Source organism: Hyperoodon ampullatus, assembly GCF_949752795.1.
Source record: "Hyperoodon ampullatus genome assembly, chromosome: 12".
NCBI classification, from domain to species: Eukaryota; Metazoa; Chordata; class Mammalia; order Artiodactyla; family Ziphiidae; genus Hyperoodon; species Hyperoodon ampullatus.
The window spans coordinates 4,438,271-4,510,359 of record NC_136925.1 but is presented as its reverse complement, the minus strand read 5'-3'; the positions used below and the strand labels follow the sequence as shown (position 1 = coordinate 4,510,359).

General features: G+C 40.7%; 1 protein-coding gene across 2 annotated transcripts; it reads right to left on the bottom strand.

The window, feature by feature from the left end:
• Window positions 1-33,168: 33,168 nt before the first annotated feature.
• On the bottom strand, window positions 33,169-62,706 carry HMGN3 (high mobility group nucleosomal binding domain 3; the record flags this gene model as incomplete). 2 transcript variants are annotated; one of them, XM_079716770.1, is made up of 6 exons in its annotated part: window positions 62,667-62,706; window positions 45,152-45,202; window positions 39,025-39,054; window positions 35,585-35,635; window positions 34,184-34,297; window positions 33,169-33,641 (listed from the first exon to the last, which is right to left on the bottom strand). In XM_079716770.1, exons 1-6 carry the CDS (start codon window positions 62,679-62,681, stop codon window positions 33,606-33,608), a joined length of 297 nt encoding a protein of 98 aa, XP_079572896.1. In that variant the 5' UTR covers window positions 62,682-62,706. The 2 variants fall into 2 exon arrangements, with proteins under 2 accessions (XP_079572896.1, XP_079572895.1); XM_079716769.1 differs by lacking the exon at window positions 33,169-33,641 and adding an exon at window positions 33,932-34,063.
• Between the last annotated feature and the right edge of the window lie 9,383 nt (window positions 62,707-72,089).

The window sequence follows — 72,089 nt, the reverse complement described above, 5'->3', positions numbered from 1 at the left end:
ATGGGGAGGGGGAAGGGTAAGCTGTGACAGAGCGAGAGAGAGGCATGGACATATATACACTACCAAACGTAAGGTAGATAGATAGTGGGAAGCAGCCTCATAGCACAGGGAGATCAGCTTTGTGCTTTGTGACCACCTGGAGGAGTGGGATAGGGAGGGTGGGAGGGAGGGAGACGCAAGAGGGAAGGGATATGGGAGCATATGTATATGTATAACTGATTCATTTTGTTATAAAGCAGAAACTAACACACCATTGTGAAGCAATTATACTCCAATAAAGTTGTAAAAATAAATAAATAAAAGAAATTAAAATAAAAATAATAAAAAACTCCATAAGAAATTTAAATACATAAAAGAAAAAAAAAAAGAGAGGAATGGATAAAGAAGATGTGGTACATATATACAGCGGAATACTACCGGCCATAAAAAAGAATGAAATGTACATTTTAAAAACGTATACAACATTCAGTGGTCTATATTTAGGGATGCTGAAGTTATTCACTTATTGAATGTTCACAATTCTATGGTCCTTAATGGTTAGAGGAACAGAATACAGGGTGGCCCTTGGAGTCTAGATATGTCAACACAAAACTAGCCCAGTGTGTGGTAGTGGGAGAGATATTGACATTAGGAGCTGAAAAAATTATTTTAAGAGAATAGTCTCAAGCCAAGTGATGCCTCTAGTCTTTCTTGCCCCTGCCCACTAAATGCCAGCAGTACCCTCCCCATCACTGTGACAACTCCAAATATCCCCCCTTTCCAATTGTCCCCCAGCTGCTACACGAGCCTTACTGAGGCCATAGCTCTACACTTGAAGTCCAGTCAGGCCCTTCAGACTCACTCTACATCTCCTCAGAAAAATCACTCGCAGCCTTGCCCCCAAGACCTTTGTCTAAAACCCCTTACTTGGTACAAGTAGAGTAAGCTACTCCACCCCAACCTGGCCCCCAGAACCCAGCCTTTAGTACTGGCTGTCTGGCACCCCAACAAGGAAGAGCAGGATTGGAAAGGAATGTAAGAGTCAACAAAAGAGCTCAACTTTATAAAAAAATATAATTCATATACTTGTGTATTTAAAGCTACATATATGGTATATTTCATGCCATCTAAAAATGTGATATGTAATGTAAATTCTCAAAAGATAGATACAATGTATCCCAAATGTTACACATTCAATTAATATTTTTAAGTTATACTTTTACAAATTAGTATTACAAAAAGTCTTACTATTCATAATCTTTAACTCAGTGGTGCCACTTCTAGGAATCTATCATAAGTAAAAAAAAAATATTAAATATGGCCAAAGAACTATACACAGAAATATACATTGGAATATTGTTCTTCATAATACAAATTTAAAACAATCTAAACGTCCAAAAACAGAGGAATGAAGAATATTCATGTCAATTATGGTAGATCTAGATCAGGGTGAATCTTAGCTATGGAAGGCGCCAGAACACTTTGGCCAAGTACTTATTCTTTCTAAATTTCAATTTATTCACGTATAAACAAGGGATAATTTATTTCACTTATGAAATGAGAGAAATTATTTGCAAGTCAAATATCTGATAAGGGGTTAAAATCCAGAATGTATACAGAACTCCTATAGCTCAACAACAACAAAAAAATAAATAACCCCCCCAAAAATGGACAAAGGGCTGGAATAGTTATTTTTCTAAAAAGGGTATACAAATGGCCAACAAGGATATGAAAAAGTGCTCAACATCACTAATCATTAGAGAAATGCAAATCAAAACCACAATGAGATATCACCTCATACACATTAGGATGGTTATTACCAAAAAAATCCGAAAATATTTGGTTCCTGACCACTGAAATAAATCCATTATTGCAAAATATATCAGAAAATAGCGTGTGTTGGTGAGAATGTGGATAAATCAGAACCCTTGTACACTGCTAATGGGATTGTAAAGTGGTGCAATCACGAGGGAAAACAGTATGGTGGTTCTTCAAAAATTAAAAATAGAACTACCATATGATCCAACAATCCCACTTCTGGCTACATATCCAAAAGAATTGAAAGCAGAGTCTCAGAGATATTTGCACATCCATGTTCAGAGCATCTTTATTCACAATAGCCAAGAAGTGGAAGCAACCCAATGTCCATCAACAGTGAATGGACAGGGACTTCCCTGGCGGTCCAGTGGTTAAGACTCCATGCTTCCACTGCAGGGGGAAGGGTTTGATCCCTGGTTGGGATCATGTCGTGATGCATGCCCCCCCCAAAAAAAGAATGGACAAACAAAATGTGACATATACATGTAATGAACACTATTCAGCTTTAAAAAGGAAGTAAACTATGCAATGTGCTACAACATGGATGAACTTTGAGGACATTATGCTAAACAGAATAAGACAGTCACAAAAAGACAAATATTGTATCACTCTACTTACATGAGGTATCTAGAGTAGTCAAATTCATAGAAACAGAAAGTAGAATGGTGATTACCTGGGGGTAGAGGAAGGGGGGAATGGGTATTGTTATTCAATGGGTCTAGAATTTCAGTTTTACAAGATCACAATGTGAATATATTTAATACTACTGAACTGCACCCTTAAAATGGTTATGTTGGAAAAACTATTTATTTTGGAAAGCGTTTAGAGTGTTTCATAGAAATGCATATAATAAAACAAGATTAAATATAGAAGTAAGAGAACATGGAAAGTAGGACAGAAGAAATCTGAATAGAAAAGCATAAAATTAATCTAGGAGTGAGTTTTGTCTACAGCATGAATGTTGTAAGATGTTTGATGCTAGGCTTTTTAGCAGTTACTGCCTACAAGGCAGCTAGTTATAAGATTTCTATAATCTACAAAAATGAATTTACAGTGTGCTCTCAACTGGGTAAAAAAAATTATATATATATGTATACATATATATATATATATAAAACTATATATATATAACTTCAGAGAGAAACATGCCGAAATGTTATAAAAGGTTATTACTAGGTAATGGTTGTATTTTCTTTATGCTTTTATATATTTTCTGAAATTTTCACAATTGACTGATGACATAATTAGGAGAATGCTGTTGTGTATCTTGATGACTTTGGTAGAAATTTGTTAAATGCCTCAAAGGGGGAAAATGAAAAAGGGTCACATTTGCAGATCTAGCACCAGGTAAAACTGGCTGCAGAGAGAAAAGGGGAAATTGTCAAGGAGGAGGATTGGCTTCAGTGTGGTTGAAGGCCACAGGCCTTATTCTCTGTATGGAAGGGATGTATGAAGCCCTGGGTCCTTTATGGGGACGGAGTATTAGGAGAAACAGCTTCTCCGGGACCACACTCTTGTCTCATACCCTCCTGCCATGAGTAAGGAACAGGGTGCAAGACAAGACCTAATGCAAGTGGGGAGACCGAGCTGAGGTTCTAGCATTTTCTCCCAAGGCAAGACACACAGTTATTGTTTGCTTTTGTTTTTCTTTCTCCAGAACCCAACTTTACTCTCAGGCTGTAAGAGTCCATTAATTCAGACAAATTTGGGGTAAAGTCAAATGGAAAATTATGAAGTTCAATTTGTGATTCTGAAAAATGTTAACAGCTTTAGTGAGATACAACTTATATACTATAAAATTCACCCATTTAAGTGTACACTTAAGTGCTTTTAATGTATACTATACAAAGTTGTGCAACAGTCACCATAATCTTTCATCACTCCAAAAAGAAGTCTCATATCTGTTAACAGACACTCCCCATTCTCCTCCATCCCAGCCCCTGGTAACCACTAATATACTTTCTGTCTTGAAAGATTTGTGCCTGATGCACATTTCAGATAAATTGAATCATATAGTATATGGTCTTTTGTGACTGGCTTCTTTCACTAAGCATAATGTTTGTTTGAGGTTCATTCATGTTGTAGTATATATCAGTATTTCATTCTTTTTATGGCTGAATAATATTCCATTGTATATCTATACCATATTTTATATATTATTCATGGACATTTGGATTATACCCATTTTGGGGCTAGATTCTTAAACTGATAATAATTCTTCCTACATGGAACTTATTTCTTAAAAGTTGTTCTTTATGAAAGTTTTACTGGGTGATTAACCCATTTATATTAATCAAAGACATTAAATGACTGTTATTCAGAGTTTCTAAATAGCATGAGATAATTATCAATCATCCTCTGAGATAATCAGTTATTGAACTAAGCTGATGTAATCTCAGTCAAAAGACTGAAACTTGACAATTCAGACAGCTCATACAGCTTAAAGTTAAATTTCCCATTTCTGTAAGGTTTTTGGATATAATGAAAATAATGCACAGATTCCCATCATTATCTCTGAGGCCATCAAGGGGCCTGGAGACAGGACATGAGGTTGGGAGTCCCTGTTTCAAATTACAGAAGAGTATAACAGGCACTTAGCTTTATTGTTTTCAATTACATAAAGTAACAAGGTCTAATTTCCAAAGCATTGGCATAAAATGTCCCCAGGGGATTTGGTTTAATGAACAGCTAAAAGTGATCTACAATAAACATATCTGCAATTGTATATAAATGGTGCTTTAAATGGCTTTAGAGTTTTCTTCTTAGGGAGGTGAAATCTGGTTCAGCCTATTCATATTTTTTCGTGCACGGAAGAGAATCCTCACCAGTGCAGTCTGTCCCAGTGATGGTCACTGGTCCCCAGAACAGTGAACATGAATCCTCTCTTTCCCTGCTGTCCTTCCACACTGCTTGCTTCCACCCCAGGCAGTCGGAGGAGGGCTGATCCCAGTGATCCGATTTCAGCACATGGAAGTGGCTACCTTTCCAGGGATGGAACTGTCAAAGGAGTTTAAAGGTCCAGCAATTTCAGGTAGAGTCCCTTTTCTCTGACTCCTTTTTAGCTCCCTTTTTTCCCTTCTCCAGTACTGTGTCCAGCTTCACTGCCCTGGCCTGAGAAGCAGAAGAAAGCAAAGGGAACGGCAACTCTTGAATGAATTTTTGAAAAGAAGAGTCTGATGTTGATGAGAAGAAGGAAGGTAAAATGTCATGAAACTTAGCTATTCGAAGAGTAATGCCCTTTTTCATACTCCCCTACAAATCCAATTTGGCCAGCTTCTGTCCACAGGCTAGGTGTCCTTGATCTGGCTTTGCCTTTGTTAAGAAGATCTTTAGCAGAAGGTTTCAGTTTGCTGTATTAGTCAGCCTAACTGCTGTAACAAACAGTACCATGCCTCAGTGGTTTAATCTGATACAAATGTATTGCTTGCTCCCATCACCGGGTCTAAGGTGGTTGGTAATTATTCAGGAGGAGCTCAGGCTCCTTTTATCTTGTGACACCACCATTGTCAATACATATCCTGGTCATTGCAAAAGGTGTGGCCAGGCCTGCAAGTACTGTAGATTACTACCTCTTAATTTCCATTGGCCAGAACTTGCATGGCCCCAGCCTAACTGTAAAGGGGCCCAAGAGGGAAGAAAGTAAAATGGGCTTGGTAAAGACTTGGCAATGTCTCTGCCACACCAGCTCTTGGCTAAGTGGATGGAAGTTATTTTCTATTGCTCTCTGGAGGTCTGATTCTGATTGTCTCTGGAAGAGGTTCCTTATCACCCTTTAGTAGTAAATTCTGAGATTTGGATTTGGATTTAGTAATTAATAGGGCTTCATCTGAGGTTGGATCCCTAGATATTCCTTGTTCTGCGGGCTGAAACATCATCTCAATAACATCTAACAGTACCCAAATCAATAGAGATTCTGAATAAGTAAAATTCAAGAGCTTTTCTGGATATACGTGTTTAAGTGGATTTTATTTCATATTGTAAAGGTGGAAAGAATCCACTACTTTACTAGGGCACTCACTCCTCCCTGATTTACCTTGTTGGAAATTTTAAATCCTTTTTTAAAATTGAAATATAGTTGACCTACAATATTATGTTAGCTTAAAGTGTACAATATAGTGATCCAACATTTAAATATACTACAAAATGATCACCATAAGTCTAGTAACCATGTGTTCCCATACAAATTTATTACAGTACCACTGATGATATTTCTTATGATGTATAATATCTCATAACATATGTTTTCTAACTGGAAGCTTATACCTCTTAATTCACTTCACCTCTTTGGCCCAGCCCCTCACCCTTTGGCAACCACCAGTTTTTTCTCTATATCTATGAGCTTGTTTTCATTTTCTTTTCTTGTTTGCTTATGTTATTTTTAGATTCGACATATAAGTCATATCATATGGTGTTTGTCTTTCTCTGTCTGACTTATTTCACTTAGCATAATACCATATATATCCATCCATGTTGTTGCAAATGGAAAGATTTCATTCTTTTTATGGCTGAGTAATATTCCATTGTGTGTGTGTGTGTATCACATCTTTATCCATTCATCTATTGATGGACACTTAGGTTGCTTCCATAGCTTGGTCATTGACATAGGGGTGCATGTATCTTCTCGAATTAGTGGTTTTGCTTTCTTTGGGTAAATAACAAGAAGTGAAATTGATGGATTGTATGGTAGTTTTATTTTTAATTTTTGAGGAACCTCTATATGTGGAAATACTCTATATTTCCACAGTGGCTGTACCAATTTACATTCCCACCAACAGTGCAAAAGGGTTCCCTTTTCTCCACAGCCACTCCAACACTTGTTATTTCTCGTCTTTTTGATAATAGCCATTCTGACAGGTGTGAGGTGATATCTCACTGTGGTTTTGGTTTGCATTTCCCAGATGATTAATGATGTTGAGCACCTTTTCATGTGCCGGTTGGCCATCTGTGTCTTCCTTGGAAAAATGTCTATTCAGGCCCTCTGCCTGCTCTAGCAATATGTCACCCAGCAGCAAATAAAGTGGAACTTAGTTATACACAGTTAATTTCCCACATTCCCTTTTTCACACTAATTCAGAAAAAGCTATTTGGCCCACTACTTACCCAATTACATTGATAATTGCTGTTTCACCTGGTTCTAAAAGGGCACACTCCCAAATTACTCTTTAGCTCTTGGACTCTGTAAGGACATGGTTGATGGAGATACAAATGCATCAGGAACAGAGGTAATTTATTAAAACTCTCTCTTTTAAAATCAATTTATTTTATTTTGGTTGCCCGCTAAAGATGAATTACTGATATTCTAAAACTAATGCTAATATAAAAGAAGAAAATTTTAAATAAAACAACATGGTATGTTGTTTTATTACTCTGCGACTTCCTCTGGGATTTAAAAAGCCTAATTTAACATTCATTATTTCATCCTGAAGTTCATTCAGTAGCCCCCTCTTTTTTTTATTAAAAACAAGAGTTGTTTCCTTTTGCTGTTCTTCTTATTGAGCCCATATTTTGAATCCAAAGTGGTCATTGACTTGCCATGTTTGAGGAATTTTCACAACTCAATGTCATTAATAAAAGTCGGGTGGCTTTTTGGGGGAATGACTAATGTTTGTTATCAATGACGATAACGATGATGATGCTTTTCTGATAGAGTGTATTCAGCTAGCTTTTTCTGGACATTTTTATCATTCATTTTCACATTGACAACCTTGCTGAACTTGACATGTTGACAACCTTGCATCCTTTCTCATCAAAGAAGAATTGCAGGATGCCACATAGAAGAGAGGAAGGATATATTTTAGAACCAGGTAGACTCTGATGAGATTCTTCCCACAAATTTTAGTAAAAACTTTGGGCAAGAATTATTCCTAAATTCCTTTTTCTTTATCTGTAAAACAAGAGCAAGGTTCTCCTTAGATTTATTATGAAGATTAAAGGTCAGAATGTATACAAAACACTTAGCACAGTGTCTGGCACCACAAATCTATAAGCTGCTCTGTGTGACCACAGACAAGGTGTGTTAGTTTCCTCACTAAAACTTCTTTCCACCACATTAGGACAAGGTGTAGAACGTGTATATAGCTATTATTCTTTGCAAATAGTCAACTTTCCTTGAACCAGAGTATTTGGCTAACATAGTACTTCTAAAATATGACAAATAACAAAGGATTACTGTATTTTTCATAAGTCTCTCAATGTTTCTCAAATACAAAAGATTAAAAGGGAACAAAACAAAGCTTAAATAAAAATGGCTATAGGCCTAAATGCCATAGAATCAGTTCATGAATTGCATTGTTGCATTAAAAAAAAGAGAGAATTTTTTGTTGAGCACCTGTCTATTTTAATCACCCAAACATGGGAGATTAAATCTGTATACTTTGCTTCTGAGCCCAGAATCTAAATTTACTCCACTGATGGTTTTCATGATGTTTCTAGACAGGAAATACAAATTCTTCATAAAAGTATTAAATATTCTTACAGTTGTTCCTGGAATGTTTTATGTTTACAAATGTGATTTGAATTATAAGTGTCTAGAGCTTTGAAAAGCCTAAGGCAGAGGGCCATTGGTGGGAATTGTGCCATTGACGTTCTGTGCAAGAATCATTTGTAGACATTCAGGACTGTGTTTTCTTCTTGGTCTGCAAAGACGCTGGGAGCCGTGAAGAGTCAAGTGTTGAGAGCTGTGACTGTACTAGTCACTTTGGTTATCAAAGCCAAGACCCCTGTTCTGGTCCAAACAGCTGACTGTGTCTTGGAAGTTAAGGAGGTAGTTTTCTTTCAAACAACCAGGGCCTCTTGTCCTGTTAGGGTGCGACCCACCCAACCTCAGGGAATACGGATCCTAACCCCTCAGAACTGTCCTTGGTCTGTTTTTATTGTGATCAGGCTCATCAATGCTCTGCCAAATAAACAAGTCCCGCCCCCTTCTGACAGTGCTGAGGTTTATGACACTGGCATCTCTCAACTTCAGCTTCGGGGATGACCTAGAAATATCCCAGCCCAGGCTCTACCCCTCAAGGCTAGAGGATCTGACACAGAAGATTACACCATAGAAGTTAAGAGTAGATGATGAGTAAAATCTTCTTTTTATGGAAAAAAATGATCTTTTATTGCTTTTTTGACATCCCCCAATTTTTAAAAAACTATTGAGATGGGGGGGCCGGAGGAAGATGGCGGAAGAGTAAGACGCGGAGATCACCTTCCTCCCCACAGATACATCAGAAATACATCTACACGTGGAACAACTCCTACCGAACACCTACTGAACGCTGACAGAAGACCTCAGACCTCCCAAAAGGCAAGAAACTCCCCACATACCTGGGGTGGATGAAAGGCTCTTGGTGCTGCAGCCAGGAGTTAGTGCTGTGCCTCTGAAGTGGGAGAGCCAACTTCAGGACACGGGTCCACAAGAGACCTCCCAGCTCCACATAATATCAAGCAGCGAAAATCTCCCAGGGATCTCCATCTCAACACCAGCACCCAGCTTCAGTCAACGACCAGCAAGCTACAGTGCTGGTCACCCTATGCCAAGCAACTAGCAAGGCAGGAACACAACCCCACCCATTAGCAGAGAGGATACCTAAAAACATAATAAGGCCACAGGCACCCCAAAACACACCACCAGACGTGGACCTGTCCACCAGAAAGACAAGATCGAGCTTCAACCACCAGAACACAGGCATTAGTCCCCCCCACCAGGAAGCCTACACAACCTACTGAAACAACCTTAGCCACGGGGGACAGACACCAAAAACAACGGGAACTACGAATCTGCAGCCTGCAAAAAGGAGACCCCAAACACAGTAACATAAGCAAAATGAGAAAGCAGAAAAACACACAGCAGGTGAAGGAGCAAGATAAAAACCTACCAGACCTAACAAATGAAGAGGTAATAGGCAGTCTACCTGAAAAAGAATTCAGAATAATGATAGTAAAGCTGATCCAAGATTCTATTTCCCAGATCCAAAATCTTGGAAATAGAATAGACAATATGCAAGAAACAGTTAACAAGGACCTAGAAGAACTAAAGATGAATCAAGCATCGATTAAAAACACAATAAATGAAATGAAAAATACTCTAGATGGGATCAATAGCAGAATAACTGAGGCAGAAGAACGGATAAGTGAGGTGGAAGATAAAATAGTGGAAATAACTGATGCAGAGAAAAATAAAGAAAAAAGAATGAAAAGAACAGAGGACAGTCTCAGAGACCTCTGGGACAACATTAAACGCACCAACATTCGAATTATAGGGGTTCCAGAAGAAGAAGAGAAAAAGAAAGGGACTGAGAAAATATTTGAAGAGATTATAGTTGAAAACTTCCCTAATATGGGAAAGGAAATAGTTAATCAAGTCCAGGAGGCACAGAGAGTCCCATACAGAATAAATCCAAGAAGAAATACGCCAAGACACATATTAATCAAACTGTCAAAAATTAAACACAAAGAAATCATATTAAAAGCAGCAAGGGAAAAACAACAAATAACACACAAGGGAATCCCCATCAGGTTAACAGCTGATCTCTCAGCAGAAACTCTACAAGCCAGAAGGGAGTGGCAGGACATAATTAAAGTGATGAAGGAGAGAAACCTGCAACCAAGATTACTCTACCCAGCAAGGATCTCATTCAGATTTGATGGAGAAATTAAAACCTTTACAGACAAGCAAAAGTTGAGAGAGTTCAGCACCACCAAACCAGCTTTACAACAAATGCTAAAGGAACTTCTCTAGGCAAGAAACACAACAGAAGGACTATACCTACAATAACGAACCCAAAGCCATTAAGGAAATGGGAATAGGAACATACATATCAATAATTACCTTAAATGTAAATGGACTAAATGCTCCCACCAAAAGACACAGAGTGGCTGAATGGATACAAAAACAAGACCCATATATATGCTGTCTACAAGAGACCCACTTCAGACCTAGAGACACATACAGATTGAAAGTAAGGGGATGGAAAAAGATATTCCATGCAAATGGAAATCAAAAGAAAGCTGGAGTAGCAATTCTCATATCAGACAAAATAGACTTTAAAATAAAGACGATTAGAAGAGACAAAGAAGGACACTACATAATGATAAAGGGATCGATCCAAGAAGAAGATATAACAATTGTAAATATTTATGCACCCAACATAGGAGCACCTCAATACATAAGACAAATACTAACAGCCATAAAAGGAGAAATCGACAGTAACACACTCATAGTAGGGGACTTTAACACCCCACTTTCACCAATGGACAGATCATCCAAAATGAAAATAAATAAGGAAACACAAGCTTTAAATGATACATTAAACAAGATGGACTTAGTTGATATTTATAGGACATTCCATCCAAAAACAACAGAATACACATTTTTCTCAAGTGCTCATGGAACATTCTCCAGGACAGATCATATCTTGGGTCACAAATCAAGCCTTGGTAAATTTAAGAAAATTGAAGTTGTATCAAGTATCTTTTCTGACCACAATGCTATAAGACTAGACATCAATTACAGGAAAAGATGTGTAAAAAATACAAACACATGGAGGCTAAACAATACACTACTCAATAACGAAGTGATCACTGAAGAAATCAAAGAGGAAATTAAAAAATACCTAGAAACAAATGACAATGGAGACACGACGACTCAAAACCTATGGGACGCAGCAAAAGCAGTTCTAAGGGGCAAGTTTATAGCAATACAATCCCACCTTAAGAAACAGGAAACATTTCGAGTAAACAACCTGACCCTGCACCTAAAGCAATTAGAGAAAGAAGAACAAAAAACCCCCAAAGTTAGCAGAGGGAAAGAAATCATAAAGATCAGATCAGAAATAAATGAAAAAGAAATGAAGGAAACGATAGCAAAGATCAACCAAACTAAAAGCTGGTTCTTTGAGAAGATAAACAAAATTGACAAACCATTAGCCAGACTCATCAAGAAAAGAAGGGAGAAGACTCAAATCAGTAGAATTAGAAATGAAAAAGGAGAAGTAACAACTCACACTGCAGAAATACAAAAGATCATGAGAGATTACTATAAGCAACTCTATGCCAATAAAATGGACAACCTGGAAGAAATGGACAAATTCTTAGAAATGCACAACCTACCAAGACTGACTCAGGAAGAAATAGAAAATATGAATAGACCAATCACAAGCACTGAAATTGAAACTGTGATTAAAAATCTTCCATCAAACAAAAGCCCAGGACCAGATGGCTTCACAGGCGAATTCTATCAAACATTTAGAGAAGAGCTAACACCCATCCTTCTCAAACTCTTCCAAACAATATCAGAGGAAGGAACACTCCCAAACTCATTCTACGAGGCCACCATCACCTTGATACCAAAACCAGGCAAGGATGTCACAAAGAAAGAAAACTACAGGCCAATATCACTGATGAACATAGATGCAAAAATCCTCAACAAAATACTAGCAAACAGAATCCAACAGCACATTAAAAGGATCATACACCATGATCAAGTGGGGTTTATTCCAGGAATGCAAGGATTCTTCAATATACGCAAATCAATCAATGTGATACACCATATTAACAAGTTGAAGGAGAAAAACCATATGATCATCTCAATAGATGCAGAGAAAGCTTTCGACAAAATTCAACATCCATTTATGATAAAAACCCTGCAGAAAGTAGGCATAGAGGGAACTTTCCTCAACATAATAAAGGCCATATATGACAAACCCACAGCCAACATTGTCCTCAATGGTGAAAAACTGAAACCATTTCCACTAAGATCAGGAACAAGACAAGGCTGCCCACTCTCACCACTCTTATTCAACATAGTTTTGGAAGTTTTAGCCACAGCAATCAGAGAAGAAAAGGAAATAAAAGGAATCCAAATTGGAAAAGAAGAAGTAAAGCTGTCACTGTTTGCAGATGACATGATACTATACATAGAGAATCCTAAAGATGCTACCGAAAAACTACTAGAGCTAATCAATGAATTTGGTAAAGTAGCAGGATACAAAATTAATGCACAGAAATCTCTGGCATTCCTGTACACTAATGATGAAAAATCTGAAAATGAAATCAAGAAAACACTCCCATTTACCATTGCAACAAAAAGAATAAAATATCTAGGAATAAACCTACCTAAGGAGACAAAAGACCTGTATGCAGAAAATTATAAGACACTGATGAAAGAAATTAAAGATGATATAAATAGATGGAGAGATATACCATGCTCCTGGATTGGAAGAATCAATATTGTGAAAATGACTCTACTACCCAAAGCAATCTACAGATTCAATGCAATCCCTATCAAAATACCACTGGCATTTTTCACAGAAGTAGAACAAAAAATTTCAAAATTTGTTTGGAAAAACAAAAGACCCCGAATAGCCAAAGCAATCTTGAGAACGAAAAACGGAGCTGGAGGAATCAGGCTGCCTGACTTCAGACTATACTACAAAGCTACAGTAATTAAGACAGTGTGGTACTGGCATAAAAACAGAAAGATAGATCAGTGGATCAGGATAGAAGGCCCAGAGATAAACCCACGCACATATGGCCAACTTATCTTTGATAAAGGAGGCAGGAATGTACAGTGGAGAAAGGACAGCCTCTTCAATAAGTGGTGCTGGGAAAACTGGACAGGGACATGTAAAAGTATGAGATTAGATCATTCCCTAACACCATACACAAAAATAAGCTCAAAATGGATTAAAGACCTAAATGTAAGGCCAGAAACTATCAAACTCCTAGAGGAAAACATAGGTAGAACACTCTATGACATAAATCACAGCAAGATCCTTTTGGACCCACCTCCTAGAGAAATGGAAATAAAAACAAAGATAAACAAATGGGACCTAATGAAACTTCAAAGCTTTTGCACAGCAAAGGAAACCATAAACAAGACCAAAAGACAACCCTCAGAATGGGAGAAAATATTTGCAAATGAAGCAACTGACAAAGGATTAATCTCCAAAATTTATAAGCAGCTCATGCAGCTCAATAGCAAAAAAACAAACAACCCAATCCAAAAATGGGCAGAAGACTTAAATAGGCATTTCTCCAAAGAAGATATACAGACTGCCAACAAACACATGAAAGAATGCTCAACATCATTAATCATTAGAGAAATGCAAATCAAAACTACAATGAGATATCATCTCACACCAGTCAGAATGGCCATCATCAAGAAATCTAGAAACAATAAATGCTGGAGAGGGTGTGGAGAAAAGGGAACACTCTTGCACTGCTGGTGGGAATGTGAATTGGTACAGCCACTATGGAGAACAGTATGGAGGTTCCTTAAAAAACTACAAATAGAACTACCATATGACCCAGCAATCCCACTACTAGGCATATACCCTGAGAAAACCATAATTCAAAAAGAGACATGTACCAAAATGTTCATTGCAGCTCTATTCACAATAGCCCGGAGCTGGAAACAACCTAAGTGTCCATCATCGGATGAATGGATAAAGAAGATGTGGCACATATATACAATGGAATATTACTCAGCCATAAAAAGAAACGAAACTGAGCTATTTGTAATGAGGTGGATAGACCTAGAGTCTGTCATACAGAGTGAAGTAAGTCAGAAAGAGAAAGACAAATACTGTATGCTAACACATATATATGGAATTTTAAAAAAAAAAAAATGTCATGAAGAACCTAGGGGTAAAACGGGAATAAAGACACAGACCTACTTGAGAATGGACTTGAGGATATGGGGAAGGGGAAGGGTAAGCTGTGACAAAGGGAAAGAGAGGCATGGACATATATACACTACCAAACGTAAGGTAGATAGATAGTGGGAAGCAGCCGCAGAGCACAGGGAGATCAGCTCGGTGCTTTGTGACCGCCTGGAGGGGTGGGATGGGGAGGGTGGGAGGGAGGGAGATGCATGAGGGAAGGGATGTGGGAACAGATGTATATGTATGACTGATTCACTTTGTTATAAAGCAGAAACTAATAAAAAAAATAAAATAAAATAAAATAAAAAAAAAAAAAAAAAAAAAACTATTGAGATGTAATTTACATACCATAAAAATACTCATTTTAAGTGTACAATGATTTTTGGGGGCTGATGTACCAAGTTTTGTAACCATTGCTAAAATCCGTTTTAGAACATTTTGGATTGTTCGTTGTTAGTATATAGAACTACAATTGATTTTTTTAATATATTGATCTTGCATCCTAAGATCTTATTGAGTTTATTTCTTCTCCTTAGTTCTAACAGTTTTGTGTGTGTTTGTTTGTTTCCCTTAGGATTTTCTACATAGAGGATCCTGTTGTCTGTGAATAAAGACAGTTTTACTTCTCCCTCAATTTTTAATCCAACCATAGATATCAAATCTGGTCTCTTCATGGGAAGGGGATGCTGGGAGGAGGTACCGGTCTTGGCCCATACAAGGGTGTGTGGCAAGTGATAAAAACCAAGAACCTATTCTTTGGTTTCAGGAATAGGCTACCTCTTCACAGTTATTTATTGATAGCTGTGGTTATTTAACAAAGTTAATGAGGATGTTTTCCTTCTTAGGTTGAAAAAGAAAGGAAATGCAAGACTGGCAATTCAAATACCTTTCAGTGGCATTTATGGATATAACCTGTCTGGTATGGATATAACCTGTATGTTATGTAGTAGAATTTCTGCTGGGTGTGCATCACCATTACTTCTTACCCAACTGGATAGTGAAAGAATCACTCACCCCCTACAAAACTGTCTCCTTTCTTTCCCTTCATAATTTCTCAATAGCACTTGAAAACTTCATCAACTCCCTTTAATTTCATGTCCATTACTAACTTATTGCTAAATCTCACTCCTTCTTTCTTACCATATTGCCGCTAAGCTTATCACGTTCAATTGTTCCTCTCCATCTTTCTCCTTGACCACCTAGAAAGCCAACGATATTTTCTCCATTATTAAAGCTACTCAATATTCTTCCAGATAAAATATCCATCCATACATTTAACGTTTCCCACCTCGATTAATGTAAACTTCTCCAGTTGGCCTTACTTATAAATCACTCCCATTCACCAAAAATTATTTTCCATCTTTGTTCTTATAAGAACATGCCTTTACTGGCCCCCTCTTTTGTCAATTCCACTCCCATGATCTTCATTATCTTGTGAATCTAGTTTGTCTTGCGTGTGTGTCTCTTGCAATCTGACTTGGCTAATGTTTTAAGTTTTCAGGTGCAAAGCAGCCAAATTTGAGAGGACGTTACTCTCTGTGTAGCTATCCTCCTGAAATCGTTGCACCTCTATCCATTTCAGAGAGGAGCATCACACATTCACGAATTTACCAAACCCGAGGCTTGGAAGCCAGGGAATGTGTTCTGTCCTGGTCGTCTGTGTACCCGGGCGCTTAGCACAGGTGCCGGTACAGAGATGCCACGCCTTCCACCTGATGACCTGCTGGGGTCTGGGGACAGAAAGAGGAGGGAGAAGCTGCCTAGGGCAGTGTGAAAAGGACAACTACTGAGTCACTGTGTTGAGTGCCAAGCTGGAGGCACCAACAAAGCTCAGAGAAAAGACCTGCCTGGGAGGGTTAGCAAAGGTTTCAGGAAGAACGCGCCATGGGAATGGGGCCTTAAAGGAGTTTTTGCCAGAAGGGAATCTAAGCAGAATAGTCCCCTCAGCTATCGAAGCAAATTTAAAAACAGCAGCCTAATAAGAGCGAACATTCTGGGTTCTAGTCTTGTCTCTGGTATTTTATAGTCATGTGATCTTGGGCATGTCACTTATCTGTGTTCCAATTTCCTATCTTTTAAATGAGAATGACCCTAATGACATCCCTCTCAAAACTTCTGCAAGGATCATATGAACCCATGCCTGTGCAAACTCACTTGTAAATTCTAAAACACTATATGGAAATTGCTTAAGTGTGATTTTTGGCTGCACCAGAAATCACATATGGGACCCTAGTTCCCCGACCAGGGATTGAACCCAGACCCCCTGCATTTGAAGCACAGCGTCTTAACCACTGGACCACTAGGGAAGTCCCCTGCTGTACATATGGTGTGAAAGCTTTTTTTCCCTGTTTGAAAGCCAACAGATAATAGTTATGGTTACAAATGACTTTAATAATTTACAATGTATATTATTATATACCATATGTAATTAAGATGATCATGATTTAAAAAATCAAACTGTAGGGGGAGAAAAGCACATTATTTAGAATTATGGAAGCAAATATGAGAGGAAATACCTGAGAGGATATGCCTTTGGGGAGAGGGCTTTGGGTAATGCGTGGCAGGGAACTGTTAAGACTACTCGTCTTTTCAGACAGAGAAAGACAAATATATGATACCACTTTTATATGGAATCTAAAATAATGATACAAATGGACTTATTTACAAAACAGAAATAGACTCATAGACGTAGAAAACAAACTTGTGTTTACCACAGGGGACATCGGTGTTAGGGGGTTGGGGGGATGGGCAGGGATAAATTAGGAGTTTGGACTTAACATACACACTACTGTATATAAAATAGGTAAACAACAAGGACCTGCTGTAGAGCACAGGGAACTCTACTCACTATCTTGTAATAACTTATAATGGAAAAGAATCTGAAAAAGAATATATATATGTTTATATATATACAAATATATACATATATATGTAGAGCTGAATCACTCCGCTGTACACCTGAAACTAACACAACATTGTAAATTATACTTCAATAAAAAAATCTATTATTTTAAAAAAAGCGACTGTTTGACTTTTAAAACATTTGATTAAAAACAATAAAGTAGGGCTTCCCTGGTGGCACAGTGGTTGAGAGTCCGCCTGCCGATGTAGGGGACACGGGTTCGTGCCCCGGTCTGGGAAGATCCCACATGCTGTGGAGCGGCTGGGCCCGTGAGCCATGGCCGCTAAGCCTGCGTGTCCGGAGCCTGTGCTCCGCAATGGGAGAGGCCGCAACAGTGAGAGGCCCGCGTACCGCAAAAAAAAATAAATAAATAAAAAAATAAATAAAATAAATTAAAATTTAAAAGTTAGAGCGGAGAAACATAGAGAAGGACGTTTATCTGTGATCTCAAGCTTGCCATTCCATCCTACCCCCAAAGAAGAACACAGACTCCACCCCTTGGGGCCTGACCTCACACCCAGACTCCCACCCTGACTTCGCAGGGGCAGTGGCCGAGGTCCTAGAGTGGTTATTTCTCAGTGTTGGCTGTACTCTGCTCTCAGAGGGTATGGAGTCATTATTAGTTGTCACAGTGACCAGAGTGGGGAGGTGGAGAGGGGGCAGTCCAGAGGGATGATTGGCATTTCCTGGGCAGGAACCAGGAATGACAGACATCCTGCAATGTGTGACAGTCCCGCACAACATAGCATCGTCCCGCATCTCTCACGATGTTCACATGTCCGCCTGGACATTCATGTAGACTAAAAAAAAAATCCTGTTTATAAGTTCTAAGCCTAGAACCTAACTCTGTTTTAACATATACACGCTGAGTATTCTGAATACTTCTGCACGATTTTAAACACTGTGCTTAGCTTGAAACTTTAACAAGCATTGTGCGCCATTTCAGGAAATCACATGGCCAACAGCAACGCCATTTGTAGCGTCTGAGTCTCCAATGCACATGCAGCTGTCGCCTCACTGTGGTTCCATGCTCCCATATAAACATATTTATCTCCCATTTTAAAGTCTCAAATGTAAAGGAAATATGTTAACTCACTGAATATGTCTTACTTTTCTTAGACCTGAACTTATTTTATGCATCTACCTGTCTTCTTGTGAAGTCACTCCCAAACATTTACATATTGAAATACATAGTTTATTATAAATTGCTTTGATTTAAATTCTTTATTTTATGGTTAGAGCAGTCTATTGAGGTTTTTTAAAACTGAGTATAATTGACATACAGTGTTAGTTTCAGGTGTACAACATAATTCTATATTTGTATTCATTGCGACATGGTCACCACAATAAGTCTAGTTAATGTCCTTCACCATACACAGTCACGGACGTGTTTCTTTTTTTTTTTTCTTGTGACGAGGACTTTTAAGATCTACCCTCTTAGGAACTTTGAAATATGCTATAATATACTATAATTAACTATAGTCACAATACTGTACACAATATTCCCATGATTTACTTTTTTAATAGCTGGCTGGAAGACTGTACATTTTGACCCCTTGGCGCATCCACACACACACACACACACACACCCACCCCCACCACTGCAACCACCAATCTGTTCTGTTCTCTGTATCTATGACCTTGGTTTTTCTTCTTGTTGTTGCTTGTTTTTATGGTATCCGTCTTTCTCTGTCTGACTTATTTCACTTAGCATAATACCCTCCAAGTCCATCCACGCTGTCACAAATGGCAAGATTTCATTCTTTTTATGGCTGAATAGTATTCCATTCCAATATACCATATCTTCTTTATCCATTCATCCATCAATGGACAGTTATCTTGGTTATTGTAAATAATGCTGCAATGAACATGATAATGATGCCTGTATCTTTTCAAGATATTGTTTTTGTTTCCTTCAGATAAATACCTAGAAGTAGAAATGCGGGAACACATGGTAGTTCAATTTTTAATTTTTTTTTTTGCGGTACGCGGGCCTCTCACTGTTGTGGCCTCTCCCGTTGAGGAGCACAGGCTCCGGACGCGCAGACTCAGCGGCCATGGCTCACGGGCCTAGCCGCTCTGCGGCATGTAGGATCTTCCCGGACCGGGACACGAACCCGTGTCCCCTGCATCGGCAGGCAGACTCTCAACCACTGCGCCACCAGGGGAGCCCTAATTTTTAATTTTTTGAGGAACCTCCATACTGTTCTCCATAGTGGCTGCACCAATTTAATTCCCACCAACGATGTTAAGCTTTGAATGCCTGTAGGCATGTTATATTGTCTATGAGCTTTAGTTTTGTAAAAGGAATGTTAAAAAATATTTGTTACACAAAGTGGGTGGGTCTGATAGGGTTGAATACAACTATTCAACTGAAGGCCTGAAAGTTCTTTGTGTTAGACCTGGGTCCCTCCTGCCACGGCTTAATGCCATTTTCCATTTTCAGTCTTTTTTCCCCTCCCTTTGGAGCTGGAAAAGAACTCCTGAAAACGACCTTAAAATTTTCTTTCTTTTTTTATGTCCCAAAGTGTAAATGATGTAATATCTTATGCTCACTAGGTTTGGCATTACAAAGCCTTTTTGGGTATAAATATAATTTCACATGGCTCAAAGTTCAAAATCCACATTCCTGTGGAATCAGCCAAAAGATGGCAGCAGTTTTTCTTCAGTCTTTTCACTGCAGCCTGTCTTGAGTGTCCCTGACCAGCTGCAGGAGGGTTCCTGCTTCGTGATCTGGGGGGCCTCATGTGTCTCCACCCCCAGAGCTGGGCCCGCTGCGCTGTGCATTCTGGCCTTCACACTGCTAATTCACCAAGCTAATTAGGCTAGTTAAGGGTCCATAAAGGCAGAAATCTGGTGGAGTTTAGTCTCATTCATTTCTTTCAGAAAAATTTGCAAGGAAGCTCCTGTCAGCTTTTGGAACAGGAACAGAATCTCACAGGCTTGGCATGAGAAACAGTTGAAGGCGCCAACCTTCCAGGCCAAAGATTCTAGTCACAAAGGGTCCCAATTCAACTTTTTCCCTTGAGGCGAACTTCAAAGTATGCAGGAATCAAAAACTCATATAATGAAAATAAACCCAGGGATAACACACTTAGCTAAGACTTGCTGGAAACACGTCTCTCCCACTGTACCTCAATTCTCTCTGCCTACAGAACTGCCTCCTGCACCTAATTACTTATAAGGAAGACAAAGGCAGCTTTTCTGATGGTCACTCACTTTATTCCACTTGTGCCTGCAAAGTTTCTTGTGTTTAAAATTTTTTATGAAATGAAGTTATATAGCTTACTACATGCCTGGCACTGTTCTAAGCACTTTAAAGATATTAATTAATTTAATCCTCATAACAGCCCTATGAGATTGACACTTTTATTTTATTATTCTTATTATATAGATGAGGAAACATGTATACACAATTTCCCATTTTCCTTTGGTGGTTGTTTTTTTCTTTCTTTCTTTTTTTTGGGGGGGGTTGGTTTCTTCTTTTTCCTACATAAGGTTTTAGGACTATGCCTAATTATGTTCTGGAACCAATTTTTTTTTTTTTAATCATTGAAAAAAATTGGAAAATGAGGATAGTACAGATCAGAGATTATCTCAAAACACAATGTTTGAAGTTGTGGGGTTTTTTTTTGTTTTTTTCTGTTTTTTTAGATGAAATATAAGCCACTTATGGAATTCCACAGAAGAGCCCAAACTAAAATGTCTTAGAGATTCTTTTGGCCACTAGGCTCACGTTAGCAGAATAAAGCAGAACCAGAGGTTTAATCTCTTGGATTTCTCTTGTTTTTATGTGCTCTTAGCATTGCTGAATTTTCCTCCCACTAGTGAATCACTTACCTCCAGGCTTTTTGGGGGATGGCCAGGGAAGAATAGCACCCTCACAACCTGTGTCAGGGCATTGCTCACACATCAATGCACATATTCAAAGAGCAAATGCCCAACTTCATGACTACTGCAGAGGGTCATTCACACTTTTTGCTTGCATCTATATAGTACCATCTATCTGGAAGCTTTTGTGATGATTTGATTAAAATTAATGCACATTCAGCTAGTTGGTTTACAAGATTACCAACACGCTTGCAAAGTCTTGACGTTTGTGGCCTGTTAAAATTAAACCTTTCCTATTGAAGTGTTTTGAATTCTGCAAAAGAAGAGTATTCAGAGCTTGTTGGATAGATCTTCTTCCCTCATATAATTTCTTTAGGTTATTGAAATTTTTACCACCCTGATTTTTAAATTCTGAAGCACATGCCATTTTGATTTGGACTATTGTCAACCAGCAATTAGTAGAGAGAGGTGTGGGACTGCTCTCTCTTTTAAAGCATTTTTTCCATGCCACTGACATTTTATAGCAAGCCTCCTATTAACTGGGATGGTTAGAGAATGTGGAGGTCTTGTTACTTGGACAACGGAAAAGTTTATGAGAAAGCCCATTCTGTTAGAACTCTTGGACTTCTTTACAAAATTAATTAGTCCACTTAATGACCTTAGAAAACAAAGTGTGTAGTATCAAACACCACTGAATCTTTCTTTCAGGGGTTGGTGTCTTGTTATGCCTCAGGGTCTTCATTCTGAAGGTCCATTATTATTGTACAGAACTGCAGTTAGAGAATGGAGGAGACAGGACCCAACTTAGACCTACCGACTTGGGAATTCTTTTCAGAATTCTGGAATTTTATATCCCTGAGATAATAAGCTTGTTTCCTTATCAGTAAGATGCACAAACTCTGGTGCAGCCTGGCAAGGATTAAATGCTTAGTTTCACCATTTACTCACTGTATAACCTTGGGCAAGAGAGTTATCTGTTCCTAAGTTTTTCTAATCTATAAAATAGGCAAATAGTAGTGTCTATCACAACTCATTAATGCTCATGTTAGGAGTAATAAATATTCATACAAAAATACAAAGGAGAATGCCTGTGCCCTAGGTAGCCAAACTGCAAAGTCTAAGGGCACAGTCCCCAGGGCTATCTTCACTTCTGACACCAACCTCACCTCCAAACAACTGCGGGTTCAGGGGGTTCTCAAAGCCAACCCCAGGTTTGGTAATGGGACAGACTTCACTTAAGTCAATTATACTCGTGGTTACAGTTTATGACAGAAAAGGGTTACAAATTAGAACCTGCTAAAGGAAGAGCCACATATGGAAGAGTCTAGGAGGGTTCCAAAGGCAAAGCTTTCATTGTCCTCAGGAAGCGTTAAAGTCCTGGTACTGATGTCTGATAATACACAGGGAGTATTACTAGCCTGAGGTGTTCACCAGGGCTTTGGTGTGCAGAGTTTTTACTGGGGCTTCATTACATAGGCATGTTTGATGGATTGATTGCCCATGTGGTGGAACCTGGTCTCCAGTCTCCCCACTCCCAATTTGGACTGAAACCACATGGCCCAGGGGCCCACCCTGAATAACAAAGATACTCCTACCACTTGGGAAATTTCAAGGGTTTAAAGGTTCCCCTTCAGGAGCTGGAGACAAAGGCCAAATTCTTTACTGCACAGTCTGGCAGACAGTAAGTACTCTCCAAATATGTATGATTATTATTACAATATAAGGAACACCTGTATTCCCACCACTAGATCCAATAATTAACATTTTGCCATATTTGTAGTATCTATGTAGATAAATATATGTGTACAAATGGGTGTATATACACATATTATATATACATTATATATGTTAAATATACATTATTATATAGACATATACATTATATGTATAATAGATACAGTATGTATAATACTTATTTTCAAACAATTCAGATCTAGATATAGATATATTTCTAGATCTGAATTGTTTGAAAATAAGTTGTAGCTCTTACAAACCTTCATCCCTAAAGAAAAACTTTAGTACACATTTTCTAAGAATAACTGCAATACCATATTTCACCTTAGAAAACTAGCTATAGTTCCCTCATATGCAATATCCAGACTACGTTCTAATTAAAGGGAAAATATGAGTTAGGTGAGGAATCCAGTTAGTTGTCAGGTGCTTTTTCCCTGAACTGCACTCTCATTCTGTCTTGCCCCTGTGGAAGAATCTCGGGTGGCTCTATGTTTCAAGGCTAAGCACTGGTGACCACCATTCAAGGCCTCTCTGACGGTGTGGATGTCACATTCGCAGCCTTTAACAGCACATTCCCACAAACACTGACATAACATCTCCCGAGTGCCTACTGTGCACCAGGCCCCACCCAGTTCCCGCTGCTTCCCACCAGCAACCCTCTTCTGCAGTCATGGTGTCTTCCCATCTTCCCACACATACTGCGTACATTGATAGCTGAGAGGAGCCAACCTCTCACCGAGGCCTTTAGAAGTCCCTTGGTGCAGGCGTCTTCAGATTGTGTCCCATGGGTTCAGCCAACGAGCCTTAGGAGCTGCCCAAAGAGGCGAGGTGATGGCCACGAGGGTGGGTCATACCTCTCTTGCAGTTGCCTCCACCACCGTCAAAAAAGAATTATTGGTATCTTATTGCTTTGAAAAATGGTTTAAAAAGCCATTAAGCAAATCTGACCTATCATTTTACAGAAGAAATGGAAGCAGGAAACAGTGAATCTATTTGCTCAGGTATCCAAAACATGGTTTTGGGAGATGAATCTACTCCAGGTATATTTGACCACACATACTTCCCTCCAGCCTTTAAAAAGGTTGTTCCCTGTCTGACAAGTCCTCCTGCTACTCTTGGACTCATCCAGACCTCCTTCAAACATTGGGAGCATAGGTGTTTTCTCCACTATAATCCTTCCACAGATGCTCAACATGGTTCCCTGCTCTGATCTCCTAGAGGCTTTTTAGACTGAACTGCACACGTTTCATACTTGATTTTTTACTCTGGAGTCTTTGCTTTTATGCATTTTAGTCTTGCTTCCCTTCAAGGTCAGTAGTGCTTTCACAGAGTTGGCTAAACAACTTGGACTTTTAATTTAGTTCACCTAAACATGTAATAAACATTCATTGAGTAACTCCTATGCACCAGGCACAAGAATATAAGAATGCTTTGGAGAATAGATGAAGGACTTGCCTTCATCTTCAAATTCCTTGCCTCTAGAGGCTCAAATTCTACTTGAAGAAACAGACAAGGGAACATGATATTACAGTAGCAGACAGAATGGAATCAGTATAAAATACAGGTCAAGAAGGTGCTCTAAGAATGCAAGAGGCAAAGCAACTCATTGTGACAGAAAAGATCAGTCAGATGTCCACTTGTTTCTCTCCATCATGGGTACAGTGTAGCCACTCACTAGCTATTGATTAACTGAGGATTTTATACAATTTGATGAATCAGTATTCAATTCATTGTAAAAAAAAAACAACCAAAAACCAAAAAAACAACCTAGAAGTTCATATGGCCAAAGGCCTGTCTGGACTCATAAGAATGAAGCCCCAAATTACATCTCTTCTTGGGATTGTTATCAATTCTTTAGCAAAGTACTAGAACACAGTAGTTGCTCAACAGTCACTGGTTAAATGCAGTTCAGGGGGGCTTTGTATATGCTAAGTACACCAGTTTTTAAGAGTATTGTTCATTACCAATTACTGAAGTTGAGTTCCATCAAAAAGAATGAATGCAGGGACTTCCTTGGTGATGCAGTGGTTAAGAATCTGCCTTCCAATGCAGGGGACATGGGTTCGATCCCTGGTCCGGGAAGATCCCACATGCTGCGGAGTAACTAAGCCTGTGTGCCACAACTACTGAGCCTGCACTCTAGAGCCCACGAGCCACAACTACTGAGCCCGAGTGCCACAACTACTGAAGCCTGTGTGCCTAGAGCCCATGCTCTGCAACAAGAGAAGCCACCACAATGAGAAGCCCTCACACCACAACGAAGAATAGCCCCTGCTCACCGCAATAAGAGAAAGCCCATATGAGCAACGAAGACCCAATGCAACCAAAAACAAAAATTAAATTAAAAAAATCAATGTACTTAATAGCAGCAACAAAGAAAAAGTTTAAAAAACAAACAAAACAAAACAAAAAGAATGAATGCATATTGTAAAATTTTACCTTATCCTGATTTAGATCCTACTACGAGAAGACCTTAAAAATTTCACAGGAAAAAAAAAAGCAATTCTTCTGGAATTCAAAGGAGACTTGGCTCTAAGAACAAAACTACATAAGATACCTATAAAGGTCAGTCCCATCTCTGAGGCTTCCTTCCTCCCATCCTCTACTCTCCCCAAATTCTGTTTTACCTTTCAAGTCACTCCAATTCCACAGGTCATTTGTGTGACAGACTGGAGTCTTCTAGTCCAAAAAGACATCAGTGGAAGAGCCACAAGAAGTACTCAAGACCAATTATTTCCTGGAAGTACAACTAAACATTTATGCCAAGCCCAAAGAGTCATTTTTCACAGGCTCTCTATAGCAACCAGGTAAATAATATTTAAAAAATGCTATTCAGTAAGTTAACTTACTTAGTTTTGTGTGTGTGTGTTTGTGGCTAAAATCTGTTCTCAACATGAAATCCATTAGAGTAATTATATGCAGATTTTACTGTGGAAAATGTTAGGGTTTGGTAATGGCTCTTATAAATACACATTTATTTGTGTTACTAAGTAACTAATAATGTTGGCTTCCCCGCTAGACTCTAAGTTCCATAAGAGCAGGACACTGACCTTCTCACCACTGCATCCCCAATGCCTTGCAAAATGCCCAGCATTTAGATGTTCAGTATATTTTTGATGAATACATGAATGTGGAAGACAGACTTTGGTGCAATCCTGAAGTGTTCTTTGCCCTGCAAACATAGTTATTACAGATCAGGATGAATACACAGAAGATACACTAATCAAATTTTCACAAAGGGGAAAAACTGAGGATAAGGATTGGTTGAACCATGTGAAACTGCTGTTTTTGAAGGTCCAAAGAGAAAATAAGATAGGCATTTCACATAGCTCAGTGTAATGTGATTGTTTTGAAACTCTTCTCTCATTTCTCAACCAGTCTGAATTTATGAGACTAATTTAAATACATTTTTTTTTTTTTTTTTTTTTTTTTTTTTGCGGTACGTGGGCCTCTCACTGTTGCGGCCTCTTCCGTTGCGGAGCACAGGCTCTGGACGCGCAGGCTCAGCGGCCATGGCTCACGGGCCCAGCCACTCCGCAGCACATGGGATCTTCCCGGACTGGGGCACGAACCCGTGTCCCCTGCATCGGCAGGCGGACTCTCAACCACTGCGCCACCAGGGAAGCCCTACATTACATTTTTAAAAGAGATCTATGTCTTATTTTTATAGATGGGTTTCAGAAACCAAGGTGTTTCCAAGAGGATGTGACAGGTGTCTTCAGACATTTGAAGGATCACTAGATGAAGAATCAGTTAGTTCTATATGTGCCTGAGCCCAGGAGACCTGGCAGCAATAGTTGGCAGCTACAAGGATACAGTTCTCAGCTCAAAAATAAGAAAGTACTTTGTAACTCTCAGGGCTGTTTGGGTGATAACTTCATGACTGGAGGAATTCAATAAGTCTGAGAAACTCTTTGTTTGTCCTGCTGTAAAAGGGAATCTAAACTCCCTCAGAGGGGAACAAGATGACCTCAGGGGTTCTTCCCATCTTCAGAGTTGATGACTTGGCTTCAAGGAACTCAGTGAGACCCATCAACCTAGGTCCAGGTGTATTTATCTCTAAATGAATATTCCCTGTTCAATTATTAAGTAATTTGTGATCTAGAAAGAAAGGTATTATAGAACAAGGTGTAATTTTTCTAGAAAAGTGAAGTTGGGTCTAAATTAAAAGTAAATACTTGAGTACACAGGTCGAACTAGTATTGTCCTAAGAATAGTATCACAACCAACAGAAAGATGTTCTTAAAATTATGGTATTGGTGTTTTAAAAGGCTTTAGCTTTAAATACAAACTAAACGAAATCAAGATGGTTTAATTTTTGCATTAATTCTGAGGAATACAAGCGTGAATTGTGATTTGTTTGAGTTACACTGTCCAATTAGCTTAATTTGGAGACAAACAGAGCAATGGTATAACCCTGGGCTTGGTTCTTCCCTGTTTATTGAAGACCATATGCAGTTCAACAAATATTTATTGTGTCTCTACCATGTATCACAAAGGTGAATGAGACAATGCTCGCTGCCCTCTAGGGGCTAACATCTCACCTGCTCCATGGTTTGACTCATAATACTTCCTGAACACTTATCTCGCACCATTTAACACCCTATGAAGTAAGTACTATTTTTATTCTCATTTATAGATGGGAACTCTAAGATATGCAGAGTATAGGCTAAGTAATCTGTCCATGGTCATATAGCCAGTAAAAAACAAAGAAAGGATTTGAACCTAGGCAGCATGGTTTCAGTTTACAAGTTTAACCATTATATTATATTGCCTTTGACATGAAGCACAATCTTTCTTTGGCACAAAGGAGACTCACTGACCCAAGACTGACTGCCTATGACAGACATACATGATCTATACGCAAGGCCTACAAGCCCTATTTGTATTCATCCAATTTCAATTCAGTTGGCATATATGGAAAACCTACTGCATTTTAGGCACGGCAGTACGTGATTCCACAGTGACTATCTCATGCAACCCTAACAGCTTTGTTATCTCTATTTTAATGATGAGAAACAGAGGCAGAAGTTAAATGACCTTACTGGGTTCACACAATTAGTGACAAATGGCGCTGAGATTTAAACCCAGGCCTCCTGATTCTGTCCTGTGCTTTCAGTAGCTTTGAAAATGTCATTTTTAGAAGTGTACAAGTCAGTAGTTTTTAGTATAGTTACAAGGATGTCCAACCATCACCACTAATTCCAGAACCTTTTCATTATCCCCCCAGAAGAAACTCAGTTCCCAGTAACAGTCACTTCCCACTCTCCCCTCCCCCTACCTACTGGCCACCATGAATCTACTTTCTGCCATTATGAATTTGCCAATTTTGGACATTATCTATGCATGTAATCATATAATAAGTGTATCTATGCATGTAATCATATAATAAGAGTATCTATGCATGTAATCATATAACAAGTGGTTTTCGTGACTGCCTTCTTTTACTTAGCATGTTCTCAAGGTTCATCCTTGTGGTAGGAATATACATAGGTATGTTCATCCTATGTGTCAGTACTTCATTCTTTTTTATGTCTGAATAATATTCCACTGAGATGTACTACATTTTGTTTAGCCATTCATCAGTGAATGGACATCTGGATTGTTTCCACTTTGGGGAAAGTAAAAAATACTGCTATAAACATTCATGCACAAGTTTTTGAGTGAATATGTTTTCAATTCTCTTGGGTATATACCTAGGAGTAGAATTGCTGGTTCATTTGGTAACTCTGTTTAACTGAGGAGTTTCCAAACTGTTCTCCAAAGATGCTGCACCATTTTCTCACCAGCAATAAGTGAAGGCTTCAATTTCTCCATGTCCTCTCCAACACTTATTTTCCATTTTTTAAAAATAGTCATCATAATGAATGTAAAGTGTTGTCTCTTTATGGGTTTGATTTGCATTTCCCTAATGACTAATAATTTTCAGCATGTTTTCATTTGTATATTGACTATTGATATATGTTTCTGAAGAAAAGTCTATTCAAATCCTTTGCCCATTTAAAATTTTTAATTGTTTATTGTTGGATTGTAAGAGTTCCTTATATGTTCTGGACTAGGCCCTTATCAGATTTTGCAAGTATTTTTCCCCATTCTGCGGACTGTCCCTTTACTTTCTTGAAGTTTTTAATTTGATGTCCAATTTATGTATTGTTTATTTGGTTGCTTGCGCTTTTGGTGTCACACCTAAGAAACCACTGCCTAATTCAAGGTCATGAAGTTTACATGTAAATATAATTCTAAAACTAGGCTTTCACTTTTTTCTCTCTCACAAGGGAGAGATATATAATCACAAGTTCCTTTTGCAGTTTTAAAAGAGCCTGACCCTCTATTTGGCATTGGAAAAACAGGCTTATTTTTACCGAGGCATAGGAACATTAGATTAAAATAATTATGGAATTCACAGATTTTCTCCCAAATTAATTTATGAAAAGTGCTTATTACAGGACATTAAATAAATTGTGCCTATTTATTATTATCTTAATCATTAAAATTATTGCAAGATATTTATATCAATGTTCTAAAAAAAAATAGAAAATAATAATGGAAGTTTAGAACTCACGATTAAGAGAGAAGCGTTCAAAGAAGAGACACGTTAGCATAGGTGACAGCTAAATGTTGAGATGGCCTCCCTGTGTCTGCTGGGACTGGCAACCTGAGGGACAATACTTGTACTCTAGCTAAGAGTAACGTCTCCTAAAATTTGGGGACAGGGAAAAAAATCTTAGTTTCATAACCTTGTTTCAAACTCCTTAATTATGTAAATGTACATTCAAGACTTTATGAAACAGTTCACCTACTGTTGGGCCAATGTATCTTGACTTTATTTCACGCTATCTTTTCACAGAACGTAAAAGTGAGAATTTCAGAATCACTTGCTTCTCAAAGCCCACTCTTCTCTTTTTTTAATTTTTATTTTATCTTGGAGTAGAGTTGATTAACAATGATGTGTTAGTTACAGGTGTACAGCAAAGGGATTCAGTATGGAGACCCATACAAGTATCCATTCTTTCTCTTAATTCTTTTCCCATTTAGGTTATTACAGAATATTGAGCCAAGCTCCCTGTGTTATACAGTAGGTCCTTGTTGGTTATCATTTTATTTTTTTTATTATTTATTTTTTTGTTGAGATTTTAAAAAATTTATTTACTTTATTTATTTATTTTTGGCTGCATTGGGTCTTCGTTGCTGCGTGCAGGCTTTCTCTAGTTGTGGCGAGTGGGGGCTACTCTTTGTTGTGGTGTGTGGGCTTCTCGTTGTGGTGGCTTCTCTTATTGTGGAGCACAGGCTCTAGGCATGTGGGCTTCAGTAGTTGTGGCATGTGGGCTCAGTAGTTGTGGCTCGCAGGCTCTAGAGCGCAGGCTCAGTAGTTGTAGTGCACGGGCTTAGTTGCTCTGCGGCATGTGGGATCTTCCTGGACCCGGGCTCGAACCCGTGCCCCCTGCATTGGCAGGTGGATTCTTAACCATTGCACCACCAGGGAGCCCTGGTTATCTATTTTAAATAGTGTGTACATGTCAATCCCAAACTCCCAATCTATCCGTCTCCCCAGCCCTCTCCTCCTGGTAACCATAAGCTCGTCAAGGCCCACTCTTCTTCCACCACAATCCATGGGCCAGCCTCAGGGAGAATTTTAGGACTACCACTTATGACTGGACAAGCAGTGCATTGCTCAACTACCGGGCATTTGACTCAAAGTCACTGTAGATTCATAGCAGATTAGCAGACAGGTATCTTGGAGAACACATATTTTTCTAACTTGAATACATCCACCAAAGGGGTAGGCAATGTGGCAGTGGATGGGATTCCCAAACCTTCTATGTATTTGCAGGCAGTGTATCCATTACCCTTGGCAGTGTACCCTTCAGGCCTTCAAGTTCTCGGGAACCAATGTGGGGCTTCTGGGCTATTTTGGTAGTTGTCTGCTCTATAGTATTCCCTTGCTTTGTCAATGTGGCAGGGATAATACCCATAAGCTTTAAGAGACATATACCAGTAGCCTACAGACCACTGATCTTTGTGTGTCTGAATTAAAAGTAATGGCATCAGTGGTCACTGTAAATAATAATGATTTAAAACACACTGATTCCCCAATATAAAAATATCACAATTTACAGATGAAATTCAAATGACATTAAACTATGAAAAGCTCAATTTTACTAGTAATAAAATAAATTGAAAATTAAAACAGTAAGGCATTATTTTTCATTTATGAGACTGACCAAAATAAGGGTGCTGACAAAGGCAGGAAGAGTTGGCATTCACATGCTGTTGATGGAAGTGGATGGGCATCACTTTTTTGAGCAATACTTAAAACATCAAATGTACGTTCCCTTTGATTCAGACATACCACTTTTAGGAAATTATTTAATTGAGTAGAAAGATGTAAGTAGGCAAAGCTTTGTGTATAAGAATGTTTACTGCAGTACCGCTGGCAGCATTGCAATATTAGAGATAATCTTTATCTCCAAATACAATTTATTGGTTGAATTAAATTCAAAATTGAATGTATAGTATTTAAAAATGATATGCACATATATACACGTGTGCATACAAGTGCATGTATATGCACATATACACACATATATACATAGTAAAATAGAGAAAATGGTGGGCAGTGATTACTTCTGGGAGATAGGAATGGGGGAAAGAAGGATTCTGACTTTCACCTTATATACCATTGTAATGTCTGATGTTTTAAAAAAAAAATCATCTGTAGCACTTTTGTAACTTTTAAAAAAGTAAACCTATTAAGTTTGTATTCCACTTCTGAATTGGAAGCTAGCCAGCAATGTACTTCAACTGCATGCTTACTGCACATTGAAAATATTTTTTAAAGTGTTCACAGGATACCAGCTATTTTTCTTTGGGGCAAAAGTGGTTTTTGGCATATCTAACACTCGTGAGTTAAGGTACATTTCATAATCAGAAGCCAAAGAAACTATAAACGAGATTATTCTGTATATAACATGGTTGATATCTGCAGTAGATTAATGACAAACTTGGGACAATGACACAGGTTTAAGTTCTGAGCCCCAAAATATACACTGGAGGAGGGAACTTGTTTTTGTTGATAAGAAGAGAAATGCACGGAAGGCCCTGAGAAACAACAGCCTTTTTGCAAGAGTCCCTGAGCAGCACAGGCAATTACTATTCTCCATTTTAAAAGATTCAAACCTTCACTAAGACGAATCTGCAGATTTCAGCTTTTCTGGGGTGTTCATGCAGTTACCCAACTTCTTCAGGAATGCAAACAAACAAAATTACATTTATACAACAGCTTCTATGCTCCACTGTCCTTCCAGAAACAGAAGGACACTGCTATGGCCTGAATGTGTCTTCTCAAAGTTCGTACTTTGAAATCCTAACTCCCAAAGGTGATGGTAGTAGGAGGTGAGGTCTCTGGGAAGAGCTTAAGTCATGAGGCTGGAGCCTCATGAATGGCATTAGTGATCTTATAAAAGAGAGATCCCCAGCCCCTTCCCCGATGTGAGGACACAGGGAGAAGACTGAGACCTGAAGAGTGTCCTCACCTGACTTTGTTGACACCTGATCTCAAGACTCCCAGCCTCCAGAACCGTGAGCAAGAAATTTCTGCTGTTTATAAGATGCCCAGTCTGCAGTATTGTGTTATAGCAGCCCAAACAGACTTAAGGAACGCTATTCACAAGACCAGGTTCAAGTCCCGATTTTTCTCTTTCCTGTGGGCCTGAAGTAAGTCACATACTCTCCTATTTCTTTCTGACAATACCTAGGCCAAGTCCTTTCCTATGCTGACACAAGGCTGAAATGTGGTCACATGGGTATAAAGTGCTTTCAAAGCTGTGAAGTCCTCAACCAATGGGAAAGTATTTTAATACGAATGTGTAACTTAGTATTATTTTGAAGGTGGGAACATTTTCAAGGATGAGTCCAAGTTTGTGGTTTTTCACCATTCTGGTTTAGCAGAACGCTACCCTATTTATAAGGACTTCAATAAAATAGTGTTGTATTAAGTTTTATTATATGGTGACCATTGTGGGCCACTTCTGGTGTAAAGGATATTAGATGTAATTCTTCTACGCTGGCACTCATAGATGATTTTATTAAAATAACATTTTTAAAGGGCAGAAAATTAAGAAACAATCCTATTTGACTTATTAGAGAGACCATTGCAGAACAGACTGTAGAAATTCTTTACATCTTCTGCAACAATAAAATGAAACACTGCCTACATTTAGCAAAGACACTACTTAGAGGCAGGTATTTTGCAGGCAGGAAAACCTTTTATTTTAAACCACAAATAGTCAGCAGGTGGCCACAACTATCCATGTTTCATTAAATCACATAAAACTTAGGTACAAAAGCACCACTGATTATTGCTCTAGAAAAACTGCATGAAAAAATTCAAATACGCACAGTAAAAACACCACAGTATGCACAGGACTAAATTTTTAAAGCAAGTGCATGGAACGCTGAATCAATTTTACAGACAGCTTCCAATATTAAACTGGTATTTATTTTACTCAAGGATGACAGGAATTTCCAAAAAGCATGACTACGAGAAGGTAAAATGTCCATCCTTATATATTTTTGTATGCCAACTAGTAGAGTCCTAAAAAATTAGCATTTACAAAATACTCGGTAAAAATAGCTTTTAAAAGTTGTCCCAAGAGGTACATAAAATCAACCCCAATTTTCATGACAATTCATTCTCCCTCGTTTACAGATTCAGTTTTCTGTGCCTGTGAAGAAAGAACGGAAGACAAAAAAGATAGAGTTACTATTAAAACAACTATAAGCCAAAGAAGATTCTACCCCACCGACACACACACACTTTGGAACATCTGTTTTTTAGCAGCTCTACTGCAAAACCAACTTCAACTCTGGGTGTAAAACAGACAAGGCAGGAAAATAGGACACAAACACTTGGCTGCCTTTATTGCTTTCTGCTTTGCAAACGACCACGGAAGCTTTACCTGTGAGCTCCCTCGGTTCACGATAAAAAGAACACCACACTACTATCTGATGCTAGTCACTGCAAACGTGCGGAATTTTCTACTGTACCCTTAACTCTCACTGTTTCAATCTGCCCCTTTACTGACAGTGTGCTGGGTGGGGTACCTCTGGAGGCTGAGACATTAACAGTTGAGCGAGAGATGTGGATCTGCAATAACATTACAGGCAATAAAGAGAGACGTTATGAACATGCGGTCGCCGGCTGAAGGATCGAGCAATTGCTTTCAAGACACTGATTCAATCAGCGGGAGGTGTTTAGGGAAAGTACCTCTTCAGCTTTAGTGTCACCGTTTTCAGATGGTGCGGTACCTTCCTTTCCAGCTTCTTGCTTTTCCTCCTCCTTCCCTTTAGCACCTTTGTTAACCTTTGTTGCCAGTTCTTTCTAACAGGGGATCAAAGCACAGGGAAACAGAGCGTGTTAGACACGGTGTGATGTTGTGTAAACTCAGCCAGCCTCCATCCAAGCACAGGGGGAAACACAAGCAAGGCCAATGTGGTGGCTTTTAGGGGAAAATGGAAACCCGGTTCCCCTGAGCTCTGAGTGGGTGACACGGAGGCTCCATGAACATGTAACAGGCAGCTTAGAAAATCCACTGGACTTTGATTTCCCCTCGTGTGTGTCTTTGGTGAGCACCGTCTCTTGCTCAAGTGAGAAGTGGCTCTGCCGTGGGGAGGTAACAGCAGGGGGACGTGGGACGTGGTGAAGCCAGGGCAGACCCAGCAAGAGAAACACTGCGCGTGGGGACCTGGGGCTTAAGTGACAAGAAAGCTGAGAAAGCGCTTAAAAGGAAGGCCCAGAGGAAGAAAAGTTCCTGATTTTAAGACCAAGCTGGGACTTCCCTGGCGGTCCAGTGGTTAAGACTCTGTGCTTCCACGGCAGGGGGCACGGGTTCGATCCCTGGTCGGGGAACTAAGATCCCACAAGCTGTACGGCGCGGCCAAAAAGTAAAAAAATAAAAATAACCAAGCCACAGAAATGAGTTCTGCTTCCGAACTGCCTACTCACACCATGATACATACACATCGTTTCAAAAAATTCACAGCAAGGGACGATGGTCTGAAGGGCAGGGTACAGAAAAGCCACTTTGGGGTAAATTTCTTAATAATTCTGTGCCACAGTTTCCTCATCTGCCAAACGGGATACGTGTACCTACTTCGGTAGGGCTGATGTGAGGATCTATGCATAGCATAAGCACCATGTAACTGTTTGCCGGTATTAATTATTTGCTAGTATTGATTATTATAGGATTATTATTAGTCCTCAGACTGTCCTCCTCAGATCAGTTACGTGACGTCAGAAGCCCCTCCCCACGCCTCCAGCTGTTGGCAGCAGTGTCGCCCAGGCCCGGGCTCACCCCTTCTGAGCCCCATCTGAACGGTGTGTTCTCGAGGCAGCTACCACACCCCGCCTTGGACATGAGGCTTCTCACACCAACACGCTCTGACCTCCTTCGCTTTACGGACCAAACGGAAAACACACGCCCAGTGAAACATAAAGCTGTGCTCTCTGCCTTCGGAGAAAGCCTGTCTGTAGCTGGGGGAAGTTTTCTAGTCCGTACATTGAGCCTGGATCATAAAATGTGATCGTGCCTCGGATGACTCTGGGATATGGGATTATAATTTATTCACTGCTGAAAAAGCCAGAGCAGGGCGCGGGAGCACCTCTTACCTTAGCAGATGTTTTTCTTGCTTTGGGTTCAGGTTTTGGGGGAGCAGGTTTCTGCAAAGATAAATTAAGTTATACAAATACTGAAAAAAGACAACCCTCAGCACCAAAAGGAACAGCAACAAGACTGCTAAAGACAGTTCGTTTTGACTGTGATGTTCATTTCAAAAAAAATATGTCGTCCTATTTTCAGCATCAGGTAGCAGCAAAAAGACCTCCGCATTTCATAACTATTTTCATCCTGGGTTCTCAAGTGAATGGCAGGTGAGATCTGAAAGCCAACTCACTATTCCCCGGGCCAGAACAGCTCTCCGGGAAGAGAGATTTAAGCTTCTGTGTCCCATGTCTCTGTACTTCCTTTTATCACAACACAGCAGCAAGAGGAACGACTCAGGCCCTTGGCCAAATGACTCGGTGAATTCAGTGACACCGGCATTCCGAACAGTCTAGAAATCCTAGCACCATCACAGGCAAAAGCCCATCGGGAATAAGAGAGCTGCCCGTGAAGTGTTCCAAAGCCAGTTCCAAATCCTCCCACCTCCGATGCAGGTTTCAAGCGCTTGTTGAAGCTTGAGCTTCTCCCTACTTTCCTCTTCCAAGGCCAGCTCAAGGTGAGGAGACTCTCCTGCCCATCCAGACCCTGGGCTCATTTGTCCCTAGAGCTTGTTATTAAGAACACAATTATAATGATACAATGTCCACTGTTAGCTCCCAAAGTTCAAGATCTTTCACAGACCCTATTAGCCAAAGAGCCCAGCGGGCAACTCTTTTCCTCTTGCCTCGTGTGGCTCTCCCCACTCCTGGGAACAGAGCCCACCTGTCCCGTGGCCCCAGGCCCCGTCACACAGGGCTTCAGCGCGGCTGCTTCCCAGGGGTCTGAGATGGGCACATGGAGATACAGCGGAAGTGTAAACCTGTGGTTTTCTATAGCTACCTTAGGGCAAATATGTCTCTCGTTGAGTTGGGAAAAAATTACACTTCTTTCCTGGCACCAGGGAGAATGGTTTTTAAATAGAAAACTCTGCCCAGAGTCCCTCTCTGCCCGCCCCGTGGAGAAAAAACACATGTTCCTCCCCAACACCTCCAGAGGTTCAGGATCATACAGAACCTGGCCCTTTCCATCAAGGGCATAAACTGAAATTGCAGTCAGTTCAGTTCTGGAAGATTGACCATTGGACACGACCTCTCAAATAAAAAAAGAAAGTGGAGGGCTTCCCTGGTGGCGCAGTGGTTGAGAGTCCACCTGCCGAGGCAGGGGACACGGGTTCGTGCCCCGGTCCGGGAAGATCCCACATGCCACGGAGTGGCTGGGCCCGTGAGCCATGGTCGCTGAGCCTGCGCGTCCGGAGCCTGTGCTCCGCAACGGGAGAGGCCACGGCAGTGAGAGGCCCGTGTACCGCAAGCAAAAAAAAAAAGAAAAAGAAAGTGGAGCTTGAAAAGTAGGGACTATTTACCTTAACCTTCTGACCACTGTAAATTTGTACTTTGTTCCCCACATCGATCAGCTTTCATGGCTCCTAAATTTTCAGGATTAAAAAAATTTTATTTTGGGCTTTGATGTGGTGTATTAACATGTCCTACTTTTCTCAATTTACAGCAAATAATGTCATTTCATATTATTTTCTGTTAAGACAGACCTTTCCCCCAAACTCAGCATTCGTGTTTTGATGGGACAGGAAATGATGAGGCTTCCAAGGAGGCTCTGCGTCAGCACCACGGGCAACGATGTCAGTGGAAGGTATTATATTGCTGGTCCCTGGTGCTCAGGAAAGGCCTTATTTTAAATTTTGGCTTTTGACTTACATGATCTACCCCCTTGAAAGGCTAGATATCCATGGAATACAATGGCTTTCAGTATAATCTACAGTGAAATCTACAAAAGAGTTAAAACTTAACTTCTCAACCACAGTGAAAATTATACCACTGGACAAGCACACCACCTTTGAGGGGTTTTGGCAGAATCTGGGTTAACTGGGTACACACACGACCACACCTCCCAGGTCTTAACCTTCCTGGTACCTCTGACATTGCTTCCTAGGTTGGGACTCCTGTGAAACACTGGCTCAGCCAACCCAAACCTGGCTATACTTCTGAACCTGTGAATGGTCCCAATACCTGCTTTTTTTTTTTTCTTTCAATGTGTGAAACAAGTTTAGCAAAAATATATTGAGAAGAAAAGCCAGAAACTGCTATATATTTTTTTAATTTGTGAAACAAGTTTAGCAAAAATATATTGAGGAGAAAAGCCAGAAACCAGTATTTTTTTTTTTAAACTCAGAAACAAGTTTCCAATATCCATTTCAGCTTGGATTCCCTACACTGTGCCAGGCACAGGTGTGGGCTGAGGAGGAAATCCATGCTTCCCTGAAGGTCACAGTAGCTTGCAGCTCCCAGGCTATCTCGTATCAGGATACGTGCCATCAGCCAAGAGGTCCATGCCTTTCCCTCTGCGTGTCAGCGGGCAGTGCACATAAAGTAACCCAAGTCCTCCGCCAGAGAGGCAGGCTGCCCTGTCTTGGCAGAAGGAGTACTGGTGCGTGAGCAGGGCGGCAGGGAGGAGTACTGGAGCCAGCCGGGAGCACAGCGTGGTGAGGAGGGCTGAGGCACACTCCTGGCCAAGGCTTGCTCACACCAGCCAGTCCCAGCTTTAATGATCTTAACCCTTGTCCTTTCCCTGGGCCTGGCCCACAGAGGGAGACCCCAGGTGGCAGAGTGGAAATTGTTACTTTTTCAAATTCTGTAGTTCTGAAGTGAGGCTAGAGCCTATGGATTCAGACAACCTTCAAAACGTCCTGACTAAGGAATACAATGGAAGGCTAGGACTTTGCTAATGTAATTCTTCATCTCAGGGATCCAGTGATATCAAACAGCTTCCTGGGCTTTGTATGCTTGCTAAACGGGCTGGCCACTGTTTTTCACCAACGTGTCTGATCAAGTGAGTTGCTGGCAACACCGGTCAAAGTTGCTAGAAATTCTGACCCAGGTTATTTCTAAAAAGGAAATAAAAAAAGCTCAAGGGAAATACCACCTTCATCTTCCTTCTGCTGCTTTGCTCTGGACCGAGGGAACGTGTATTCATAAGAGCTAACAGGGCTTCCCTGGTGGCGTAGTGGTTGAGAATCTGCCTGCCAATGCAGGGGACACGGGTTTGAGCCCCGGTCTGGGAAGATCCCACATGCCGCGGAGTGGCTGGGCCCGTGAGCCATGGCCGCTGAGCCTGCGCATCTGGAGCCTGTGCTCCGCAACAACAGAGGCCGTGAAAGTGAGAGGCCTGCACACCGCGATGAAGAGTGGCCCCCGCTTGCCACAACTAGAGAAAGCCCATGCACAGAAACGAAGACCCAACACAGCCATAAATAAATAAATAAATAAATAAATAAATAAATAAATACATTAAAAAAAAAAAAAAAAGAGCTAACAACAATGGGGTCCAAAGTACTCACCGCTGACAACCTGGCAGACCGTCTGGTGGGCTACAAAGGAAAGGAAAACAAAAAGACATATTTTTTGGTGATTATACACAACCAAGTTGAGTTTTAAAAATTCATTCTTACTGTCTTACTTTGTTGAAAGAATAGAATGCATGAGTCCCATTACCCTCCCCAGGTGAGCACAGTGAAACATACCCCCAAGTGCCCTGGGCACTGGAATATTCCAGAAGAACTGTTCCTAAAGAGGTGTAGGCTCACAGTTCAAAGAAATGGCCTTTTGCAGTAGAGGGTGGGGCGGACAAGGAAAAGGCCAAGAAGACACATTTAGGCTCCAACCCAAACTTCTGTGATAAAACTGGCCACAGGAGCACTGAGGTGCTATTTAAGAACCAGTCCAGTCTGACTCTTGTTCCTTACAAATGGAACTAAAGCTTATAAATTAATACTAAAAGAGGCTTATATAATTGTGCAGAAACCGAAATAGCAGGAGTCCCCTCCCTGGTTACTACATTAGAAAAGAGAATGACTACAAATCTTAGGCAGTTAACAAGCAAGACTTCCTTTTACCTGTAACAAAATAAACACATTGATTTATCTATGAAATGCGCACATTGAAAGATGTAAATAATCTTTTTAATAACCTCATCTTTTCATTTAGAAGTTTACAAATTTAGAGAAACTGGGTTGAGGTTGGTATTGTTCAAGGAAATCTCTTCTTCAAGGATGGTGCAAGTTAACAACAAACGACATGGCAAAGAAAATTTCTAAGAGCAGAACTGTTCTAGGCATTTCAGAAAAACGCATATAGAATTGACACTCTACTTCCCACCAGCAAAAGACGGCTCCCCGAGGGATTTCACTTTCTAAAAGTACAACTGCCTTTCTTTAAGAGTGTTCCAGAAGCAAATACTCCACACTTTCTGTCTGTTTTGTTCACTGCTCTATCTCCAGTAGAACAGTGTACCACCTAACATACAGTGGATATGCAAGAATACTGGCTGAAAAAAATAAACTCAAGCTTTCCCCTAATTTGCTGCCTTATGCAGACTTTGCCTCATTACAATAGCTGAAATGTCTCAGATAATCTTTTAAGGGGGTCAGCAGGAGCCTGGCTCAGGATTGCAAGGAATCATGGAATTCTCTTGTCAGGCTAGGTCAGCTGGTCAAGGCCAAAGTCAAAGAAATGTTTCTTGCCGACTCCACATGGAAGAACTTTCTCGCTGAAAATAGCTAGCGGAAGCTAAAGTCATCTTTCTTTAAACTGCAGAAGGAAATGAAGGGCCAGAGCCTTCTGGAATAATTTTAACCTTGGGGTCGTGTGCAAAGCTGAGCTGGACTTCAGGCTGGCAGGCAGAACATGCCGAGTCGGGGAGACTGTGCAGGCTACCCGTGGGCTGTGACACGTCACTGCAGGGGTAAGGGGTGCACAGTGTGGGAGGCGGGGCCTGGACCAGATGCTCCATGGGGATCACCATGGCGTCTGCTGGATTATCATGGGATAATTGGAACCTGTAACCATTCTGGGAACCAGAACCCAAATCCTGTAGCGCCTTTCCCAGGCTGGTTAATTGCATGTGTCGGGTATCCCCGAAGAGGCAGCATTATCACTTAAACCGGGCAGCAAGTGGGTAACCTGTGCTCCTTCAGTGTGCTTTCTGAGCATGTTGGAGCAAAGGAGCATCCTCCAATTACCAACCAGAGCTCAGCTTAACGCTTCTGTGTGGCTTCAAGAACCGCCCACACTGCCTCAAGAGGAAAGTGCAGCCGGCAGAAGAGGGCTCGGAAAGATGCCCTCTGAGAGGAAAATCGGCGGCCTCTTTGCTAAAGGGGGTTGAACAGGTCTTGTCTGAATCCCTCCCACTTGGTGTCCCCCTGCGTGTGCCCGGTTGGCCTTCCCTCCCGTCTCCTATCTGGACCCCATCTGCACAGAACCCCCTTGTCTTGCACTTCTGTAGTGGGAGCCCTCAGTAAAACGTGGAGGTAAATGGACTAGTAAGCGCCAGACATGCAAGTGTGAGCTTGCAGGGTGCAATGCCAAGGCCCCTCCTCACTTACCATCCAGTTTGGAGCCTGAAAAGGGGCCAACAGGTTAACCATTACTTCTAAGGGCTTCCCTATCCACCAACGAGCTGTCCTGAATAAGGTCTCATTGAAGCGAAGCCAAATCCTCTGGAAAATCCCCCGACTCCGGGGCTGTTGCTCCCCTCCCTCCCTCTCCAGGCAAAGACGCAAACACACTGAAGAGCAGGAGGGATGTCAGAGCCGCCCCCAACCCTGGTCCCCAACGCCCATCCGCCACCCCCTCCCCGGGATTTCCAGAGAGACTTCCAACCAAGCCCTGCTCTGCAGGGCCTGCAAGCTGTTCCGATCCAAAAGACTCGCTACCTTTTCATAACTCAGGTCCAGTACAAGAGTTTCAAAATAAAAAGCCTAGGAAATTAATGCAAAAACAGAGTTTGCCTTTCTAGGCTGTCTAAACCAAGCCGTCTCTAAAAACCACATGTTTTACTGTAAAATGATTTTATGACTTCCTGCTAAAATTTACCAGCTCTTCTTTCTACGCTAAAAAAAAAGAGACTTCTTTTAAACGTTCCTTTTCGGTAGCCATTCTAAGAGATTTCCTTTCTCACTGCAGACACAGGAGGCTGAAACGAAGCTTCACTCACAGTCAGCAGTACTGATTATGCACCAAGTGTATACACCTTCCTGGAATGTTTCATCAGCTTTCACAAGCCTTCAAATCTATAAATAATTGGACCATATATACCAGATATAAAATAGACCAGACTGCTCTTTTTCCCTCTTTCAAACACTAGAATTCAAAGTATTCATTTAAGACTCAGGCTTTGGGGCAGAACTACTATGAATAAAAAAATAATAAGAATTTCTCCTGAGAAACAACAAGGATTTACTGTAGCACACAGGGAACTATATTCAATATCTTGTAATAAACTACAATGGAAATGAATTTTAAAAAAGAATACAGATATACACATATATGTGTATAACCGAATCACTTTGTATGCACCTGAAACTAACACAATATTGTAAATCAACTATACTTCAATTTAAAGAAAAAAAAAAGAGAATTTCTCTCCATCTGTTGACTGTGAGTCCTCAGGAAAAGTGGCCAAAAGAGCAGTTCTAAGGGAAAAGAGGAAGGTTTTTAGAATGACAGATCGCTAAAAGTTACAGAAACAATGTGAGGGTTTGTCACTGTGGTACACAGGTGCTGGGCACTATGGTATTATTCAGTAAGCATTTTATTGGTTACATGGTAATTCCCCAGGTTGGAGAAAATTACGGTGAAGGCTACTATGAAAGACGTGAAGTCTTTCACTTTAATGTCCTGGTTGCAAAAGCAATGTAGAAGTCTAATCTCAATATGACAAAATTCCCTGGGAGAGCTAGATGCAAGTAGAATCACTGGACTTTGCTGAATACTGGACTTTGCTTGAAACATATGGGCCATTCCATTGGAATTCAGAAGCATATTTATTTTTATGAGATTTCTTAATGCTTCTTAGCTTCACCATGTACTTCCAAGCAAAGCCCACAAGTCAAGTTGCTTTTAACTTTCAAAAACGAATGACGAGCTAATTAGAATTTCCCTTCTTTGCAAAACGGGGAAGTGGGGCAAGATGTGTATCAGGGCCTTAGCTGGAGAATGAAGACAGAGAAAAGGCACTGGGGGATCAGATTTTTTTTTTTTTTTTTTTTTTTTTTTGGCTGTGTCCTGCGGCATGCGGGATCTTACTTCCCCCACCAGGGATCGAACCCATGCCCCCTGCATCGGGAGTGTGGAGTCTTAACCACTGGAATGCCAGGGAAGTCCCATGACCAGATTTTTATGATGACCCCAAAAGGGGCTTGAGGATAGGGGATTCTGAGTCAGAAGACGCAGACGTCTTCCCTGATTCTGCAGTTTACAAGTCGTGACGCCTGGGGAAAATCATGTCTTTCTCTGCGCGCCTTGTTTGCTCTCTTCAAATGGGGATGATAACTCCTACGTGTTGACCGAAACAGCGCTTCTCTGACATAAATTACTCCCTCTCATTGCTTTCTTTTTCTTCATAGCAAATTTTCAGTCACTTTTTATTTACTGTCTCTTTCCCCCTACCACAATGGAAGCTCCATGAAGGCAGAGAGTTTTGCTCCTTTGGTTCACTGTGGAATCTGTGCAGCCAGGTGCATTCAAGTGCTCCCTACATTTTTTGTTTGCTTTGGTTGGAATGTCTCCCTGAAAATGCTGAAAGGCTCTCTGCCCTCATTCCATGGTTATTTTAAGGATCAGATCAAACAATGGAGGTGAAAGGGCTTTGAAAACTGCCCAGCGTAATGACTGTAGCATATTGTTTTGGTCATTTATTGTCCAGATACTATACTCTGCACTATGCCCTTTAAATATCATGGAGTGGAAGATGATTTTCGAAAGGGGATCCCCCTTTGTAACTGATATCTACTGGCTGTAGCCTAGGCTGTGCACACTCACGACATAACTAGAAAATTCAGTCAATTCACTGGGGGAAAAAATCAATCAGTATACGGTCAGACAGTTCTTACCCCAAAGCACCACCAACTAACTGACCTTTTCCCTTTTCAAACAACTACGTTGGTGTCCTGAAGGCAAATCACAAGTTTTAATCTGGTGTTGGCTTAAAGGACAGGAAAAGAGTCTTTTCTAGGAAAGAGTTTTGTTAGCAATAAGATAATACATGTAATCAGATAAAATATTAGAAGTAATAATGTAAAAATATAAGTAATAAAAATTCTGAGGTAAAAGAATATGCATAAGACAGTTGTATAAGCAAAAATCTTTTACATATATTCCAACCAGCTTGATGGTTTTTAGTGTGGAAGGGAGGGAAAGGCTGTTTTCACTATCCAAGACCTGCTGTGTGTAATGGTTTCTAGGTTTTCTGACTGTCAAATCAACTTAAATAGCAGTCCCCGAGGAGAAACCCAAATGCATTTTGTGCCCAAATCTAAAAACATTAAGGGAGTATTACACTTAGCCAACTGTCCTACAAATTGTATTTTGCCATTTTCAAGAAAATTCAAGCATTTGAACTTTGGTATGATAACATTTTTCGGTTGGTTCTAAGCATTTGTTTAGTGACTCTGGATCACCAACTTCACCTCCCAAACTCAATGTTAGACACTGAATACTGGGTAAATGGATGGTGGGGACTTGGCTATCGGCAGTTCTGTTTGTTTTGCTTTTAAATGATTTCTTTACAGATTCCGTTAAAGATTTTCCATTCGGCAGAACGAACTTCCCTGTGCAAATCGTGTGTAGGGGTTTTGCTCTCATGACAACCTCTGAATTATTAACACAGTATGAGTCACCCAATCAAAGAATCCGTAACTAGATATTGTTTTTGTCTCTCCCATGACCCCTTTTAGTTTATAAGTTCAAGGATTAGGAGCTGCAGTTTTTCCACACACTGTAAAGCTCTGTGCAAAAGGGAATGGCTGTCATCACAGTTACCATCTCACTTGCTGCTTTTTTAGCTCATCTCCTTTCAGAAGTTCATGATATGACCACGGAAGGTCAAATGCAAGCATCTCTTCCTAGCTTTCTGGAGATTTCTGTATTTTATACAGAGCTTCTTTGACTTATTGTCTAATTATCCCAAGCCCTAAGAATTTTCCTGATTAAAAAAAACTTTAATATTTTGACATTTTATGTATCCTTCATAGTTTTTGACTTTAGAGATGACTCCTTTTAGGCAAATATTCAGAACCCAAAAAGTAATCTATAGTTCACTCACTGGAGCAGAGAATTTATTAAATCAAGTCTTTCATTTCCTTGCTGTGAAAGACCGACTTTGTTCTCCTTGATGAATTTACCTATTATCTCGCTCTTTGCCCAGAAGGAATTCTCAGTATCCCTTTTAACAGACAGCAGCGCCAACAGGTAGAAACATAAACAACATAGCAAGTGGAAAATGCCTCATGAGTGCCCCTAACTGAAATCTATCCAGGCTAAGGGAGGCTACACAGCCACACTTTTATCTCTGGTTTATGTCGTCTCAACAATCTGGTTTCGAAGAGTATTCATTCAGATGTAGACCACCATAACGATATTAAAAATTCCAGTTAATAATTAAATACAGGATGTCAAAGATACACTTACCTCCTGTTTAGTTACTTTGGATCCATCCTTGCCTTCTGGATTCTCTGGAGACTAGAAAGAAAGAATTTCGGTGAATTGTATTTAAATCGGACAATGGATATTAAAAGACCACATAAGCCAATGATATTCTGCAGGGAAAAGTAAGTTTGTAAGAGGATATGTTTCACACACACACACACACACACACACACACACACACACTGCATTTATCTGCATAACTGCTCTAAGATTATACCAGGAAGTATTGCAAGAACTGATCTGAGCCCCTGTTCTCAATGCACATTCACTCTAAGGAATTTTCATTGATCTCTCGCTGCCCGGTAAAGAACAGGGACCCAGCAGTCAGCAGCAGGGGTGCCTGGGACCCAACACATGTTCCAGTCACTTTGTTTCCCTAAGGCGAGAGCAGGGAAAACCTAAGCCAAGCGCAAAAGCGTACTTTCACCCCATACTCGCCTAGCTTTGATTTCTAGCCCATTTCTTGATACGACTTGATACATTTATCGTGAGTTCCTATTTTTCCATCGTCAGCTCCAGGCTCTCTCCCACACTCCCAGCCTCGGTAGGACGGCCCAGTGCCCGGCCACGCCAGCCGACTTCTTTCCTGATTTTGATCCATCCCCCCACCCGGGGGGGGCACCCTCCCACTCTCGCGACAGCTCAAACCTGACTCCCAACGGGGGAAATACACTTAGATTTATGAGACGCATCAATGATCCCAATATATTTTTATTGGTTAAAGACAATAAATAAGATAAAAACTATTCAACTAATTAGAAAATTAAAACTATTTAACACAAGATAGGAACGGAGTTCCCAGGGTGAAAACATACAAAGAGCAAACAACATTTGGCACAAATGTTTGGCTTAGGAAAATAAAGCAGCTATGCGGTAATGCCTCATCTGATAAAATGAGAAAAACATTCAAAGCTCCTAAAACCCACTGTTTGCTGGGGTTGGTGACACTGTAAATTAATATAATATTTTCAGAGAACAGCCTGGCAACATGAAAAAGACACTTAGGACTAATCATATAATGACCTAGTAATTCCAAGAGGCTTTGTAAAAATACGGTTTTGTTGGTACTGTTTCTAATATGAAATAACTAGAAACAACTCACATGATCAGTAAATAACAGAGAAATATTTAAATAAATGATATAATGACTAAGGCAATGCGATTAAAAATAGTTAGGCTATGTGAATACATGGAAAGTCCACATAAAGTTAAGGCTAAATTTAAACACTTAGATTATAGGGGAATTCCCTGGCGGTCCAGTGGTTAGGACTCTGTGCTTTCACTGCCAAGGGCCCGGGTTCGATCCCTGGTCAGGGAACTAAGATCCCACAAGTCGCACAGCACGGCCAAAGAAAATAAACACTTAGATTATAAAGTAATATGGAGAACACAGGTCAGAAGTAGATAAAGACTTTGAGAAAGACAAAAGCTTTGCTTCAAGACACAATAAGCCTTCTCTTCTTCCCTGGGGCTGCCTGTCACCCACCGTTACCCACCGTCTACCGATTCATCTCTCTTCAGAACCTCCCAGATCCATGGAGCTCTCTCCTGTTTCCCAAATCAACCAATTATTTTTCCCTCATCCATGGAATCTTCTCTATCATCAAGGAAAACAAAGCTTCTCTTTTCTTTCTTTTATTTTTTTTTAATTGTGTTAAATTTCTTGGTGCAAATTTCTATTTATTATTTATTTATTTATTTATTTATTTATTTATTTATTATTTTTTGGCCATGCTGCTCGGCATGCAGGATGCTAGTTCCCCAGCCAGGGATCAAACCCGTGCCCCCTGCAGTGGAAGCTTAGAGTCTTAACCACTGGACTGGTGGCGGGGGGGACGGGGTGGAGTCCCAGAACTTCTCTTTTCTGTCCCCACTCTCTTGCAAAGAATGTCTGGCTCACAGATCTCATGCTATATCAGCCAGCTGAGTTAGAGACAGAAAAATCTTAGAAAATTGAATCCCTAGGTGAGCCATTTGGCTTTGCTCATTTCCACGGTTACAAACTTGACCCTTCTGGCCACAAACCAGATCCTCTGTTGTCTAAAGTGCTGGGCTCTCATTCTTACTTATCAGGCCACTCAGTTGATTCAATCTGGGGTACCCTCCAGCTGTAACTGATAGGCTTTTAAAGAAGCAGCACACAACTACTACTGATGTTAAATGACATTAAAAAAATGTTCTTAAACTGATGCTAGTGACATTATGTTCAATATTCTTCTAGGCAGTGGATTTGTGACAGCAACATGACCGAAAGATCACTCTCTAAACACTGACCTAACAATGTTTGTATTGGACGCAAATTACTGAAAAAGAGAAACTTGGAAAGACCCCACCAAAAAAGCAGGTATAACTGAAAATGTTAATACTTTCAGATGCATGAACGAATGAACCTAAGACTGGAGATGGGAAGAGATACAACTCCAGCAAAGTTCAACCTCTCCGTAAGAGCATTCTATGAACAAGCACATAGAAAACTGCAAGTCAGGAACAACCCAAGTGATCTTCACCCTGGGGTCAGCGGGGTACTGTGGCACACCTGCAGGTCAAGACACTGGCTTCAATCGTGGCTCTCTACCTAGGAGATGTGTGATCTGGGGCAGTGACTTGATCACTGTGGCTCACTCTCTTCATCTGATAGATGATAATGACATCTAACTCAGAGGATCATGCTTACGATCCAGCCAGATGTTGGCGAGAGCATTTCACAGACTGAATTGCTATACAGATGTTATACAACAAAATATATAAGCCTTCTGAATTATCAAATAGGATATATCATATTCAACAGGGCCTTGAGGTTGAGCACATTTCCTTACATCCAGAGTCCCTGCAACCTTGTCGTCTGTTTTTGTTACACAGAGTAACAGGTACATGACTTTGGAAAGGCCTACCGTTTCGGGCTGTCTTATCACGCACACTGTCCACTGTTAACACTTAGCCATGAGGCTGCAGAGAGAGGAGATCATGGTATGAAGGGATTAAAAGAGAAGCCCGAAGGTTTTGTCCCAAGGGATCTTGAGGAATAAAAACAAAGAAAAGGGAGAAATGAGGCTTGGGGGTGTACACAGATGATCTCAGATGTACTTCAACCACCTTGTGTGCTGACGGGAAGGGAAGTGAGTTAGAGGGGATGTGGGGAATCCCCAGGCAGAGGGGTTCTTGCCCCACCCCCCCAGACAGGGCAGGCTTATGCTAATCCAGTTGGAACCCAGAAGGGTCAAGAGGGCAGAGAACCACGGTCTAACAGAAAGACCTCATGCACATATCTGAGGCTCCTTCAGCACCCAAGTAGTTGGGGACTGAGCTGAGAGCCAGCAAGGGGTGGGGGACACACGTGGTGGCCTGATGGAAGGCACAGCAGGGATTCTGGGGGAGTCGGAAGCACCACTGAGAGATGATCTGAGGGCAAGTTGGCAGGCAGGTGGATCACTGAACACCTGGTGACCCAATGGAGACACAAAATCAGCCAAGAGCATGAAATTTGGCAAAAATCAACAGGTAGTTGAACTTTTTAAAATTACAAGTTCTGAAAATTAAAGTAAGCTCCTTGAAATAAAAAAACTCAAGACCAGGGACAGTAGAAGAAATAATGAATTGTCACAGACTGCTGAGGAATTAGCCCAGAATGCAGGAAAGAGAAATAAAGAGATAATACAAAAGAGAGGTTAGGAGACATGGTGGCTAACTGCAAGGTTCCACATGTATCTCATAGACATTCAGAAGCAGAGAACAGAGATACTAACTAGTATGGAAGGCAAAGGCATAATGGGTGAGAACTTTCCCAGACTGAAGTCATGAGTCTCCAGATGGAAAACTCACACCAAGGAACAAACTGGAAACAAAACAAAGCAAACAAATACAATGAGACATAATAAAACTACAGAAGGTCAAGGAAAATGAGAAAAATCTTTAAAAGTTATCAGAATTAAAAGATGAATTATTTTCAAAGAATTACTTCTCAAGCATCTATAAATTATAAGAAACTACAAAGCAATGTTCAAGGAGTTGAGGAAAACTGTCAGCCTAGAATCCTATACCCAGCTATCATTCTAGAGTGAAGGCAAAATAAAGACATATCAGAATACAAATACTAAGAGAGTTTACTACCAACAGAGCCTTTCTTCCAACAAGGATCCAGTACTAAATAGTCAAATTCAGTGATAAGAAAAGTGAATTAAGATGAAAGGAAAATATGTAAGAAAAAATGTATAAAATATATTGGCAAATCTAATTATTACCTGTCGATACTAATATGTATTTTTTGTGTGTTTAAAAATATTTCAGTAGAAATCCTAGACTAGTGCTGCCCTATAGAATTATAACACATAATTTTAGATTTTCTAACAGCCACATGAAGAAAGTTAAAAGCCATGGGTGAAATTAATTGTAATAACATATTTTATATAACTGAACATATCTAAAGTTTTATCATTTCAACATGTTATCAATATCCAAATTATTAATGAGATATTTCACAAAGTTTCTTGGTACTAAATCTTCAAAACCTGGCATGTATTTTACACTTACAGCACACCTCCATTCAAATGTTAAGTTTTCACCAGGAGTACCTGACCCTCTAAATATGTTAGAGATCATAAAGTTTATAGTAGTTTCACACATCCAGGTTGTTGCAAACATATTTAAAATTTTCCAGTAACTGAATCTAATACCAGTTCTTAAATTTAAATTGATTACAACTAAAATTTTAAAAATTCAGCTCATTCTTTCTCATTGGCTAATAGACTCATGCAGTTAATGGCTGCCATATCGGATGGCACAATTCTAGACAATAACAACTGCAAAAGATGAGAGGAGGGGGAACAGATCATCCTCACCCCCAGCATGGGAGGGTCCTGGTTTTGTTCTGGAGAATGATACTGACACAGAGTCATTTTAGACTCTGTTAAAACAAAATTTAAAGACAGGCATTAAAAATTTTAAGAAAATAAATAAGATCTATAATCTTAAAAATCAGGAGAAGTGGAATAAGGCAAATTTTACAATCAAAGGCAGGGGAGAAAAGAGCAAACCAAAGGAAAACACATAATAAATAGAAACCACAAAATAAGTCATTAAAAAGTCCAAATATATTAGTTATCATAATATACCTAAAGAAATTATATTAGTTCATTATAATGTCAAGTAACAGAGACATAGAACAATACAGGTATATGATTCCACTTTTACAAATTTTAAAACAAATCAATATTATGGATTTATATATGACATATACATCATAAACGTATAAAATCATGGACTGGAAGGATACACACCAAATTCATGATCATGCTTCTCTCCAGGGAGGCTGACAAGGCAAGGGAACCAAGGGGGTGTTCCGAACTTGAACTTTATCTGTAACATTTTATTTTTAGAAAGATCTGAAGCAAATAGGATAAAAAAAAGTTCAAATGTGTGAATTCTGAGTGATGGGTAAATAGGTATGTTATATTATTTCCTGAATTTTTCTGTACTTAAAACCCCGTAAAAATATTACCAATATTCAGGGGGTAGGGGAGTGGAAGCAAAGCCCAGCTGGCAGTGCCACATCTACTCCCAACACAAATTCCATGACTATTAGTGCTTTCTGATTCCCTTTTTTTTAAACAGTTATTTTCTTTTTTCTTTTTTTATTTATTTTTAATTTTTTTGGCTACGCCATGCAGCGTGCAGGATCTTACTTCCCCAACCAGGGATCAAATCCATGCCCTCTGCAATGGAAGTGTGGAGTCTTAACCACCGGACTGCCAGGGAAGTCCCAGTGTTTTCTGTATTTCTTAAATGGCTTATAAGTCTGGTCCACACACTGCCTCTTCTTTTTCTGTTCAAGACATATAATTCATAGTCATTTCATTTGTGCTGATATGAAGGAATCTGGAGCTGGGTAAGACAGGAAGCCAAGAGCATTACAAACGCGAATTCAGAACCGTCCCGCTTGGGTGAGTGTAGGATGAGAGACGGGCAGAGGGAGCTCGGCTTCCTTCAGCAGCTGACCAACTGCACCATCTCCATTCTCCCATCTCACAAAGATGCCTGGGTCCTGCATCTGAAGACACGAAAATGCACTGAAGGGGACACAACAGTGTTTCCTTAAGATAACTGCAGCAGCAGCCCTTCTCAGGAAACCAAGAAAAGAAAATTGGAATTTTCATTCTGTAGACCATCCATAGGAATCAACAGGACAAATTACCAACTGCTGAGCTTCTCCTGCTTCTCCTTCCCCTGGTAGCAGTGGTTACCACCTTACACAGGGGCTCTTGTGGGAGTTGTGAACCCAGTTTTCTCTCTCCAAACTCAGGAAGGTATCAGAGAAGATGAGAAAATCCTTATGGCCTTCAACAGTTGCTTGGGAACAGCACTACATGGCCTTAGCCTCCAAATTTGTCACTACAGAGAAAAATATTGAGGGTGTGGCAGGAAGCTAGGAACAAAAGGCTAGTACCCCCTGGTGCCATGTTTCTCAGCCACAGGAGATGGAAGAGGAGGGCTCAGGGTTCTCAGCAAAGAGTACTGGACCTTGTATTAAAGTTCCAAATAGTCTTTACTGGTAAGTGTAGGCTCTCAGAGTTTTCCTTATAAGATTTTAAGTGACAAGGGCTACTGCTTATAACTTAAGTGAATTTGTTGAGAGCCTAGAGTACGTATGAAATTCAAGTAACCATCTGCCAGCAGGCATAGAACAAATCCAGTCTCAACTCCTGGGTTATCCATGCTGATGCACGAAAGCTGGGAGTAGACGTAACACTGCAAATAAACCAACAACCACTTCTTTTCACCTGGGGAATGTATTACTTTGAGGGGATTTTTCTTTAACTTGCTGGTCAATATGTTTATAAATTATTATTATTTTTCTTTACATTTTCTTTTAAAATCAATTTACATTTGCTGTTATAAACCTAAGGCTGGAGAAAAGAAGGCAGTCCAATAGTAAGCTGGTTAGAGGAGGAAAACCATTCTAGGACAAAAATCCAAACAACCCACCCAGAGAAAGACTGAAATGTGTCCACAACTAACTCTTTACTTTTCTGCTAAAATTAACACATAAACACAACTACTTGATTAATTTCCCTCCACAAATGGGGGCACTGTCCAGGAAATTCTTATGAAGTTTTCCAAATAACAGGTACTTCCCTTAAACTCAAATATTCACATATTTGAATTTGACATATGAAACGGACACTGAAAATTTTATTCAAAGTCACAAGGACCATTGTTTAACATCAGCATGGCTGTTTTTCATTCATGCTGTAAGTATATGTTTGGGATCCTCCAATACTGCCTTGCTTCTTTAAAATAAGCCTTAAGGGCTTCCCTGGTGGCACAGTGGTTGAGAGTCTGCCTGCCGATGCAGGGGACACGGGTTCGTGCCCCGGTCCGGGAAGATCCCACATGCCGCGGAGCGGCTGGGCCCGTGAGCCATGGCCGCTGAGCCTGCGCGTTTGGAGCCTGTGCTCCGCAACGGGAGAGGCCACAACAGTGAGAGGCCTGCATACCGCAAAAGGCAACACACCAAATCAGTTCTATCATTTTTAATGGTACTTTACATTTCTCTGTATACTTTCACCTTGTTGCTGTATTTGATCCTCTCAGTAGCACTGAGATACACAGGGACTGCCTTAATATTCCCATTTTACAGATGAAGAATAGAAACTCGAAGAGGTCAAGTGACTTTTCCCCAATAAAGAGTTGTGGAGACCACACTAGGCCCCAGTCTTCCAACTTTTACACCAGGCATTTTAAAGGGATGTTATCAGATAGTTACTTTATTTTCCTATTTGCTCAGACATGAGTTTATTTCTACTAAATGATAAACACAGTTATGATGTTCCTTATATTTTTGCAAAATGAATCAGCCAGCTCTGATGTGATGGACATGTGACCACTCAAAGGGGGAACAGTAAAATTAAAAATTTTAATTAAGAGAAGCGATAAAGGAAAGCAATGAGAAGTAGATAGAAAAGATACAGTTAAAAACTGTATTATGTGGCATATATATGTAACTTCAGAAGAAGTCTTTAAAGCTTCACACGTTGATCACCTCAAGCCTTTGGTATGTTTACCTCCTACATACACCAGGCCCAAGACTCACAACTTCCCATGAAGTAGAATTTAACAAATTCTGTCCAGTACTGTACTGTAAAAAGCCACAGCTTGTACCCAAAGAAGAAAAAACAAAGAGAGAGAAAGAAAGAAAAGAAAAAAAAAAATCTCTTTGGGTAAACTTTGTATTTACCTTTGTATGGGGTCAGAATAATAAAGATATAATTTTAAAATAATATCACTTTATATCTTTTAAAAATAACTTTTGTAATTAAACATGAATCATTTGGTAATCCAGGACTCTGAAATAAAAATCCATCCAGTTCTAGGTCCAACAGCTTTGCTAAACTATGAGGCTTTTAACACCTGCTAAAACAAAACACCTGCTCATTTTTAAACTCCAAGGCAGGGCCTCCCTGGTGGCGCAGTGGTTGAGAGTCCGCCTGCCGATGCAGGGGATGCGGGTTCGTGCCCCGGTCTAGGAGGATCCCATATGCCGCGGAGCGGCTGGGCCCGTGAGCCATGGCCGCTGAGCCTGTGCGTCTGGAGCCTGTGCTCCGCAACGGGAGAGGCCACAGCAGTGAGAGGCCCGCGTAGCACAAAAAAAAAATAAAATAAAATCCAAGGCATACGCAATGGTGGCTTAACATTTACATTATAACCTTTCAATATATTGTATAATTTGCAAGTGTGTTTACATGCTTCTGGTCACAGGGGAATATCCCTATTATTTGAAATATAACAAATTAACGAAGACAATACATCTTAGAAACAGTAAATCCAGCAGTTCATGGTGGAATTTGAGAAAATATGAAGTTTTAGACCCTCAATACTCAGATACCAAGGCTTGGATGGGGAAACGTCATATGTATACCTTGTATATGACCCTACAGTCCATTAGTTCCTGAAACACCCAGAAGGCTTCATGATAATGTACATCTTTCAGAAGCCAGAGGCCTGGACCCTGAGGGCAGCCTTAGGGCGTGATCACAGATAATAATGACTTGTGGGGTACCTTCCTATGACTGGTACCTAGAAACAACGGCATCAGCCTGTATCTTAATAAAGACAACATTTTAAATGGATGGACACTCACATATTTACATAACTCCTGAATCTTCCCTGTTTCATTCATTGGGCACCTTGATTTTAAATAAAAATACACGAGGCCATTAGAAATAAATATTTACGGGAAGTACTGTGGTGTCATGGTTAGGAGAAAAAGCTTGAGTAAAAGAGGGCTGGGGTAGCATTCCTGGCTAGGTCCCTTCCCAGCTGTGTGACCCAGGGGAAATGCCTTCATCGCACTAAATCCCAGTCTTCTCACTGTGGATGAGGATGGGACCGGCCGCAGGGCTCGGTGGTTCAGAGCACAGGCTCTGGAGCCAGACAGCCAGGACTGCACTCCCGGCTCGGCCACCCGCTACCTCTGAAGATGTCAGTGTGGAGAGCACACACCTGACCGGGTGGTTGGACAATTCAGCTCATTAATGCAAAGTGCTGGGAACAGTGACTGAGTCATAGAAAGCCACCTACATGTTATTTACTGTGAGATGAGCACAGCCTCGCAGAACTGCGGGGAGAATAAAATGAAATAATATGAAATTACACCACAATACTTGCCACACAGGTTTATTTCTAACAACTTCACATATTTTTATTTAATTTTTATTTTATTCTAACGACTATAAAGCACAAAGCTCAGGTCCGGTACAGCCAGGTATTCAATAAGTGGTAGCTCTTTAAATTTTAATGGGAATAAATATGTGTATATATTGTTACGGTTATAAGTTCTTCTTAAAATATTAAATTTTGGAACCAATTTTGAGGTTTAAAACCTTTTTCTATATCTCCCTACTTCTGATTATGCATATCATTTACTTTCTGGGACTGAACATGCATTTGCCTTGGGCATATATAAATGGCCCTGTTTCTGGACATGCTCACAAGATGTAAAAATACTGGACTCAATAAATACCTTGACCAGGAACCCATACATGATTCCACTGAACTCTTCCAAGAACGCAGTTAAATGTACAATAAATAAGCAGCCAGCGGGAGAAAATATTCAACATTTTGATTTGGTTCGTTATCTTCAACACTGATTTTTAAATTACTCAGGAGACTAACATCGTATTTCAACATACCAGGTACTGTGAAAGCAGACAGATTAAACTGTGTTTACTTCAGTCACCATTTCCAAATTGTACCCTGCAGGAAAGTGGAATCTATTTAACTTTGGTGTAAACAAAGGCAGTGCTTTAGGGGAAAAAATATAGGAAAAGAGGATCATTTGATAACTGATTTGCCAAGGGAATTTTAATGTTATGTGGCAATATTTTTAAGCATAATTTTTTCTGTGAGAAAAATCAACCATGTAAAAATGCACCAGATGAAAGCTTATGTTCTTTCAAAAACACTACCTACTCCTATAATTGCAGTTAACTGGACATACAGGGTGAGATCTGTGCACCACTGGTCCTACAAAATGGAAGCTTGGCCTATTAGAAGCCTGTTATTTCACTGTAGTTCTCTTAATAATTAAAAATATCAGCACCACAATAATGAACATCCATTGACCGTCTCACACACGCCAGGCCCTGTGCTAAGAACTGTGCATTCACCTTCTCATTTAATGCCTCCAACGACCCAACGAGGTAGAACATATTTTTAGCCCAGTTTTGCAGATGAGGAAACCGAGTCTCAGAGAATTGGGAACTCAGAAGCTTAGGGAGGAGTTAAGTAACCTGCCCTAAATTACACAGCTGGTAAACAGTAAAGCCAGGCTGTATTGGACTATCTCCCCAACAAGGATATGAAATAATTAAAGTTACTAGCTTCTTCCCTTGAAAACAATTCATTCATGCACTCGTTCAGCAAACAGTTACAGTACCTGTGCGAGGAGATGTAGGGGGATTAAAAAAAGACCACAGAGCCACCAAAGACTTCATGGTCAAGTGGAATTAGAAGGATTACAAAGTTAATTCAAAATTAGGTAATCAATAAAATAACATGTGTCAGCTTAGAAACATGGTCCCAGACAACCACCTTTTAAACACAAGAGGCTGGTTACAGAAAAGCATAGGGGCCAAGAAGTCACTGAATCTTTACTAATGAGTGAGGGTAGCTACCGTACACAATCTAACCCCAAATGTTGTAACCGGCCTTGATTTTAACTTCCTTCTACTTCAAAGAAAGCAAGACTTCAGAGATCACCTTTATTAACAAACTAGCACTGATCCTCTTGTGATTTAAAAAAAAGAAGCTATAATCCCCAACCCTTTTAACCAAACAACTTTCTGCCAGTGTTTTTTCTTTGGACACAGAGTCTGACCAAACTTTTGAATGCTCAGAGCTCATAGTTTTTCTTGTGGCTCATTATCACTTCTTGCCCTGAATTATGAATACTGACATATGTATATTACGTACCCTGTCAGACTGAAAGATCCTTAAAAATAGGGCCTTTACTCATTCACTTCAAAAGGGTTGGAAAAAACAATAATTCACTTACTTTCCCAAGGTGATGGTACTTTGCATAAAGGTGATGCTTGATAAATGTTTATTTAACATGAAGTGAGTGAAGGAATGAATAAAATGTATAACCCTGGCATTTTGGAGCCTTTACTCAAATACAGGTTTCATATCAATATTGGTGCAATTAAATTCAGCAAGTATTTATGGATGGCATACTACATATCAGGCCCTTTCACATTCAGACTGGGTAACTCCATATGGCTAAGAAGGCAGTTCTCTCCAAACTGACTTACAGATTCAATTCGATCCCTAACAAAATCATGGCAGGCATGTTGTAGAAATTTACAAGTTGATTTGAAAATTTATATGGAAGTGCAAAGGATGTAAGAGCCAAAACAATTTTGAAAAGGAAGAACAAAGTGAGGAACTGACATTACCAGTACCAAATCTTAATATAAAACCACAGTAATCAAGATAATGTGGTATTGACATATGGACAAACCTATAGATAATGCAACACAACTCAGAGGATAGAAATCGAACCTTTACATTATGATGAACTGATTTTCAACGAAGGTGCCTAGGCAATTCAGTGGGAAAAAGATGGTCTTTTTAACAGTTGGTGCTGAGACAGGTAGGTATCCACATTGCACATGCGCACACACACACACAAAAGAACTGAAACCCTTATCTCATACTATACACAAATTTAATTCAAAATGGATCATAAACCTAAATATAACAGCTAAAATTATAAAACTTCTAGAAGTAAATATCTGTGGCCTTAGATTAGGCAAAGATGTATTAGACAGGACACTAAATGGATTCTATCAAAATTAAAAAGCTTCTGTTCTTTGAAAGACATCAAGACAAAATTTCTTTAAAAGCCACAGACTGAAGGAAAAGATCTATAAATCATATATCTGATAAAGGACTTGTGTCCAGAATATATAAAGAACACTTACAACTCAATAATAAGATGAACAATCCAATTTCAAAATGGGCAAAATATTTGAATAGATGTTTCACCTAGGATATCCATTATGCTAGTAAACACATGAAAAGATGCTCATCATCATTCCTTATTACGGAAATGTAAATTAGACTAATTAGAAGGCTATAAGCAAAAAACCCTGACAATACCAGCTATGAGCACAGATGTGGAAAAACTGGAACCCTCATTCACTGATGATACAATTACTTTGGAAAACAGTTTGGAAGTTTCTTAAAGACAGACTTTCCTACCACCCACCAGTTCCACCCTTAGGAAACTTCCCAAGAGAAATGAAAATATGTCCGTGCAAAGACTTACATACAAATATTCACAACAGCATTATTTATAATAACCCCAAATTGAAACAATCCAAATGTCCACCAACTTGTGAAAGGATAAACAAAAAGTCGAATATCCACACAGTGGATTGGGCACTAAAAAGGAATGAGGTACGGATACATGCTACCCCATGGGTGGACCTCAAAAACACTATGCTGAGTGAAAGAAACCAGACGTAACGGACTACATACTGTGTGATTCCTTTTATATAAAATTTCCAGAAAAAGCAAATCTATAGAGACAGTAGGTTAGTGGTTGTCTAGGACTGGGGTGGGAGTAGGGACTGTCTGCAAACAATGGGAGAGACCTTTCTGGAGTGACAGAAGTGGTTTAAAACTGGATTATAGGAATGTTACACAACTCTATAATTTTATTAAAAATCATTGATTTGTATACTTTGAATAGATGAACAGATTTTATGGTAAGTACATCATACCTCAATAAAGCTTTTTTTTTTTTAAATGAAATTATACCCCCATCCACATTGCTTGAGAGTTGCTGAAGTGTCAGTGTCACTAAGCACTGGGCAGTAACACTTTCAATCTTTTCTTTAAACCAGACTGGTTTTAAAAACTCACATCTCATTATTCTTAATAATATACAATTCTTTGATTTTTAGTAAAACTAAACATTTTCATCTATTGAGTCTGTTATTTTCTTATAAGGATATACATCTTTTCCATAAGGACATGTGAGCCTCTTTATCTTTCTAAAGTAGCACACTTTTTTCAGTGATACGTGGTACAAATATTTTTTCCCCAGTTGTTCATAAGTTTTAAAATTTTGTTAACAGGGTTTTCTTTTCTTTGCCATACTGACATATTCATTTTTATGTAGTCAAATTTATCTCTATTTTCATTTACAGAGTCTGTCTCTGGTGTTATAATATGTCATATTCCTTTGAAAGATTAATCAGAAACCTTGAGTATTGTTAGTTAAGCATCCCACGTGCCAAGCCCAGCACTACTGGGCCTTTCCACTTTATGAAAAGAGATAAAACGTAATTTCAAATCTCAAAGCTAGAGGCAGACAGACTTTTCTTTCTTAAACCTTTATTTTAACTGTAAAGAGAGACTAGTGTTTACATCACAAATTCCTGGAAAACTGCCTCATTAGAGAAAATTTCTGATGTGATACACTAGACACTTCCAATAGTTCCAGTGATGAAGAAGTGGAAAAATAAAAAGAAGGATGTGAAAATGTGTTTGCTACTCATGCCAGGACCATGGCTCTAGGACTTGCTGGCTGAGGTCTCTTTGTAGACCATCAGGTCATCACATAACAGCGTGATAACTGTAAGCATTCGTGGATGTCTGACCAGAACAGTCTAGAACTCAGTCATTCACTGTCCCACCACCACCTGAGTCCAGGAATTAGTGGGTGGTGACCCACCACCCATTAGGTAATGAATAGAGGAAACTCAACTTTATTTAAATCTCACCAACTTGGGAAGGGATGGAACGCTAACTGAAGAACTCGTGACCACTGAGGGCTATACTGCTTCAAAAAATACTACCGCAGTGATAAAAACCATTTGGTTTCATGTAGTTATGACTATCACACACGAAGATATAGATAAAACTCACAAAGCTAAGACAGACTCAAGGATGTATTGTACAACACGGAGAATATAGCCAATTTTTTTGGTAATAACTGTAAATGGAAAGTAACCTTTTAAAATTGTATAAAAATTAAAACAAAAACAATAAAAAATAAAATATTTAAAGAAAAGAAATGTCATAAGAATGTTTTATATTAATGTGGATACTGTGGCCTTCGAGGTACAGTATATATCTGAGGCCTGGTCATGTTGAGATACAATCAGAAGAGGCATCCAAATGCCTGAAAACAGAAAATGCCTGCTTTTCTCTTTGTGTATTTGAAACCGCCCCCCACCAACACACACTCTCAAGACTGGCCCCAGTTCAACCTTCTTTCTTTATCTATCCTACAGCTTTTAGAATCTATACTATGTATTCTGGGACATATATACAGGCTTAATATTATTCAATTGTTTTGTGGCCACTACCCTTATCACCTCATTGAATTAAACAGAAGCTCTATGAGGGTAAACTTTATATCCCTATGGCACACAAGCAGTGCTAGGATTTCAGATGTTTCTACTGACTTTATTAGTGCTGTTTCTTCCTCTGCAGCCTCAACAGTGCTCATTAAATAACATTTCTTGATTTCTGGGAAAAGTTGAAAAAAGGGGCCAAGACGGTTAAAAAAAGAAAAAAAGTATTGTGGGGACACTTTCGAAACTTATAATGTACAACAGGCAGTGCTGCAGCCAAGAAAAATATCGTGGAGTAGTATGTACATGATACCCCAGCTTCACAGATCCTGCAGAGCAACGCACAGATTGTCTCCAGTTCTCTTCTTTGCACCTAGGCAGCCTTTACCTAATGACTATTGGTTCCTATGTAAGTTTCCGTGAACTCCAGGGTTCCATGAGGCGGCTCCAAGGTTTGCCCTGTAGATGGGATGGCCATGGAAGCCACGTTTAATTTGTGGCTGCTCCTGTCTAGGTACCAGTCCAGGTCTTTTGGCCATGGGTAGAAATGAAGAGCATTTCTATTAATCAAGGAGAGCTTTTCCACCTCTGAAAACCCTCTGATGTCCCTAGGATGACACACAGGTGCCTGCACCCAGGTCTTCCCCTAGTCCCAGGATGCCTGGCTAGCTTCTTTATGGCTAGCTTCTTCCCTGCCTTCTAGGAAAATAAAACAATAGTTAAAAGCCAGTTCCTCTACTGCTCTTCTTTTCTTCCCTTCTATTTCCCTAAGAGAGGTGAGCAATGAGGAAAAGTAAGAGTAATGGTTTCACCAACTCTTGACCCTTGGACAACAAGGATTCCGGCACATCAGGATCCATTATAATAAAGAATTTGTGCACCGCTAACCTACTATTTGTCTAAATTTGTTAATAATTCCCAAGAAAGGAGATGGCATCAACTCACCCAGCAACCCATTTCTTGGTGACTCTACTAGAATTCCCAGCTTCGTCATTAAACCAAAGATAAAATGCTGAAAATTGTGGTCTCATTCTAATATCCTCGTTTTAGTAATGCAAAAACAATACTTTCATAAAAAATAAGTTTAAATAATGAACCTAAAGTATTAGTACTCAATATGCCATCCATCTTCTTAGGCTGGGAGTCTCTTTGCATTTCAAACTCCCCTTGACACACCCACCACTAAATGAAGAGAATGAGTAAATAATGTCTGAAAATAAAGCCTCTAGACCTGCAGCATCTAATTAAATCTCTGGGACTAGCTATTGGTTGGTGAGACCCTTGGGTAATTCCTGTCTCTAATCCCCAGTTCCATGGAATACCCCTGTCAAGGTTAAACGAGATGTTAAATCAAACTCTGCCCACACTATGAGGCACATAGTATGCGCACAATAAACTCTAAGATTTTTTTGAAACTTTTAATTATAATGTTTTTTTTTTAAATGGAGACAAGTTTCCACCAAATTCTTAGTAAAGACAGATAAAAAGGCAAAAGCTTCTGTATTTTTAAAGCTTCAATATTTTAAAAATTCAGTCATTTACACACACACAAATCATTCCACCATCTTTAACGGATAACGCAGAATATTATTTGCCCTTTTGCTTCAAATTTAATACTCTCACTGGTTAACAGCGTTGGAAACACGAGGGCAAGGCGTTTTCTTAGAAACAGCCGCTACACAGCGGTTTTACCTCGGGGTGGGAGGAAAGCCTTCCCTTCCTCCCTGGGACAATGACAAGTCGCAGCCCGACTCCGAGGGAAACGTGCGTCCCAGTGCGAGTTACTTGGTGTCCGGGGCCTGTGCGGAAGGGGACATAATAGTCCGCCAGGAGTGACCCCAGTGCCCCCTACGCACCTAGGGGCGCGGGAGCAAGCGGACCCCGCCTTCCGGGACCGAGTGTGAGTTTGCGTCCCCGCATCGGACCCGGTGGCCCCTGCCCTTTGCAGCCACGGTGCGCGCGCCCCCGGCGGCGTCCCGTCCTGCTTGTGGCCAACTCCGCGGCTGCCGCCGCCAACTGCGGGCAAGTCCAGCCACCCTGGCCCCGCCTGCGCCGTCCCCAGCCCTGCCTGACACTGGAGTTGGTACATACGGGTCTGCAGCGCAGGCGAGCAGGGGAGTGAGTGCTATTTTAAACATGGCTTTCCCTCTCCTGTAGCCTCAGAGCCATCGCGGCGCACCGGCGTGGGCACGGCCCACATGGGAATAACCCCGACATCTGCCCGACTTATTGGATTCATTTTCGATCTCCCTATGCGTGGACTTGTTCCCCACCCCGTGCTGCTTTTCCTCCACACTAACCGCAACCTGGCAGTTTGTAAAGAGGAAACTCCCCTCCTGGAAGCGGGGGTGAAAAGCGCTTTTGCTTCTTGTTTGAGGTGGAAACCATTCCGGCTAGAATGAGTTCAAAAAGAAGGGAAGCCGGGTCGCCGGCAAGAAAGTAACATTCAGAGATCGACGGGGACAGAGGGAGGGCGCAATGTCTGCAACAGGCAACTGAAAACAAGCACTGAAGAAGCAAAGAGATTCGCAACCGCCGAGTTACTACCGAGTGCACTGCACGCCATCCATTGCAATGACAACATTTGCTGTTAGCACAATTTGAAGGCCTTTGAAATGTTTTTTGGTAAGACTTACCTTTCTCTTCGGCATAATGACTACGTTGGTGAAGCTAAAAAGTAAAGCAACGGGCTGGAACTGCTGGCACCGCCGCTGGATGCTGGCACCGCCGCTGGAGGCTGCCCCCGCCGCAGCTGTTCACGCGCAAGGCTCGGCGTAGCCCGGCCTCCGGGACCTGAACCTCCGCGGCTCCCTCCAGGGGCCCTCTACTCGCTTGCCTCCCCGCTCCTCCAATGAGGAGCCCCGGCAGCCGGCCGCGAGGCCCCATTGGCTGCGGCAACGTTCTAAATTCCACGAGGGCACGCCCACCTCCGTGCGCACGGTACGCTCTGTTGTAGTTTCCACTTCACCGAAAAAAAAAAAAAAAAAAAAAAAAAAAACCTGCCTGGCGACTGAGCATGCCCAGTTCAACTAGTAACCTCCAAGCCACAGGATCCTGTAGTTTTATTGTTTTGCCGCTCCCTTTTTGGATTGTGTCAGTAGGAAGAGTAGGCCTTCATAAGGAAGAAAAAGAGTAAGGATGGACACATTAATTTTATAAGGTAAATGTATACACAGCAGGCACTTTGTATAGTTTACTGTAAAAGCTTGTAATGAATGCTGTGTGATGGAGCGCTGTGAAAGTGGGAAGGTACTCTGATCTGGAAGAGTCTGGCAACCTTTAAGGGTCTCGGTTTCCCCTTCTAGGTTTCTAGTGACAATAATCCCTAAAATTGCTTAGGAATAGTTTCCTGAAATCTGATTACAAATCACTCACTAATTCAGCCACCTTCAAACCAGGCTTGAAGGTGAACAGAGTTCACCTTCCATATTTGTTATGGAAATTAGAAAAGACTGAAGAAGGTCAGAACAGATTATTTTATTTTTGAAACATATATAACTGACAATTTAAACATGCATAATTTAATGTTTCTCAAAGTTCTGCAAGGCATTTAACAGGCATTGCAAACACTTCTGAATTTATGAAATCACGCTTACCCTGATACCAAAACCAGTGAAAAACCACAAAAGTAAAGAGAGCTACAGACCAATATCCTTCATAAACACAGACACAAAAATCTTGAACAAAATTTTAGTAAATCAAGTAACTATAAATGAAATATAACTTTTAAAAATTGTGAATCACCTCTATGTTGTATACCTGGAATCTATATAATATTGTACATCAGGTATACCTCAATAAAAAAAGTTCTTTTTAGTAAATCAAATCCAACAACATTTAAGAGAATGACCAGTTAAGTTTATCCTGGGAATGCAAAATTGGTTTAACATCTGAAAATCAGTCAATGTAAATCACTGTATTCCTGGAATAAAGGGAAATAAACCCCATCAGTTCAATAGATGCAGGAAAAGCACTAGTGAATGGTTAAGCAAATTATGGTAACTACATAGAATAGAATACTACTCAGCTTAATAAAGAGGAATAAAATATTCCTGAATGGATGAATGTCAAAAACAAAATGCCATGTGAAAGAAGGCAAATACAGAAGACCATACTGAATAATTCCACTCATATGAAATTATTTTTTTAAAAAAGCAAAATTAGGCATGTTTAGTTTTATAATCATATTAGAAGGCAAAAGTTCACATTATAGGAAAACACTAATGAAACCTTATGCTACAAATATGGCCAAATCCACTTTGGTCACGCAGAGGCTACAAATAGGTATTAAATAACATTATCAGGTAATTAATTTTAATGCTTGACATTTTTCTTTATTAATCTTCAGAGTCATGAATTCGTATCCTAGAAAACTCCAGAAGTGGTCAATGACTTTCTTTTTTGTAATATCTTTAGGAACTCACAGATTTTTATATATTTGGCATGCTTCAGTCTATTGCCATTATTACTTTTTTTTGATACTCATATTGCCCCCAAAGACTTCTTTGTTTATCAGTAAATTCCGAGGAGCGTTTCTCTTGTTTTGATGTATCAACCTCTAAGACTGTAAAGTCTTCTCTGCAGGATGTGGATGCTGTCTTAGCCGATTTAGACAATGGATAAATGAAGAGAGTTACTTCCTGAAGAAGGAAGAAGGAAAAAATGAGTAAACAAACCTCTTTTCCGATTCCAACTCCTCTCCCCTTTGTTCCTACTCAGAACAGCTGGAATCTTACACTGACCCCAGCACTTTTCAAACAGCAAGATGGAACCATTTTATGGTACCATGACTATCATTAAGGAAGATAGGGAGGGAGAAGGGAAAAGAAAAAAGGGCAGAGAATAGAAAATATCAGCGTGCATTTCACACGGTAAAGGCAAGTCGTGTTTTATAAAGCGTTTCCATTTTCCATACGTTTCCACGTAAACACATACCACACATAGGTACATGTATGTGGAGTGTGTGTGTGTGTTGTAGGTTGTGTCTTGAAATGTATTTTTAGGATGGGTCTTGATGAAAAAACCTTAAAGCTACTGCACAGCCCTAATGAATCTTGTGGATCTCTGGGGGTCCCAGCACTTTCTTCCTCTGGAAGAAAGGTGTTTAGTCTTCAGATCTCGAAAGGAAATCTTGAAAGGAAGGGGTCACCTCCTTCTTGATCTGTATGTCCCTCCTTCCCTCTTTCAGGCAGGCACAGGCAGGCTTTTGCTCTAAGTAATGGCAGTTGTGGAGAAATCAATACTAGAATCATATTTTGTTGCTTCTGATAGTTCTGTAATTCCTGGGTAAGTTACTATTCTTCAGTGAATAGGCCAAAGAACTCCAAAGGTGAATGAACGAGAGGGGACAAAAGAATAGTCTATTTTTTTTGTATTTTTATCAGTCAAGTCTCTAATTGGATTGAGTGCTAACTTTTGAAGAGACCACATTTAGTTTTTGCAAAGTAACTGGGACAGAGAGCCACTGGTCCCAAATCATAGACACTGCCTGTGATTCCCAGACCCTAACCCCAGCTTACTGAATCAGAATCTTTTATGGCTGGCCTTGGGAATCTGCGTTTGAAACAAGCTTCTCGTGTGATTTTTATACTAGAATTTGCTTGGGCTCCATCCTTCCCCAATTCCAGTTTTGCCAGGCACTACTCACCTTCTTCGCTAGTTGCAAGATTAAAAACGTCCCACTCCGAGATCCTTAGAAAAGCACCTCCTCCCAGCTTCCCAGGCAGCGCTAGGCAGCTCCTCAGCCCTTGGCAGCATTAAATTCCCTGGCCCCCCATCCTCAAAGGGAACCCAAGCTGAGCAAAACCCCACAAGCCACATCCTTTGAAGGCTCTATTATTTCAATGATTGGACAAGCACACCTTGTAACTGCATTAGCAAGGAGGGCCAGGGCGTTCTGTGATCTTCCAAGAGGAACCCCCTTTTTGTTTTTCCCAGCCTTCAATCACATTTAATCTGTGTGCAGATTCTTTACCCCAAGTGTGTTTTACACCGTTTTCCCACCCCTGGTCCTTTTCAGATCCAATCTCTGTGTTATTTACCTCTCCTTCTTCTTGTTGCTGCTGCTTAAACTCACAGGAGTGTAATTAATTTGCTCTCTGTAGTTCCCAAATGACTATTTGGGCAGGAATTAGCCATGCTCAGTAGCTAGAACCAGGGATTGGGCTACATTTGTTCGGCCATCCTTTTTGGCTGGATTGTCCGCGTGGCCAGCGCCAAGAGCTGACCAGGTTCAAGGTGGTGAAAGTTAAGGGAGGGGAATCCCCAAGGTTCAAGGCAAGGACTCAGCAAAGTAAGGACACATCCCATCCCCTTAAGGGAGAAGCCACAGGCTGTCAGGTGCCCAAGACCAGTTGGGGGTTGTACGTTCTTGCACACTATGGCCAGGGCGATGCACTCTCAAGCAGGCCCACCCCTCCCCTCTCAGCTGGGATCTTGGCACCCATTTCTGATGTCTTCTGCATTTCCTTCAAACCTCAGGATCCCTGGGAGCTGGTAGGAAACATCCCATAGCCCCATCCCTGTCACTATTCACAGAGGACCTGCCTTTCAGGGCAGATCAAACCATTTCCTTCTCTCAATGATAGCAAAAAGCACCAAACAACAACAACAGCAAAAATAGCCAGGTTTAGGGAAATGAGAATCAAATGAATCATTCTGGAAAACACCATATAACAATTGGAGATGATTTTCAGGTTAGGTTTGTCAAGAGCTGCCTTAATTCTCAAGCACTAGGTAAGAGTTAATAGAAGCAATAAAATGACTTTGCCGGGTCAGAATGAATTCTAACCACAAGGCAATCAATTTTTACCCAGCAGTGGGAAACTAGCCTGAAAATGTTCCATAATCTTTAAGGCTGCTTTTAAGCATGGAGGGTTTTTGTTGTCATTGTTTAAGCATGAGATTGTGCTGTTCCCACAGAAAGTCTCGTCCTTTCCCCCCTTCTAATTCCTCCTCCCACTGCTGCTGTCCAGAATCTTTAGCAAATGGTTTCTTTTTGTTTGTTTGCTTTCTGAATAAAGGTAAGAGGTCAAAATTTTTGTTGTTTTAACTATTTTAAAAATAAATTCTTTCACAGACACAGAAAACAAACTTATGGTTACCAAAGGGGAGATGCGGGAGAGTCAGGAGTTTGGTATTAACAGATACATACTATTATATATAAAATAGAAAACCAACAAGGACCTACTGTATAGCACAGGGAACTATACTCAATATCTTGTAATAACCTATAAGGGAAAAGAACCTGAAAAAGTGTGTGGGTACGTATATATATATATATGTATAACTGAATCACTTTGCTGTACGCTTGAAACTAACACAACATTGTAAATCCACTGTGCTCTCATAAAAAATTCCTGCCCCCGGGCTTCCCTGGTGGCGCAGTGGTTGAGAGTCCGCCTGCCGATGCAGGGGACACGGGTTCGTGCCCCGGTCCGGGAGGATCCCACATGCCGCGGAGCGGCTGGGCCCGTGAGCCATGGCCGCTGAGCCTGCGCGTCCGGAGCCTGTGCTCCACAACGGGAGTGGCCACAACAGTGAGAGACCCGCGTACTGCAAAAAACAAACAAACAAACAAAATTCCTGTCCCCAATAAACAAATTCTTATCAAAAAGCCCTGATGTTGCAGTCATAAGGCCTGGATTCAAATCCCAAGCTGTGATCACATAGCTCAGCCTCTTTGAACCCGGGTTTCCTTGTTGTACAATGACGAGAATAACGTTTATCTGAGGCAGACGCTGCGAGTTACCTGCCTAATATTCACTCTGGTTTTCTTCCTTATTAACAGAGTTCTGATTTTGGTAATCGCTCTGGCCAAAACGAAACAGAACCTTTCGTCCTCCAGTTCCCTGGCAGAGGGAGAGGTAGCCACGTGACACTGTTTTGGAAACGAGATGTGTGCGGGAGTCATGAGGTTGTCGTGTAAACGTCACCTGTAACAGGGCGGACCCAGCCCCGCAGCTGCCTTCTGCCTTCGGTCCTCCCCTTTCCATTCTGGAAGTTGCTGGTAATGTCTGGAAGTAAGACAGCTATCTCATGTCTGTGAGGATGAAGGCCACAAGTTTAGGACAGAAGAGCAGAGAGACAGGCGTCCAGGTCCCTGTACTGGCCCTGGATTGCTCCCTTCCAGACTGCTTATTACTTATGGAAAATAAGCACCTTGCTTGTTCAAGCCACTGGAGCTGGGTGTCTGTGACATGAAGCTGAATACAGTCCCTCACTGATACATGACCTGGAAGAATTGGTGTGAGAATTGGAGACGATAAACTATGGGGATGCACAAAAGCCTGAAGCACAGTCCTTAACATATTTTGTTTGATGAAAGTGTATATCTTCCCCCATGGATTGTAAAGGAGAGCACAGAAAAAATTTAACTTTGCCTGAATCCCTAGGGGCCTGATTTTGGATGTTTAGTGTAAACCTCTTAACATAACTTTAAAGTAGGCAGGGGTAAAAATTATAAACAAGTTTTATTGTTGGTGTGGCATGTGCCACCCTGTGGCTTGCTGCCGTGTGTTAAGGGATGGATGTGTTGCCTTGTTGCTCAACTTCGTCTTTGCTGCGGTGTGCCTCCCTGGACTGTAGATGCTAGAGTCTAAAAACCATACCTAGAGCCCACTGCAGCCTGGGTTCCGGGTGGGATTTGGATTTGGCCAGTCAGATGCACTAGCAAGAGATTTAGAAAGTGGAGACTAGGAGAAGGCCACACTTAGCTCTGTCTGTCATGTCTGTTGCTTTTTGTTTTCCTGTGACAATATCAGCAGAGATGCCAGGCACAGCTTTGTGGGTTTTGAGGGGCAGGATTCCCTGCATCCATCTTGTGGACATAGACTGTGGCAGGTGTAGCCTGGTCTGGAACTGGTGGCAATGGTGGCTTCCTGACTGAGAGAGAGTTTTCATTCTCCAGGGGTCCTAACGCTAGTGGATTCCTGATTGCAGGAGAAGCACAGCTCCTTTGATGACCCGGTTCTGGGGTGAGACCTTGGGAGAGTTTTCTGGAAGTTCAACCTACAGGCTATTTCTTTAGTCCTCCCAACTATCCATGAGCCATTGAATCTTTGAATCTCTCTCTTCCTCCTTAAATTAGATACAGTGGGTTCTGTTCCTTGCATTTGAACTCAGAGCTATAGAGCTTCTATTCTTGCTTCTTACCAAATATTTCCAGCTCTAAGAGGTGCCTTCTCTTCCCCCTGGAGCTCTGCTTATGGCAGCAGATGTTGAGACAGAGACTGGCCATGTGTGTCCCTGAGTGACCACTGTGAACAAAGTCATCTGAAGACCCTTCCAATGGACACGGGGTACAAGAGAAAAGAAACCTCTTATTTAAGCTGTTGATATTTGGGGGAAATTTTGTCACCACCGGATTATCTATCTTATCCTGAAATGACACAGAACTTGGACCCTAAGCGTGAGCTGCTGCTTTAATAATAAAATAAACCCCAAAATATGTGGCACTGGCTTAACAGCCGGTCAGAGGGAGTCAAGGAAATTATTCCTGAAGATGGGAGGACTGGAAATCCATGTTTTCTAGTGGGGAAACATTTGAAAGTGTTGCCGACAGTAAGCTGGAAGGTAAGAGACACACCTAACTTTAGGGAAGAGATTGAAACCAAATTATTATTATTACTGTTTACTTGGTTGCTATTTGGCAAGATATTACAAGAAAGAAATATGTTGGGAGAAGATTGCTTAGTTGGTAAGGATGAGTAACAGAGATGAGAGAGTTTACAAAATCAGGGACTTACAAGGTTGGAAAGGCAATTGCTTCTCAACCCAAAAAATAAAAGATAAAACTGATACTTTGGGGACTTCCCTGGTGGCGCAGTAGTTAAGAATCCTCCTGCCAATGCAGGGGACATGGGTTTGAACCCTGGTCCAGGAAGATCCCACATGCTGTGGAGCAGCTAAGCACATGTGCCACAACTACTGAGCCTGCACTCTAGAACATGCGAGCCACAGCTACTGAAGCCCGTGTGCCTAGAGCCTGTGCTCCACAATGAAGAGTAGCCCCCGCCCGCCACAACTAGAGAAAGCCTGTGCACAGCAACGAAGACCCAATGCAGCCAAAAAATTTAAAAATAAAATCGATACTTCGAGCAACGAAGCCTATTAAAACCCAGCTTTGCAGTGAAGATCAGATCACTGAATGTGGATTAGGATGTGGTGGCCTGAAATTCCCTTCAGTTGGACCAAATGGCTCAAAATGACTTAAACGCCGTTCAGGGGAAGAGATGTTGCTCTCACTGCTAGGCTCAAGGAAACTACAATTAGGAAGGGGGGCAGGGAAAGAGGGAGAGAGACAGGCACTGGGGCAAGAGAGCAGAGAAATATGGCAGAGGAATATGTCTAGAAAGGAAACATGGGTGTAGGTAAGAAGTCAAACAAGTTTAAGTTTAAAAACCTGTTTTACTGTTAGAAGAGGCACCAACTTGGATTAAATGTGATCGTGGCTATTTGAGACTTAAAATGACCCTTGGATTCCCTATCAGAGATGAGCAAGAAGTGAGCTGAGAAGGTGGCTCAACCTCTAAGGCAGGTAAGGTCTTTCCTGGGTATCCACTGGGTGACTGGTTCCAGGACCTCCACAGATATCGAACCCCATGGATGCTCAAGTCCCTTGTATTAAATGGTGTAGGACTTATGGCTCTCCATATCCACGGATGTGGAACCCACAGATACGGAGGGCAGACTCTGTATTTTTCAGTGCCTACTTCAGACAAGGCCAAGAAGGATAATAATGGAAAAGGAGGAGTCTCCTAAAGGGAAAATCCAAGGCCCATGGAGACCCCCCTCCTAGGAAACCCAGATGGAGGCTCTTCAGGGAAAATTCCTCACCCTTCCGGTCGGGGGGCCTAAACCTTCAACCTAAGCTAATATCAGAATTGTAATAGGCCAGTGACTGCCTTGTGTTTCCCATTCTTCTTCTTATTTTTTTTTTTTTTGTGGTACGCGGGCCTCTCACTGCTGTGGCCTCTCCCGTTGCGGAGCACAGGCTCCGGACACGCAGGCTCAGCAGCCATGGCTCACGGGCCCAGCCGCTCCACGGCACGTGGGATCCTCCCAGACCGGGGCACGAACCCGTGTCCCCTGCATTGGCAGGCGGACTCTCAACCACTGCGCCACCAGGGAAGCCCCTCCAGAACTTTTTCATCTTGCAGAACTGAAACTCTACACATTAAACAGCAACTCGTCATCCTCCCCTCCCCCCAGCCCCTGTCAACCACCATTCTACTTTCTGTCTCTGTAAATTTGACTTCTCTAGCTAACTCAGGTAAGTGGAATCAATCCTACAGTATCTGTCTTTTGTGACTGCCTCTTTTACTTAGCATAATGTCCTCAAGGTTCATCCATGTTGTAGCATGTGATAGGATAGCCTTCCTTTAAAAGGCTGAATAGTATTCCACCACCTGAGAATCCTACATTTTGTTTATTCATTCATCCATCAATGGACATTCAGGTTGCTTCCACCTCCTGGCTACTGTGAATAGTGCTGCTTTGTTGAGCACCATTTTTTTTTTAGAAAGAAATGAAATCCTTTATTTATTTATTTTTGCTGTGTTGGGTCTTCATTTCTGCGCGAGGGCTTTCTCTAGTTGTGGCAAGTGGGGGCCACTCTTCATCGCGGTGCGTGGGCCTCTCTTGCTGCGGAGCACAGGCTCCAGATGCGCAGGATCAGTAGTTGTGGCTCACGGGCCTAGTCGCTCCGCGGCATGTGGGATCCTCCCAGACCAGGGCTCGAACCCGTGTCCCCTGCATTAGCAGGCAGATTCTCAACCACTGCACCACCAGGGAAGCCCCCTGAGCACCATTTTTAAGAGCCAGTATATGGTTCACCATACTCCCTTTTTCCTGCTGCCACAAGCAAAGCGGCGCATGTTAAGATGAGTCTTTCTCAGCCTGAGTCCCTGAATTATTAAAATGAGTGGTGCTCCCTGCTGTCCCACATTGAACATGTACAGTGAGTGAGAAATAAGCCTTTGTTGTTTTAAACCATTGAGATTTGGGGGTTCTTTTATCCCCCAGTGAAAACTGGTAAGGTTTTAACTTTTAAAGCTAAA